Source organism: Bufo bufo, chromosome 1 (assembly GCF_905171765.1).
Source record: "Bufo bufo chromosome 1, aBufBuf1.1, whole genome shotgun sequence".
In the NCBI taxonomy this organism is placed as follows: domain Eukaryota; kingdom Metazoa; phylum Chordata; class Amphibia; order Anura; family Bufonidae; genus Bufo; species Bufo bufo.
Window position 1 is genome coordinate 620,410,521 of NC_053389.1, and position 72,089 is coordinate 620,482,609.

The 72,089-nt window shown below is 45.0% G+C and overlaps 1 protein-coding gene across 3 annotated transcripts; it reads right to left on the bottom strand.

The window, feature by feature from the left end:
• Nucleotides 1-3,039: 3,039 nt before the first annotated feature.
• On the bottom strand, nt 3,040-54,749 carry CPEB1 (cytoplasmic polyadenylation element binding protein 1). Of its 3 annotated transcripts, none has more exons than XM_040413779.1 (12): nt 54,657-54,749; nt 20,095-20,272; nt 18,897-19,097; nt 13,450-13,667; nt 12,954-13,206; nt 11,565-11,678; nt 11,218-11,322; nt 9,659-9,795; nt 8,175-8,373; nt 7,998-8,092; nt 6,508-6,588; nt 3,040-4,493 (listed from the first exon to the last, which is right to left on the bottom strand). In XM_040413779.1, exons 1-12 carry the CDS (start codon nt 54,714-54,716, stop codon nt 4,383-4,385), a joined length of 1,752 nt encoding a protein of 583 aa, XP_040269713.1. In that variant the 5' UTR covers nt 54,717-54,749; the 3' UTR covers nt 3,040-4,382. The 3 variants fall into 3 exon arrangements, with proteins under 3 accessions (XP_040269713.1, XP_040269714.1, XP_040269712.1); XM_040413780.1 differs by having other exon boundaries at nt 11,233-11,322; nt 54,645-54,717; XM_040413778.1 differs by having other exon boundaries at nt 54,645-54,717.
• Between the last annotated feature and the right edge of the window lie 17,340 nt (nt 54,750-72,089).

The following is a 72,089-nucleotide window of genomic DNA, read 5'->3' on the forward strand; positions in this document are numbered from 1 at the left end:
TAGTGAGAAGAAAAGGAGGTAAAATTCATTTGGGTGGTAAGTTGCATGACCGAGCAATAAATGGTGAAAGTAGTGTAGGTCAGAAGTGTAAAAAGTGGCCTGGTCTTTCAGGGTGTTTAAGCACTGGGGGCTGAGGTGGTTAACACCAAACACTGCTCATGACTACTATCTAAAGTAATCAAGCTCATTAGCTCACAATCACAGGTATCAGTCTCCACTCTTCATAGAGCATACCGTCCTCAGCCGTCTAAGGAACTACTGAAACCACACTTTTTGAAGGATCTTACTACGATTATGATTCACTGCCTGCCACAATGTTTTCACCCACTCAAACTTGTGTTAGCCTGAATTCACAAATCCGTGGAACACCGGATAGGAACGCACGGTGTCATTGGTTGCTATGCCTTAATTTGCTTCGTGCCACCGCTTCTGTTCAGCAATCCTCGATACCAAAAATCTGCTGAGTATTTTTTTTGCGTCAAATTACTCGATTCATTTAATCAAGTAATAGTTTCAGCCCTATATCAATACCTGGCACAGTAGAGCATGTTTACTACTTTGTTGCCCCACTGTGCCTCCTGTTCCGTTTTGCTGCCCTGTAAGCTAATCGATAGCATTGGTACAGGGAGGAGAAGACGGACGCATTTCTCAGGGGGCGTCTCCCTGGCTATGAGCTGGCCAATTGCAGCAGACTACATTACAGCCATTGAGGAAAAAAGCTCACCATCTCCCTGGCTGTGATGCAGTGCGCTGCGATTGGACAGACCCACAGCCAGGGAGAAGGACACACTCCGAGTAAAGTAGAAGACACAGTGACTCAAGTTTCCCACTAACAAGTGTTTTTAAAAAATAAAAAAAAATTCAGAATTGTTTGGATAAGTAAAAGCATTCCAAAGTTATCAAAGCAAGACATGTCAGATTTGAAAGATTATGACCAAAACTGTACACAAGGCAAAGGGGTTGTTTGGATATCAAGGGAGACGGCACGTGCGCTAGAAAAAGTCCAGTTTATCATGTTAAACCTACATTGCATTCAGTCTGTAGTGCCTAAGCAAACCCTTAGCTATGAAGGTGTATGTGCACAGCTTTTCCCAGAAATTTGAATGGGTAGGGACTCTGCAAGATACGACTGACAGAAGGACCACCTATCTTTTGTGTAGCGAAGGTACGATCAGAAGCAGCTCGTAGTGCTTCCAGGTCCATGTCTACGCACCACAAAGAACATGTTCTATCTGTGCAGACCCATTCAAGTCACTAGGTCCGCATTCCCAAACTGAGTGCACACAGGCAGTGCCCATGCATCGCACATCAGTATTAGTGGTCTGCAGCACAGGCACTTAAGCCATTAAAGGGGTTGTCCGAGTTATGAAAAAAAATATAGCACTGAAAATCTGATATAACTGAGCTAAGCAAGTTTTATGCAAAATAAAAAATATTTCCTCATTTCCCTGGTTCTTTTCTGGCCCTTTGTTTACATGCAATAAAAAAAACTCTGCCCCTCCCGCTGCTCTGCTAAGGGAGTGGATACAAGTGCTGCCCTGAGTGACATGTCTGACTGCTGGGAGACTCTGCAGCATGTCGTATGTGTAGGACTACAAGTCCCAGCTGTATAATGACACTGCTAAGGGAGTAAATACAAGTGCTGCCCTGAGTGCTGGGAGACTCTGCAGCATGTTGTATGTGTAGAACTAAAAGTCCCAGCTGTATTATGACACTGCTAATACACACAGGTTTTCCAACCTACCTTCTTGTGAAATGCTCTCTAGTCTGTCAGATCATGTGCCCAGAATGGTCTCCTCACTGCCTGCATAGCTGTGCCGCTGAAGGGGTTAAGAATCCTAGCAGAGATTAGACGGCAGTGAAGGGGGCGTGGCCAGCACAGTGACATCTCGTTTACAGGCTTGTAAGGCCTCTTTCACACTTGCGTTGTTGGGATTCGGCATGCACTTCCGTTGCCGGAGGTGCCTGCCGGATCCGTAACAACGCAAGTGTACTGAAAGCATTTGAAGACGGAACCGTCTTCCAAATGCTTTCAGTGTTACTATGGCACCCAGGACGCTATTAAAGTCCTGGTTGCCATAGTAGGAGCAGGGGAGCGGTATACTTACAGTCCGTGCGGCTCCCCGGGCGCTCCAGAATGACGTCAGAGCGCCCCATGCGCATGGATGACGTGATCCATGCGCTTGGGGCGCCCTGACGTCACTCTGGAGCGCCCGGGGAGCCGCACGGACGGTAAGTATGCCGCTCCCCGCTACATTTACCATGGCTGTCAGGACTTTAGCGTCCCGGCAGCCATGGTAACCACTCTGAAAAAGCTAAATGTCGGCTCCGGCAATGCGCCGAAACGACGTTTAGCTTAAGGCCGGATCCGGATCAATGCCTTTCAATGGGCATTAATCCCGGATCCGGCCTTGCGGCAAGTCTTCAGGATTTTTGGCCGGAGCAAAAAGCGCAGCATGCTGCAGTATTTTCTCCGGCCAAAAAACATTCCGTACCGGAACTGAAGACATCCTGATGCATCCTGAACGGATTTCTCTCCATTCAGAATGCATTAGGATAATCCTGATCAGGATTCTTCCGGCATAGAGTCCCGACGACGGAACTCTATGCCGGAAGACAATAACGCAGGTGTGAAAGAGCCCTAAACGACCTTTATCAGAGCAGGGAGAGAAGCTGACATCACAGGTCATGTGACCCTCAGTGAAATCTGAGAAACCAGGCACTGGAGATAGTGAGTTAATTGGAAAGCTGTTACATTTGCCCAGTTAGGAACATAGAAAGAACAAAAAAAATAACTGATAACCCTTTAAGCTTGCGTGCATGAACCCTAAAAAAAAAAAAAATATATATATATTTTTTTTTAAGTTTGCTCTAGAACCATGTTTTATCACCCTTATTCATGTGTAATGCATTTCAATTTGCTGCAGGTCTGCACTACAAATCTGCAACAAAATCACTGTCTGAACAGGTCCTATGAGATCAAGAATCATGTGAGGTTACAACACAGATCATATGTCTGATGCAAAAAAACAAACCCAATCACTGCTTCAACGTGTTTATTATGTGCCAAACAAAAAAAATAAAATAAAAAAAAAGGGACACCACATCTGTAGGTTAAGTGCATTTTCTGCTTGCATAACTACAATGAGGTAGAGACTTTACACACGCAGCTTCACAGAAATGCCCATACAGGGCAGCTAGTGCATATTTAGCTCAGCATGTACTAGAAAGAGGGGGTTACAGACAGTGGGATCTTTGGCACAGAGCTTCCAAACATAGGGGGGTACAGAAATAAAAGGGACACACATTTTAAAGGCTTGAAACAATTTGCATAAGTCAGCTGCTTCCTGTAACAAAATACTCAAGTACATTCCCTCCAGGAGAAATGTCTCATCTCTTGCCTCTACCCCATTCTCCAAAGAAAAATCGATTACAGCCCTTTTCTGTCCAGCCATCCAAAAAGGAAGTGATTAAAAACTCTACCATCCCCTGAAGTGCAAATTAAAAAAGTGCAACAAACATCCTTAAAACTATATACACACACATGGTAATCATCCTTTCAGCCAAGGCTCCAAGTCTGTCATTTTGCTGCAAATCCTGTTGTACAAATACAGTATTTTATTTTAGGTCATAATCTTCAACTAGCAGCTCCGAGAAACAGAATACTTGCAATAATGTTAAAAGCTGCCAGGAAAAGAAAAAAAAATAAATGGACTTAAAAACCGTCTTTAAGAGTGTAAAAAGGAACTGGTAAAAATCCCAAAGAGGGTAAAATATGAAATATGATTGGTTTAAATTAAGAGCAGATCCTGCCATCGTTGTTTCAGTAAAAATGCCAACTGAACAGACTGTCTGTGGTTCAGAAGGACAGTAAAGAAATCAGAAGGCACTGTATGGCAACAGCAAAAAATTGGGTAACAGCTTAATGAAATATGCATCACCCACTATATTTGCAAGGAATGTAAAAAAAGCGCCTGTAATAAAAAGGAGGGAAAAAAAACAAAAAAAACAAAGACCCAAGGCAAGGGCAATAAACCAGATACTGTGCACACATTGCTTACATTCAGCAAGTGTTGGAGCCAAATATGGGTACTTCAATGCTAGGAGGAAAACTATGCCCCCATTACCATAAAAAACAAAAACACTCAAAAAACACACAGTATCCCTGGCAAAACTTCACTGTGCACAAGTGCAGATAACTGTTACATGGTACAGCAAACAATAAGTGCCAAACAAAATAAAAGTGACTTTCCCCCCACCGTCCGCTGACTTCCGCAATAATCCTGGAAAGATTTATGAATGCTCCTCGTGCTGTCTGGAGGGACAGGGCGCAGCGTCCTCTTCATCACATTCACTGAATTTGTTTTTAGCTGGCGACAATTCTAACTGGAGTCACGGCTCTTCTGGTTGCGCATCAGAGGGCGGTGGTGACGAAGAATCTCCATAGAGTGTTGCCAGTGCCAGCAGGAGCGGCAGAAGTACTTGAAGCAAACCTTATGATAAAAGGTAACACATTTTTTCATATGGTAATGCTATATCTTTGCAACACTTGATAAAATGTAAACTAGATGCATTGCACAATTAAAAGGAAAAAAATTCAGTCAAGTTGAAAATACTGCTCAAACTGGATCTACACAGATTGACTGAATCAGCGAACCTGCTGATTGCAGACTGGGAGATAGGGGGATCTGTGACTTCTGACATGGGTTTTATTTCTTGCATGTAACAAGCCACAGCATCTTGTCAAATCATCCATGTTGTGCTATTACTCTTTATCAACTCTGGAAGTTCATGAATGGTCAGAAAGTTCACCAGTTGGGAGAGAGACAGGGGGTTGGGGTCCCTGCAGTCCAATGCTGGCAGCACTGATTAGTGTCATATGGCACAGGGACACTCCCAACTGGTAATGGCCAGTTCACCCTGTTGGCAATTCATTCATAAAATTCTAGATGTAATACAGCAGTTTATAAAAGGATGCTCCAGAATTACTACATGGGGAACATAGTTACTGAATGATGTCAGGAGAGGTGAGCGGTCCTCTTAAAGCCCTTTTACACAGGAGGATTAACCAAATGTCCCACCATGTCCGGGGATCAAATGACAAACTCCTTTCTCATTGGTAAGTCAATGTAACCAGGAGGGCCTTGAACAATCCCAATCAATAATTGCCAAGTGAATTTCCAAATTTCTGTCTCTTAAGAGGGGTTTTCTCACTTCAGCAGGTGACATTTATCATGGAGAATACATGGCACCAATTATCCATATTGCTTCCATTTCTCCATTAAACACTGCTCATTTCCATGGTTACGACCACCCAGCATTCCAGCAGTGGTGGCTGTGCTTGCATACTATAGGAAAAAAGTGCCAGACTCTGGTGACCTAGACTGATGCTTTTTTCTGTAGCGTACAAGCACAGCCACCACTGCTGGATTGCAGAGTGGTCATAACCATGGAAACAAGAAGTGTATGCGATGGAAAAATTAATCCAGCCAAGGAAGCAATATGGATAATACTTTAGTATATGGCTTGTTTTAACTCTATATAAATGCCATTTGTTGAAGCGAGAACCCGCTTTAACTCATACAGTAAACCCAACGTTCAAGCACAGCACTATATGTAGGAGCTGTGCCCACTCAAACAGCACAGGGGCCAGGCCATTTGACAGCCAGGCCCCTGCTGTATCCACTAGTATCGCTGAAAACAGATGCAGTTGTATTAACTCGAATGTTGCGCCAGTCAATCCCAACTGCAGCATCTAAGGTTTTCCATTGCTGCCGCCGCCCCCCTCCCCATGTGATCAGGGCAACAGTGGTTGCTATGGCACATGGAAGCTTTATGAAAGCCTTCAGGCCTGCCATGTATGGAAACCTATAAAGCCCAGACTGGTTCGAAGACAACTATCAGTTACAACGCAGTACAACATAGAACAGGGATGCTCAACCTGCGGCCCTCCAGCTGTTGTAAAACTACAATTCCCAGCATGCACTGCTGTAGGCAGATTACAATTCCCAGCATGCCCAATCGGCCTACAGCAGTGCATGCTGGGAATTGTAGCTTTGCAACAGCTTGAGTGCCGCAGGTTAAGCATCCCTGACACAGCATATGCCGTACTGCATTGAATCAGGGATCAGTCCCACAGCGAAAAATAAAAAACACTACATAGAATAACTTTATTCTGCTGGTCAGTAAGATACCAATTCTGTAATTTTTCCCCACTGCATGCTGCAACAAACAAGCGGTGGTAGAACTGCTGCTGTTTCTTTATCCCGCTTCCCAAAAATCACAATAAAAAGCAATCAGGTCGTAAGTAACTCAATAGTTCCAATAATGGCAAAAATAAGCCCCCACACATCTCAAAATCTATAACCCAGTAGCATCCATAAATTCAGAGCATGGTGCCTCTACAAACTTTGGTACAGAATGGGTTAATTTCCTAATCAAGTGCTGTATTCCATGCCTCTTTAATAAGTTTTCAGAACCTACACCACAGATTCTGGAAAGGACTACCTGGTCTCTGCAGAAGAAAGGACCTGGTTGAGAATTGCAAACCTGGCACACAGAGTCTTCAAGGTAAGGGTCAATCTGAACCTAAAGCAAAGTACATGAAAATAAAAAAAGTTGATGTTATTAATTTACCAGCACTCTTGACAAGTCATTTAAAAACACATTTCTGCTTCTATTTGTCTGATAACCTTATATGCAAAGATAAGTGCCAACGGGCAGTTTGTGTACGCAAGTAGTGCTAGCTGAAAACAATTATTCCAGTCATTCCAATTAAAGGGGTTATCCAGGGACTAATATTTGTCTCATTGAACTTTCCCTTAGATGCCTATTCTTACCCCATCTGCTCAGTTCTCAGTGCAGTAGTCTCAGGCCATTTGCAGGTGTCACGACCATGCATCATCTGACTGCTGGACCTTAGTTATAGCCCAGTAGTGCTGAATGAAGGGAAGATCCTACATGTGATTGCATTGCACTGGCTTTGGCTTTCAATACCATGCAAAGCAAGTCCTCTGCAATCACATCTGTGTGTTCCATGTACAGCGCATTATTTTATATTAGGCAGCTCTAGAATGACAATGTCAAGTTTATTTCATTGTATTTTGGCCTTTTCAGGCACGGCTGTAACCAATCACTACCTGGACCTTCCAAATAAAGGACCCTTGCTCCACAACACTGAGGACTGTACTGATACCAAGCAGGAGAATGGGGCAGATAATATGCATCCAAGGGACACTACAAATGAATGAGAATTTTACTCCCTAGATAACCTTTATCTCTCACCATCTATTTGGCACAGGCTACACAGACCTGTTGTAGCGCTACAGATTTTAAAGGGGTATGACACCTTGCTGATCTATTACAGAGTACAATTCGTGTCAGCATCACACTCAGTTCAATTCTCCAAGACTGAGTGACCCTTGCTTAGCTGGAAAGTTCCAATCTACAGAAGGACCCTTTGTGTAGAAATGTTTCCCTGATTGAGACTGGCTGCTTTTGCTGAAATAGACTTCACAGCTGTGTCGCTGTCAGATAATTCAATAGGCGGTTTTGGAAATCTGCAAAGCAGATGTGTAAACACACACACACACACACACACACACACTTTGCTCGTACTGTAATGCACTGTGGTTTTCCTGCACAGGAAACAGAAAAACTATACATATTCCACAGTGTGCAGATGGCCTTAACGGTCCCTGCAGCGAAGTGCCGGTTCAGTTTCCATGTGGATTTCTATGCCATTTCTACACCAAGAGCAGCATCTGTCACTTCCAGATTTTAATGCAGACACAGGTATGTGAATAATGAAATTTAGCGATGAACATTGGTGTATAAAACGGATTTTAGCTGAATTAGAAAAAGGCAGGCACATTTAAGAAAGTTGTCTAAAGAATCCAATCAGCATTTTAAGAGCAGAATCCAATAGCTTTGTTGTGATTGGTTGCTACAGGCAACAGTTTAACCATTTAAAGTCTGCCCAAATGTATTACATTTACCTTTTTGGTAAATTTGGCAGTTTTTATCTCCACAAATGCAGCACTAACAGCCTTCAGGTAACTACGCTGGTTGTTGAAAGTCACTCGGCCAGAACCTATTTTATTGCAAAAAAAAAAAAAAAAAAAGTTGAGTGATGAGCTACAACAACCGAATTAGTAATAAAGACAGTTACACACCAATTGGGTACTTGTGCTTATCGGTATCAATGCCAGCATAGACCACCCCACCAAATAGATCATTCATTATAGAGGCAAGAGCTTCAGCATTCAGCATTCCATGCAAAGCCCCAACAAACACAGTTTTACTGGGATCCAGACGCTGAGATGGACTACGAACGAAGTTGCTGTCTGCCAGCACCCAAGGAATGACCTGCACCTACAAAAAAAAAAGAAACGTAAGATAGCAGTCTCACTGCAACTGGTTAATTTTCTTATGAATCCATTCTGATATAGTCAATGAGTGTTTGAAGCATTCTTGATAGAGATTTTCATCCTCTATTTTTGGGTCAGATTTCCTTGACCACCCATATAAATTTGTTAAGGATAAAAGAACATAGTCAGCATGAGCAACCCTAGTAAACCGGGAATACTGCCTGGTAGAGTTGAACATGCCGACTCCAAGGACTCCTCACCGCAATCTAATGTGTCTTTAGTCCTATTTTTATATTTTTCTTCTAATGAGGTGCTTTGTGCATCAAGGTGCAGGTTTACCACCTCAGCACTACTCCACATCCACCTTCCTACCTTAGTCAGTCTCTCCTGATTGACAGGGCCAGGCATCACTGCTTCAATGCCAAGCCCTGTATCCTCACTTGTGCTTGTAAGAGTTCAAGGCATATGTGCAGTACTTCTCATTAGGCCATCACCACTCAAATCCAAACTTTTGTCTGAGCTCCTACCAGTGCATGTGCAGGATTCCAGGGTCAGGCATCAGACCAGTCATCATGTCTGGCCCTTCCATCCAATTGGTGGCAGAGGGAGTGGCTAAGGCTCAAAGAGGTGAAGTGCTGCTCCAAGGAGCTTAGCCCACCCCATGATGCTCCAAGCACCTCATTAAACAAAACTCAATAGGAGGAATGTCTCAAAGGCACATTGGAGTGCTTCAAGAGGGTCCTTGCACTTATGACCAACCATATCAGGCAGCAAATGCATACCTGCCAAACCACCTAATTTCTAAAGAGTTAGTTGAACTGAGCATCTAAATGGGTATGGTGACCTCCAAGTTCTCCACCGATAGATGTTAGGAGATAGCCACTGCCAGTCTCCTGGCAGTGGTTTTCTCCCCTTTCACTACATATGAGAACATTGCTAAGCATACATATATTGGAGGATCAGAATAGATAACCATTGGCAGAATGAGCAGTCAGCCAAGTAACCTTGAAGGGGTTATAGACTGATATAGCACAAGATAGGCCATCACAACATAACCAATGTAGATGCCACCACTGGAGCAACAATCACAAGTCGATGGCATATGTCAACCATTACTACAAGTCTCAGGATTTGCAGTCAAGTGCCATGTACTGTAGATGCAAGATAGAGAGCCATCAAGCATAAATACTGTCCCAACAAAAGGTACTACTCATTAAAAGCTCCAAACCTCATGCTGCCACAGTACACATACTCCATGAAGACTCTAAACTGGATTGTGAACACCCTACCTCCTTGCAGCGCATCCTGCGACTTGACATCTTGAAATAGTGCTCACTCAGCCCATCCTGGCTTAGCAAGTCTTGAGTGCAGGCTTGAAGCAGTGCCCTCACAGATTTTTCAGATTCAAACACCAAGTACACATAGCCTGTAGTATTGAGAAAATAGCATTTAGAAGTTGAATAGTTTAGGTTTTGTCTAACTTAAGCTAAAGTAGTCTTCTCAAAAGAACTAGTTCATATGGGTACAGACAACACACAGCTATCAGATGCCCAGCAATGAGCAGTGACTTGGTCACAACCCCGAAAAGGATTACTGCAGAGCCTCCAGTGTTGGAATGAAGCTCTTATAGCCATGCCAACAGAACAGGATTTGTGCCATAGCCGTCTAAGGGGATGATACAGCATGTCACCCGGACCTCCAGCCAACTAGCTGGGAATAATCTAGCATGTAAGATAAGTCATAAATTAAATCTGGTCAGAGGTGGTAGGGCTAGCAGGAGAGCAACCCATGAATGGTGATTGGCAGACAGGACATCAAGAAGTCTCTGAAAGTGCCTTTTTCATCCTGTCATGTGATGAGGCAGATTAGTCCTAGCCAAAACGAGAGATATTCATTCCTTCAGAGTCTCTCACATCTAAGGCCGAGGTCACACTTATTTAAAAACACAGGCATAATTCCTTCCATTATACCTTATTGTGAGCAAAAACCAGGAGCAAAGCCTATTCAGAGATAACTGAAGTGTGATCTCAGCCTTAAAAGTTTTTGGGTGAATGGACTATCCCATAAAAGTTCTGCAGTCTAAGATACTGTTTTACATCAGTTGTCCAATAACCTACCACTAAACCTTGACTTTACATCTGGTTGGTCTACACTTCATTGCAAGGACATCCCTGACGGTCCTTGCATAATTAGCAGCTGCACTCTGCTACCAAAAAAGCACAAGAGACTTTCCCATAAATATAGGACAAAAAATAAAATATTTAAAGAGTGGTCCTGTGCCAAAACAGCAGAAAATGTGTTTGGTCAGGAAAGAGGTAAATGGCCCTGTCGGGTATGGTTATCAAGACAAGTTATACTTGTGTTAAAGCAGTTGGCTCCAAAGCAACCTCTGATCATTTGCTCTATTAAAACTACAGGCCTAGATGGGTTCCCCTACTCCGTGGTAGACTCAGTATCCTTCAGCTCTAGGCTGGCATTAATTGGTAACTCACAGCAAATCCTACGATCGTTAAAAGCAAAAACGCTAGATGCTTTTCAAATAGCACTTATACATAATCAATGGACAAGTTTGAATCCCATTTGTCTTTGCAACCTATGGAACCATCATGCATTTTACATGGAAGGGAGGGGGGGAACTAGTATGCACTTCACTAAGCGGAACTTGTGTAAAGCCAGCTTCAGAATAGGTGGCTGGTGCGTATTACACCAACCTGTTTTTAGCATTAGTCATTTCATACCTATCCCATCACCGTGTCACCAGCTATCTGTCCCATGCAAGAAAAGCAGCACCAGTGCACACCAAGTAAGTGCCAAAAATAAAAGTTTGCTCCTACCATTCTGGTATTACCTTTGGGCATATTACCTTTAGGAGGACAACGGGGATGCTTTCCATCCTTACCAGGCCACTCGACACTCAATGCTCCAAATACCCGGAATGTGTTTATCAGTCCAGCTGCAAAATAAAACAGTTTGAGAGCTCTATAGGCAGATAAAAAAAATTCAACATCTTGATCTGCTGGACATGGCCCTTCCATATAAAATAGCTAGGCGACTGCCTAGCTGATCACATTTTCTGCTTCAGCAACCTCTATTGATCAGCTCATGAACCAGCCTGGTCATATTACAGGAAAGCTTTAATGTACACGAGCAATGGGGGTGGTGGTGGGAATGGATCCTGTTCCAGTATTAACTTACTCTCTGTAATGTCCCAAGGAACTCCACCAAGAAATACTTTACAAGAATAAACTGGGTTTTTGTAGTTACGAGGAGGCAACTGACCACTCCATGTGCAGGTAGCTTCATTTACCGCTTTAGAGAGGGAAAAAAAAAAAAAAGCAATTTAACAGAACACAATTTTTGATCATGTTACCACCAACGTAAGGCACACGTAGGTATACAACTTAAATGCCGAAAAGTTCAAGTACTTTACAGCTGCCACAATGCTGACCAACATATCAGAACACACATGTGCTAAGCACAAGAAATGTGTATTTTGCAGACTTAAGGTAAATTGAAAATACACCAGGTCACATGTATCTGCCCCACAGTACATTGGTAGGGATGGCAATCTTTCACAACAAAAGTACTCCTAGGAACAGGGTCCTCAACGTTTATCATCTCTGCATGACTGAGCTCACCCTGTACAATAAGAGCACTTGTATTGCAAGCCTGCTAGATCTAGAGGCAGACAAGTTTCCAGGGCTTTTCCTTTCAGAGTAAGTAATAAATCCTGCCCATTGCTCACTGGGCAGGTAGAATTGTTAGCAAGTTTCCTTTGACTCCTGTCAATGCAGGTCCTCATCCGTCTCCATAAGAGATCTCCTGGAACAAGCCTGAACAGCTTTATCCTCACTGTATTGGAAAGGCAGCATTTCCTTAGGATCCATGTCCCTGCTAACTGGGAGTGCAGAAAATTGACACCCCCTTATATTTGTGCCATACTTATCTGGCACTCTCAGCCCGACGTTCTACCTCCTGATACTGGATAAGCTGCAGGTATAGACTAGGGTTGCAGCCGCCTTTATTCTGGCCCAGCCAACTGGCAGATATGAAATATGAACACATGATTTCAAGCCACCAAGAGGAAATTAGTATACCATACTTGACTGTACAGACACCAAATAAGACATGAGCAAGCTTTACAGCAGGTCAGATCCTTAAGTGGTAACTCATGCAGACAGGTATGGGGCGTTTGGACTTCCAGCGATACCCAAAAAGTATGAAACAGACGAGTTATTAATTAGTAAATATTCCTTAACAGGTAAGTTGACTCATTCCTGTATGTAAACCGGCAGCCAATGGACCACAGACTGAATGGAGACCACGTCTAGACACTTCATGAACTTGTATGTGGTGGAGCGTGAGGAACAGGACATACCCCATTAACAGTTCCAAAACGCCAAGTTGAACCACCACCACCTGGTGCTGGCATTCTGAAGGGCAGATTACAACAAGAGGTTTATGCCCCACACAGCATTTCAGAGTCAGGTGTAAGCCAAATAATCTAATAAAAGGCTTCAAGATATGATAAATGGTCTAAGTTTACAGCTGAAAAAGCAAATTACAAACTGGCTGAAATATTACCTGCAGCTTGTCTGTGCAGGCGTGCCTCTCTTTCAATGCTGAATGGATCATCAGCAGATTCCAGTAAGTCCCATGATGGCCATACAGAGGTACCAGGCCATCTTTTTGGCATTCCAATTGGGGAAGCAGTGGCTGCAGCTAGAGCAGCATGATCTGGATCAAACCTTGAGCCAAGCCCCAGCTTTAGAGGGTCCCGGGAAACTCCACTCCCCAATGAAAGAAAAGGTAGAGGTGGAGAAATACGTAGACTGGACTGTTAGGGGGAGAAGGGAAGCATCAATACAGTGTCCGCTAAAACATGGCGCTGCTGTGAAAAGCCTATTCAATAGCCATAGCTCAGATACTACAACTATATTCAAGAATCACTACATAAAAACATGAACACATACCATGACATTTCTATATTAGGTGGTCCGTGCATTAGAACCCAGTTATTTGCAGACTAAAGTTTAAGCATCACTAGTTATGGTTTCCAGCAACATTAGATCCTGCTTACAATCAAGTCTGAGAGGTGGTCCGAGCCAGAGCTGAATCCACTAGTGTCTGAATCAGAAGGGCTGCTAGAACGGGAGTCTAAAAAAGAGCGGCTGTCCAGGCGAGAGTTGCGTAGCAGTGGGGAAGGGTACTTCTCCATCAAGTCTGAGCCAATCGGGTCCAATGGCAAGAAGCCAAGTGGTGGAGGTTTGCCTAGAGGGTTGCCAAGTAGGTTGAAAACTAAGGAAAAGAATTGACAATATACAGAATTGTTAAGGATTTTAGAGAAAGATTGTGTTGCAGTCTAGCAACTTCAATTTGATAGGCACAGCTTTGGCAAACATGTATAAAAACCTTTATATATAAAAAGAAAAAGCAACACCACTAAATACATACACTTGCAATGCAGAGGATGAAATCCCATTTCAAAATCCAATATAACACTTGCATACAAGTCAGCACTACATGTGCACACTAGGCCTGTATGCTTTACATCCCTGCAGTATCTATTTTGAGACTTGGCACTAATGACCCCAAGGATGCATTTTGCTGAATCACTGCCCGAACTGCAGAAGTATTTTCATGTAATAAATTCAGAAGTGCCCAACCTTAACCAGAGACTTGTCATGGGGTGAGGGGCATTCTAAAGCCCAAAGGCCCGAACATGTCCTGACCACTATTACATCCTAGTAAGAATCCCTATACACTTGTACTGTACTCTAATACTTCTGTACAAGTTAGGGTTGGGAGATTGGATCATCATCGATAAGCGATTATATTCTTTTGTTTCTAGCTACGAGTTTTTTTGCAGGATGGATTATATTTAGTGACACCATTTGGGATAAATATAAATTAGTACAATGACTGCCAAATGTGTAGTTTTTTGTTTACTACTATTGCACAATAGCATGTCTCATGTAAAAATAGTATGTTGCAGCATGCCAAGAGCAAGAACATTCCTTTTCTGCCAATATAGCTGTATATGGGTTTGTATTATGCAGGCTGAGATGTAGTTTAAAAGGGAACCTGTCACCAGTTTTATGGTGTCCTAACTAAGGGCAACATAAATAAGTGACTGATTCTCTTAGCAAAATGCTGGGTCACTTTCTTTAATTGACCCATTCAATCTGCCAACATCTTGTATTGAAAAGCTCCAGCTGATAATGAGGAGTCATGAATATTCATGAGCTCCTGACTCTCCCCGCCCACCTGCTGCTGATTGACAGTTATTTTCCATATGACTCAGCAGCAGGTGGGCAGGGGAGTGGCTAAAGCTGTTAAATAAACGCTGGACTCAAATCAGCTCATTAGCATGAGGCATCTGTGTGTATATTATGAGGTAACCATCTGTCACACCAGTAAGTGAATACATCTAAGGTACTTTAGTGGTTAAGGATTGTATATAATTAGTTAGATTATAATTAAATATCCACATGACAGGTTCCCTTTAAGTTTTCATTGGTACATAGAACTTTTTATAGAGGGGGCAGGGGAGGAGGATTAAGAAAAAATATAAATACAAAAACAATGCAGCACTGTAGGTTCATGGGGCAGTTTAAAGTTCTTCTCTGGGAATGATTTTAAATGACTGCCAGCAACCTGTCCTAGAATGTGAGCAGGACTGTATGCCTCCAGTTGCAGAGCTGTCTAGGGGAGTAAGAGGGTGGGGTCTCACTGCACTGGCACTTTGTCAGGCTGCTCAGCCATGATAGCATCTCATAGGCAGAATCACAATAATCTATTGCAGTGTAGTGGGCCAAGAAACCTTTCCCCCTTAAGCAGCTCTACAAGTGGAGGCAACCAGCCCTGTTCACATTGTAGGACAGGTTGCTGGTGGCCATTTTAAATCATTCCAAAAGATTCCCTTAAAACATGTTCTTTATTATATGGGCTGTGGTAACCGTGCTATACCATATACATGTGTTTACAACTTTAAAACAAGGAAGATATTAAACTTTAACCTATAATTTCAGTTCCACTAAGGGAATACCAATGCATTATAGCCCATCACCAACGGACAGGCTGTAATCTTAGAATGTCCTGGTCCAGGGGAGCTAGTCAGAATGTAGCTATGCAGGTGCGACAATTAACATGAGGAAGAAATTTGTGTTCAGAAGGAGGAAATTTAAAAGTAAATGAATTTTGATAGATTATTAAGATGTATAAAACACAAGTTTTGCTGCTGTCAGCTGTGTTATGTCAGCAGTTTTGGACAAGTGACCTTATTTTCAATATATACCTCTTTAGGTCATTCCCTATATACAGCTTGGACTCTGCAAAGACATCTCATTCTCATGACACATATGGTAAAGTGTTGAATAGTAAGTTTAGACTAAAGAGGTAAACCCAGGCTTTGTTGGTATAAACCATCCGAGACGCAGGAGTCAGGGGACTCTACTGAACATTCACGTGTGTGCATTTGGTCTTCTCCCAGCAACTCCTTAAAGGGGTTGTCCAAGTTATATTTATTAATGACCTATCCTCAGGAAATGAATGGGACGGCTTGAGTGCAATTACACCTGCTCACCGCTGCAGATGCAACAGCGAGAAGGTAAACCGTGAAGGAGGCCCAGCGCACGCCTCCTCTTCAAACAGCTGATTGGGGTGTCGGACCACTGCCGATCTGATATTGATGACCTATCCTGAGGATAGGTCATCAATAAATATAACTTGGACAAACAACGCCTTTAAACAAAAAAAAAAAAAAAGGTGTTCTCCAGGAATTAAGAAAATGAAAAAAACAAAAACTTACATATTACTTATTATAAATATATTCCCAAATACCTTGTTTTTTTCTGGGGAGCAATCTGGGGAAATAAAGTGTACACACAAAAGCTGTCCTAATCACAGCAGGACAAGTTACTTCACCACACTGAGGTAAAGATCTGCCTCATCCCTCTCCTACCTGTCAGGGATTATTATTGAATACAGTTTAATATGATCTTCAGCTGAAGATCTGAAGGAATGGAGTTCATGAGGAGACATTAAGTACAGAGAAAACGGACAGGACAGACTGTGGTAATGGAGACTGCATACAAGTGCTGCTGCTCAGCCACATCCCCACCCTCCTCATGAACTCCATTCCTTCAGAGATTCAGCTGAAGATCATATTTATACTGTATTCAAGAACATTAAAGGGGTATTCTCACCACACAGTTTTATACTTACCTGCTCCCGGCGCGCTGTCCACTTCCTGGTTTCGGCAGGGGGCGGGCTCCATCTTGATTGAAGTCTTCTCCCAGCCAGGCGCTGGACTGAATGCGCACGCCGCCGCACATGCGCCCTGGTGACTTCTTCCTGGCCAGTATACTATACTGGCCAGGAAGAAATCACCATAGCACATGCGCTGCCTCGGCGTGCACTTGCGGGACTGCGCGTGGCCGGCAGAAGAGAAGAAGTAGTCTGCGCAAGAGCGGCCACCGTGATTCCTGAGAAGAGCAGTCGCCGTAACCAGGGGAGACGGAAGATAGTCAGGTAAGTATATGTTCATTTTCTTCTAAGGGGTGGGAATTAGTTAAATATATTTAGAAAAATTATCACTGTTAAATCATTAATAGATTCAACAGTGATCATTAAGATGGGAATACCCCTTTAAGGATGAGCAAAACTAATTTTGAAATTAGTTTGTGTTGTGGCATTCACTGAATTGCGTTATGCATTCCGTTACCACGGACCATAACAATTCTATGACTGAATGCATAATGGAATGCTTTTAGAGGCATCCAGTCATAATAGAAGTCTATGGCCTGCATAATGGATCTGTCCTGTCTGTTATGCTGGAGTCCTTTCCTGCATAACGGAAACTGGATGGATCAGTTATGCAGGCCATAGACTTCTATTGTGATGGCATGAAGAACGGAATGCCTCTAAAGGCATTCTATCATGGAATTGCGTTATGGTCCGTGGTAACAGAATCCATAACGCAATTTAGTAAATACCACAACGCAAACTGAACACAAATGTAAAAATATGAAATTCACTTATCCCTAATCAATCCCTGACAAAGCAGAGAGGATGAGGCAGCTCTTTTCAGTTCAGAAGAGACTTGTCCTGTGTGATTAGGACAGGTTTTGTGTGCGCCAATAGGACGACAGCTGAGCGCTGTACTTTGCTGTCTCCAGAACTCCTATAGAGATAAATGGAGCAGCAGTACACATGCCTGAACTACTGCTCCGTTCATTATGTTGTTGGCCCTGAGGAATACAATATGGGGCCTCTGTTCTCATGATTGGTGGGGTTTCCAGCAGCAGGATCCTCTATCCTATGGAAAGAAAACATTTCATAGCTGGAATAACCCAATAAAAATACCCATATAAGGCGATAAAGCAGTGAAAGGACTGGCCATGGGCAAAGACCAGTATAACATTTGTTTTAGACCATTCTGGGGCTTGAAGATTTAATTATATTGGATAACTCATTTAACATAGCTTTACCTAGTAGTTGGAGGGGAGTGGAAATACTAGGCAAATTTAAAAGAGGTTGTCCAGGTTCAGAGCTGAACTAATATGAGCATCGCTGCACTTCATGCTCCAATGCCCTCCTTTGCCCAGTGCTGAATCATGCAAGGCAAAGGCATTTTATGGAGTTTCGGTGACGTACCAGTCTCTCACTAGGGCTGCCAGGCAGAGGCTTCCACCAAGCAGTGAGCCTGACAACGGCACTGATGGGCAGGCTTTAGCACTGCCCTAGCCTGTAAGACAGCTAGGGCAGTGCTAAAGCCACCCCAGAGCTGCCATCAGGGGGGCTGCCTGGGTTATATTCTGGGTATGTCCGGGTTCAACTCTGAACCCAGACAACCACTTTAAAGGGCCTGCTTTGGAGCAATGAACATCCTTTAGTTTGTTTAGAGACCCATAACAGCATGCACCTCAATTCCACAGCTCCTGCTCTCAGCAAGCAGAGGCCACCATCTGGTGCTTTGACGTTTAGGCAGGGCCAAAAATTGCTCCCCTTCATAGTTAGCATTTGCCTATTCCTGTCAGACGGTCATCCATTTATATTGTCGGTATAAATACTAAAGCAGAGGAGACCCAACTGGTGAGGCCCCCCATTGATTGTTGCAGCAGGGGCCCAGTCTTTCCTCCTCAATTCCAATATTGTGGCTGAGACATTAACAATTCCATGCCAGAGCCTTCTCCCTGCTGCTCCATTCCAGGTCCTTGACCAAAGCGGTGCTTGGCCATTTCCACCAGTGCTCTTGATATTGATTGGCGCTAGAGTGCTGAAACCTTTATTGCACTGACCATAGATGGTACCAGGGTAATGCCAAGAAACATTAACACAAACAATCCTATCCCAGGGAACAATAATGTAAATGGCAGATTTGTGAAGTCATGTTTACTGCACAAATGAAACTGAACAAAGTCTTTCCAAATTATTTACAAAATATAAATATTAGTTTGTAAAATGCAGTAGTAAGCCTTTATAGCCCAACCATATCAGCAACATATGAAATTAAGAGGGCCTCACCTGACTGGGCAGCTGATGGTGTGCTGGTCGACCCAGAAAGCTCAGAGTCCTGAGTGCTCCACGGTCTGTCCCAACCCGTGAGGCTAAGGGATTGCAGACCAAGGCACAAATCATTTGTGTCAGGAAGGCCACGAGGAGACTGATCGTGTGACGTTGGGAAGAGCATCCTACTTGCTGTAGCTCCTTCTGAATCTGTAAAATCTGCTCAGGAACAGGAATGAGAGACCCTTGTTTATCCGACATTATGTTAAATGAAAGGAAGTCTGCACCTGCAGCAGGTAGCACCCACTGCCATCCCCCTAAACCAACGCTCCCTTTCTGCCTTCAGAAATTAAGCATAGTCGTTACATCTAATGCAGAACCTGGAGTTTCAGTAGGATCTGCAGCTGTCAGAATAAAAGAGGAAACAGATACAAGCAGACTTCTGCGCACATAAATGCAGCTACTTTGCTTCAAGGGGCCCTGCCTTCATCCCTCTCCCAGCCCTTCCAGAACCCCTCCCACAGTTCTGGATATACTCCAAGCCTGAATCAGCAGCAGCAATGCAAGGCTTCATCATTGTGCTAGCATAATCTGTTTGCCTGGAATACAGACAAGAGCCTGCTCTATGAGCGGCTGTTTACCAGGAAGCCATAGGGATAACCTTCACAAGAGGGGATTAGATTGCATATTCCAGAGTATTTTAAGATCATGTAAATGATTAGGAGCTTAAAATGCCTTTGCAACTAAATGGGCGCTACTATACATTATGAGAAGAAAATAGTTAAGTCAAATTCGGCATAATTTAGCTGTCATTAGATCTTGCCATAGGCCTCCAAAGTCCATGCAGTACCCTGCAGTAGTGCGTGTAGAACAGCAAGTACCTCTTCTGTGAATATTTGGGTAACACTGACTTTGCTAAGAAGGATGGGCATATTAATGGTTAAAGGGTCAGAGTTCATAAACTTCTCTTGCCAAACATCTTGATCAGTGGTGGGGTCTGATTGTGGAGGCCATCTGCTGCAGTGAGGGGAACGTGCAATATGCAAGCATTTCTCCTCATTCTAGGGATCCATGGGTTATCAGCACCTCAGACTCCTTCTGATCAAAACGTTTGATATGTCTGGCAAGGTGTATGAAAACTCAAGGAGCCTTTTATTTCTATTTTTTTATTTTTTAAAATTTTAGGATTGTGTAGCAAAGTTTACAAAAAGAATACCTGGAAGATGGTCACATTTACCCTTGGCATTTGGGGTAGTGCAGACGCCAGTGAAGTCCAGAGAATTATCCAGCATGGCGTTTATCCTGCGGAAGATGTCAGCATTGCTGCATGTAGAGAGCGCTGGGGTGTCAGTAGGGCATCCCCAGCAATCCTTACTTCTCCCTAGATCATCCTTCTGTGTTAAAGAAAATACATGTTACATTTATGTTCATCTTAAACTCAAATGACAGATTCAAAAAGAAAACAGCTGCCACTCTGGGAGTTCACAAGTCCCCACTGAGGGTTACTACAGCAGAAAGTTGCACATTCAGCAGTAGCCCATTACCAGACCAAAATAATTTTTTTTATATATATATATATATATATATATATATATGCTTTAGGCTACTTTCACACTTTCGTATGGTGCCGATCAGTCATGGATCTGTACCGACGGATCCGTTCAGATATTACAACAGTCTGCATCTGTTCAAAACAGATGTATTCTCTTTAACATAGCCAAGACAGATCTGTCCTGAATGCCATTGAAAGTCAATGGAGAACGGATCGGTTTTCTATTGTGCCAGTGAAAACTGTTCCGTTCCTATTGACTTACATTGTGACTCAGGACGGATCCGTTTGGCTCAGTTTTGTCGGATGGAGACTAAAACTCTACAAGCAGAGTTTTGGTGTCCGCCTCCAAAGTGGAATGGAGGCAGAATGGAGCCAAACTGATGCATTCTGAGCAGTTCCTTATCCATTCAGAATGCATTAAGGGCAAAACCGATTTGTTTTGGACTGCTTGCGAGATCCCTGAACGGATCTCACAAACGGAAACCAAAACGCCAGTGTTAAAGTAGCCTTAAGTGGGGCTGTGCAAAGATATTGCCAAGTCAGCATGATTGGTGGTAGGGATTAGGGATCGACCGATTATCGGTTTTACCGATATTATCGGCTGATATTCAGTATTTTGACAGTTATCAGCATCTATTTTGCCGATATTCCGATAACGTAAGGGGAACACAGATCACGCTGCTCTCAGCGCTCTGTGTTCCCTCAGCAGCACAGGGGAGAAGGAAGCAGTGTCTCCCTCCCCTGTGCTGCTGCCACCAATGAGAGGAAGGAGGACAAGAGAAGGGGAGGGGCTGTGGCCGCTGCACCACCAATGAAGATAAATCTCATTAATTCATATACAGGAGGCGGGAGCTGGCTGCAGAATCAGATAGCCGGCTCCCGACCTCTGAGCGGATCGCAGCACCTGAGGGGTTAACTATCGCAGCTACCGCTCAGGTTAGGAGCCGGCTATGAGATTCTGCAGCCAGCTCCCGCCTCCTGTATATGAATTGAGAGATTTATCTTCATTGGTGGTGCAGTGCGCCCCCCCCCACCTCCCCAGTATTAATCATTGGTGGCAGTGACCACAGGATCCCATCTCCCCTGCTCCTCCGATCGAAGCCCAGCAGTGTAATCCTGGGGCTCCGATCGGTTACCATGGCAGCCAGGACGCTATTGAAGCCCTGGCTGCCATGGTAAGCTCCATGCTGCTGTGCGCACAAAGCAGCAGGGACAGTTCGAGCTCCTATTCACCCTGATAGAGCTCTATCAGGGTGAATAGGACAAGGGTTCTAGTCCCTAAGGGGGCTAAAAGTTAGTGGGGGAAAAAAAAAAATATTAAGTATAAATGAAAGGTTTAAAAAAAAACAAAAAAAAAACACAATATTAATTTTCAGAAGATGTGTAGGAATTTTTTTCTTCCAAAAATTAAAATTACCAGAATAATCGGTATAAATTATCAGCCTGAAAGTTCACAAATTATCGGTCCTAAAAAAAAAATCAATATCGGTCGATCCCTAGTAGGGATCTGACTTACAACACTCTGCCGACCAGCTGTTTGAAGGGGTAGTGGCACTAGTGTAAGTGCCAAAAGTTCAAGTTACCCGTGTCACCTTTGTAGGAGGCAGTGTAACAAGTGCTTCATCCCATTCAAGTGAATGCATTGTAATTGGACTTTGCAGTAGCTGGAAATTAGACTACACCAAGATAATTTAGGTGAAAAAGCACCACTACCTCAAATACCTGATGGGCAGGTGTGCCATGAGTGACCATCAATATTGATAACATCCTGAGGATAAATCTCTGCACTGTACAGCCTCTTTACATTATAGAGCCAGTGAAGTGCAGTTTACTGGTCTGGATCACATATTACAACCAGCCAACACAAAGCCTGAAGCACTGAAGCCTGTGGGCCAATACACTGTACTTGGAGGAGCGGTGCCTGCAAGTAGGCTTAAGCGAATCGACCTTAGGATAATAGATCCAAAGTAGAATTGGTCAAATACTTTGATTTTAATGCTTGCACCATGGGTGTGACTGTCAGTGCATGTAACATCAACTTATATGGATATCTCCATCTTACAATTCAGGTTATATTTGTGTGTTCTCTGAAGTGTGAAAGATGTCCATGTCCACAGCATGAAGAGGGTTTGCAGAGGGAGGGGCCTTCCTCACCCCCCCCCCCTGCGCTGCAATTGCAGAAATATCACATGAACTACCCCTTCAGGGTCAACAGCACACCTGTCCCACAATGCCGACAACTCATCCTGCAAAGATGTTAAGACACACAGCTCCATTGAGAGAAAAATAAGTGTATGTTATACTGGTATCCCAGAGGCTAGTCAACAGCAACATGGCACCCATAAGCCAAACAAAATCTGAGCTGCAAGATCCAAAGGTGGTCTTTTCCTTTTGAACCCCGCAGAGCATCCAAACTGCAGTTTATGTCCACATTTATGGCATTTCAGTACCCAGTAGAATCTGCCCAATAATTTAAGAGTTGTCTCAGATGGCGTAAGCTAGGCATGGCATACTGGGTACTGAAATGGTCACGTCTCATGGATTTCATTATTTCACCCCAAAACCTATACAGGTGCTTAACCCCTTAGGGATCCTCTCCGTACATGTACGGCACTGGTGCACATGACAAGGACCAGCACCATACATATACAGCAGGCTGATCGGACAGGCGCAGCTCCTGCACCTGCCCAATCAGTGGCATGGACCCAGCAGTCACCGACAGCCAGGCCTCTGCTGCATACACCAGCATCGGTAAAGACAGATGCCAGCATATTAACCCCTTGTATGCCATGATCAAAGCTGACCGCAGCATAGAGGGGTTTGGCAGAGGGTACACATGCCCTCCGCATCTCCATTGGGTCCCCGTGCTGCAGTGGTGGGGACCCGATGGCAAAGGCAAGACCAATTCCTTCCATAGCCATCGGGGCATGCTTTCTATGGAAGCCTGTGAGATCCAGCCCTTAGGCAGGCTGTCAGCATAAAATCAGATAGCCAATGCATTATACAAAAATAAAAATAAAAGTTAGTGAATTTCATAAAGTGGAGTTAAAAAAAACAAAACAACCAGTAATCCGGTTTCTTGGAAGTCTCCATGACAGCACATCCTGACTGATAAGACAGGAAAAATAGAGGTTAAATAAAAACCCCACCCCTTCCCCTCATCGCCAGTGTATTTTAATAGAAACCCGGATAAGGGGTAGAACTGAATTTTGAAAATAAAATGGGTGGAAAATATGTGCCGTCATGGAGACTTCCAGGAAACCAGATTACCAGTGAGTGTAATACTCATTTCCCCAGTCGTTTCCATTGACAGCACATCCTGAGAACTAACAAAGTGAACTCTGGGAGGGACTACAGGACCCAGGACCTTGCATCAAAAGGCCATATCCTCATTTGCAAATACGTCCAGCCTATAATGTTTAGTAAAGGTATGGGCCCTCTTCCAAGTGGCTGCCCTGCAAGTCTATTCTAGGGAGGCAGAGGCCTGAGAGGGCTCTAAGAGAAGGGGGAGGTTCTTTACCGGAGGCAGAATATGCCTCAGTAATTGCACTCATTATCCAACATGAAATGGAGATCTTAGCTTTTTTGCCTTCGTTAGGGCCAGAAAAACTAACCAGGTTCTTGTCAATCCTCCATTCTTTAGTAACTTTAATATAATGAAGAATGGCCCTTCTCACGTCTAGATTATGATATTTCTCTTCTGTGCCCATCCTAGGAATGAGCAAGAATGAGGGAATTACCATCTTGGGATCTGTTGAAAGTGGATACTACCTTAGGTAGGAAATTGGGGTCTAGTTTAAAAATCAGCTTATCTTCTAAGATCCTAAGGAAGGGATCCTGGATGGACAGGGCCTGGAGCTCACCATACTCTCCTAGAAGAGGATATTGCTACTAAAAAAATGGTTGAGTGCAAGCCATTTGATAGACAGGGTATTAAGGGGTTCAAACAGGGAATCCGACAACCCTAAAAGTACCGTATTTAGGTTACATGGAGCCACCATATTCTTAATTCTGTCTGCTGCTTTCAGGAATCTAGAAATCCAGCAAACCTCAAAGACTAGTATTATAGAGGGCACCCAGGGCAGACCTGTACTCTTAGCATGTTTGGGGAGAGATCCATATCCAACCCATCCTGGAGAAATTCCAGAATGAGGGGAATGTTGAGGAAAGACTAGTTAAACCTGTGACCACTCCACGAGGCAAACTTCTACCAGACCTCAAGATATGCTATAGGAGGTATTGGACTTTCTGCTGAGCATTAAGGTATCCACCACCCTCTGGGATAGACCTACCTAGGAGGGATTGTTCAGTAACCAAGCTGATAGTTTGAAAAGCTTGGGGTTCGGATGGTAGATTGGACCCTGCGTTAGGTGGTCTTCCGTTGGGGAAAACAGGATTGGATCTTCCCGGCTGAGGGATCTCAGGAGACTGAACCAGCCTCTTCTGGGCCAGAAGGGAACCACCAAGATCAGGGTACATTCCTCGGTCTGAAATTTCTGTAGAACCTTTGAAAATTGGTGGACAATCATAAACAAGGCCCAACACCCAGTTCAGGATGAAGGCGTATACCGATACGCAGGGATCCCTTGGATTCAGGGAGACTTAATGCGGCACCTTGTGATTTTTGTTTGAGGCAAACCGATCCAGATTCGGGCTGCCCCAATGAAACCGATCCTCTGAAAGGCTGTTTGAGAAAGACCACTCGCCTGGATCCAATCTGTCAACTGAGAAAATCTGCTCTTAGGTTGAGAGAGCCTTTTAGGTGCACTGCAGCAAGTGAACTTAAATTCTTCTCTGCCCACGAGAATCTGTCTTGAGACCCTGAAGATGACTGCCTTGTTCCTCCCCGATTGATGAAAGCCACTGCTGTGGAGTTGTCCAAGTGGACCAGTACATGACCGTTTTGTGACTGGGTCTGATACTTTTAGACCTTCCCATATCACCTGAAGTTCCCTATAATTGGAAGACATCCTCCTCAGAGGTTTAGGCCAAGTTCCCTAAAAGGAGCTTGTGGCTGTAAGAGCGCCCCAGCAACTGGCATCTGTCAGTGAGGCGTCCTAGCATCCTCATGCCTTCTCACACGCTGCATTTTTCTATCCGGCCAAAAATCTTGAACACTTGCCGGAATGCCGGATCCGGCATTAAAATTGCCGCATTGACGGATCCATTCTTCCAGTCCACATTGACGGATCCGTCAATGCGACAATTTTAATGCCGGCATTCCGGCCGTGCTGCCGGAACTCCACCCCCATTATAGTCAATGGGAACGGAGCGTCAGTCTGGGAGCACATGAACTAGCAGCAGGACGAATCCGACAGGCTGTTCACCCGCCGGAACAGCCTTCTGGAGTCTCCTGCCGCTAATGTGAAAGTACCCTTATTCTGATTGGAGTCGGGAAGGATTTTTTTCAGATCTTGTAAAACAATGCCAAAACAGCCATTTGTTACCTTGCCTCACAAAAAGTATAATAGAGCAACCAAAAATCATATGAACCCTAAAATAGTACCAACAAAACTGCCACCTTATCCTGTAGTTTCCAAAATTGGGTCACTTTTTGGGAGTTTACTCTAGAGGTGCATGAGTGGGGTCTTCAAAAGGGACATGGCAAATTATCCCAGTGATATCTGCCCTCCGAAACAGTGCCTGTACAGCAGTTTACGACCACATATGGGGTGTTTCTGTAAACTACAGAATCAGGGTAATAAATATTGAGTTGTTTGGCGTGTGTGGGCGTGTCACCTAATGGGTTAACAAAGTGACTATTATGTAAACACCACAAAGTGACTTCAGACCTGAACTGGTCCTTAATTTAAGAAAATTTCCATAGCCCACTTTTCAATTTACTTCTAAACCTTCTAACATCCCCAAAAGAGAAAATGTCAATTACAAAATGATCCAAATGAAGTAGACATATGGGAAATGTAAAGCAATTATTATGAGGCATCACCATCTGTTTTAAAAGCAGAGAAATTAAACTTTTGAAAATTGTGAATTTCTACATTTTTGGTAAATTTGGTATTTATATAACTAAAAATAAAATATATTGACTCAAATTTACCACTGTCATAAAGTACAATGTGTGACCAGAAAATAATTTTAGAATGGCTTGGATAAGTAAAAGTTTTAAAGTTACCACATAAAGTGACATGTCAGATTTGCTTAAAAATGGCCTGGTACTTAAAGGGGCTCTGCACTGTTTAAACTGATGATCTTTCAGCATCTGATCAGCGGGGGTCCGACACCATCAGCTGTTTGAGAAGGCAGCAGCACCGTGGCCTTCTCAGTTTACCGCTGGCCCAGTGACGTCGCAACTAGTATTCACTTGCCTGAGCGCGGCTAAGCTCCGTTCACTTGAACGGAGCTTAGCCCCACCCAGGCAAGTTGATACTAGTCGTGACATCACTGGGCCAGCGGTAAACAGTGAGAAGGCCGCGGCACTGCTGCCTTCTCAAACAGCTGATCGGCAGGGGTCCCGGGTGTCGGACCCCTGCCGAACAGATGCTGATGATCTATCCAGAGGATAGATCAGTTTAAACAGAGCAGAACCCCTTTAAGGACCAGGCTCATTTTCACCTTAAGGACCAGGCCATTTTTTGCAAATCTGACCAGTGTCCCTTTATGTGGTGATAACTTTAAAAACGCTTTGACTTATCCAGGCCATTCTGAGACTGCTTTTTCGTCGAGTATTCTACTTCATGACACTGGTAAAATTGAGTAAAAATGTCGTATTTATAAGAAAATAAATACCAAATTTGCTAAAAATTTGCGAATTTCCAAGTTTCAATTTCACTACTTCTATAATACATAGTAATAACTACAAAAATAGTTATTACTTTACATTCCCCACATGTCTACTTCATGTTTGGATCATTTTGGGAATGACATTTTATTTTTTGAGGATGTTACAAGGCTTAGAAGCAAATCTTGAAATTTCCAAAAACCCACTTTTTAAAGGACCAGTTCAGGTCTGAAGTCACTTTGAGGCATACATAATAGAAACCACCCAAAAATGACCCTATTCTAGAAACTACACCCCTCAAGGTATTCAAAAAACTGATTTTACAAACTTTGTGAACCCTTTAGGTGTTCCACAAGAATTAATGGAAAAGATACAATTTCAGAATTTCACTTTTTTGGCAGATTTTCCATTTTAATATTTTTTCTTCCAGTTACAAAGCAAGGGTTAACAGCCAAACAAAACTCATTTATGGCTCCAATGCTGTAGTTTACAGAAACACCCCATATGTGGTTGTAAACCGCTGTACGGGCACACAGCAGGGTGCAGAAGGAAAGGAATGCCATATGGTTTTTGGCAGGCAGATTTTGCTGGACTGGTTTTTTGACACCATGTCCCATTTGAAGCCCCCTGATGCACCCCTAGAGTAGAAACTCCAAAAAAGTTACCCCATTTTAGAAACTACAGGATAGGGGGCAGTTTTGTTGGTACTAGTTTAGGGTACAATACTTTTTGTGAAGCAAGGTAACAAGAAATAGCTGTTTTGGCACCATTTTTTGTTATTTACAACATTCATCTGACAGGTTAGATCATGTGGTATTTTTATAGACCAGGTTGTCACGGATATACCTAATATGTACACTTTATGTTAAGTTTTACACAATAATTTCATTTTTGAAACAAAAAAAATAATCATGTTTTAGTGTCTCCATATTCTGAGAGCCATAGTTTTTTCAGTTTTTGGGTGATTATCTTAGGTAGGGTCTCTTTTTGCAGGATGAGATGGTTTGATTGGCACCATTTTGGGGTGCATATGACTGATCGCTTGCTATTGTACTTTTTGTGATGTAAGGTGACCAAAAATAAAATGGTTTATTTAGCACCGTTTTAATTTTTTACGGTGTTCATCTGAGGTGTTAGGTCATGTGATATTTTTTATAGAGCCGGTCGATACCCAATGTATACTTTTTTTATGAAAGTTTTACACAGCTTTTTTAAAACAAAAAATTGTGTTTTAGTGTCTCCATATTCTGAGCCAGTGTTTTTTTGGGGGGCGATTGTCTCAGGTAGGGGCTCATTTTTTGCGGGATAAGGTGATGGTTAGATTGGTATTATTTTGGTGGGCATACAAATTTTTGATCGCTTGCTGTTGTACTTTGATGTAAGGTGACAATTTTTTTTAGCAGTTTTTTTTTATTGTGTTTATCTGAGGGGTTCAGTCATGTGATATGCTTATAGAGCCGGTCAATACAGACACAGCAATACCTAATATGTCTACTTTCTCCACCCCCCCCTCTACCAATTTTTTTTCACTTTATTTTGGGGGGAAAAAATTGTTCATTTTTTTCTTGAAACTTTGAAAAATTGGGGGGGGGGGGGGGAACTTAAATTTTCTCACTATTTTTTGTCTTACTTTGGGATGTCAACTTTTGGGGGTCTAATCTTTTACAATGCATTCCAATACAGAAGTATTGGAATGCATTGGCTGTATGAGTAATACAGTGAGGGGCTGGATCTCACAGGCTCATCACCGGAAGGCAGCGCCGAGCCTCACATGCTGCATGAGCCTGATCCCTATGAACACATGTGAGCTATACGGCTGGCAGCATGTGAGTGTTGTGTCACATTTAAACGTTTGTTTCCTGCAGTACAGCTCCTATAGTGCAGGCAGCGTCAGGAGTACAGCTGTTACCCATAGCAACCGGAGACTGCCCGTTCTGTAATTAGAGGAAGCAGCCACAGTATTTCATAAGTCATAACCCTGTCAGCCACATTACCCCCAGAACAGTGCCAGACATGTTAGGGTCCATTCACACATCCGCAGTTCTGTTATGCATCTTGCAGAACAGAATTGTGGACCCATTCATTTCCGGGTCTGCATTTCCGTTCCCGAAAATAGAACATGCCCTTTTCTTGTCCGCAATTGCATATTCTATTAGTGCTGAGGATGTGTGGTCCGCAATGCAGAACGCACATTGCCGGTGTCAGTGTTTTGCGGATCTTCAAAACACATGGACGTGTGAATGGACCCTTACCCCCAGAACAGCACCAGCCATATTAGACCCTGAAACAGCGCCAGTCATTAACCCCAGAATAATGCCAGCCACAGCAATGACCTCTCCACCACTGTTACCAGTAAAGTCAGGGCGTATAAAGTAACCATGAGGCAGCACATTACCGTGTCAAAAGTATACACTTTTGAACTAAAGTTTTCCCAGTTAGTCTAGGATTACTTCGAGCCATACTTTATGTTTCTGTTTAAAACATATCTACTTGATGCACAGCAAAAATGAGATCACAACAGCCCGACTAAGCAAAGGTTTAATGCATACAGTGATGTCACAGAACAGGGCACAAGTGATGTAATAATGGCAGGGTTATGTGCAGTGATAGTACATCCAGTGATTTAATAATGCAGGGTAATGTACAGTCTGTGGCACTGTTCTTATGTTTAGGCCCCTTTCACAGGTGAGAATTCTGTGTGGGTGCAATGCGTAAGGTGAATGCATTGCACCCGCACTGAATCCAGACCCATTCACTTCAATGGGGCTGTTCAGATGAGCGGTGATTTTCACGCATCACTTGTGCATTTTTCGAAAATCGCAGCAAGCTCTATATTGTGTTTTTCACGCAACGCAGGCCCCATAGAAATTATTGGGAATGTGTGAAAATCGCAAGCATCCGCAAGCAATTGCACATGTGGTGCGATTTTCACACATGGTTGCTAGGAGATTCAGTAAATTGATAAGTCAATTTACTGTATTTTCCCTTATAACATGGTTATAAGAGAAACTAAGGTTTAGTCTTACCGGTAAACGGTTTTCCAGGAGTCCGACATGACAGTACCCACTGGAGGATGTCCTATTGGATATCTGTAGGGACAGAAAGCGTGAAAGGTTAAAAGGCCCCTCCCCTACCCTCCCACCAGTGTTCTTTCCAATTACTACAACAGATAGGATCCAACGCATTTATTGAACTTCCATGTTAATCTCACAATGGAAAGGTAATTAAGGACCCTGGCAATAATCGAAAAGAAATATGGGGGGGAAAATAACAGGTACTGTGATGTCGGACTCCTGGAAAACAGTTTACCGGCAAGACTAAACCTTAGTTTCCAGGACGTCCCTCCATGACAGTACCCACTGGAGAACTACCAGCTAAATAACTAGGGTGGGACCACAGCCTGAAGGACCTTACGACCGAACGCTAGGTCCTAGTTGGCCAGAGAATCTAGTCTATAATGCTTAACAAATGTAGAGAAACTGGACCAGGTAGCGGCCCTGCAAATCTGCTCCACTGAAGCATCTGCTTTTTATGCCCATGACGATGCCACTGCTCTGGTGGAGTGGGCTCTTATAGATAAAGGGCAAGTAAGTCCTTTCTGTATGTAAGCCTCTCGAATCAAGTCTCTGATCCAACGGGCTAGAGTCTGTTTCGAGGCCTTGCTGCCTTTGTTCCTTCCTCCAAACGATACAAAAGAGGTTCTGAGATCTTCTCCACGGCGCCGTCCTCTGAAGGCAAGCGAGAATGGATCTTCTTACGTCCAGGCAGTGGAATCTTTCTTCCTTCGCATTCTTGGGGGAGGCACAAAAGGAGGGAAGGATTATTTCCTGATTCATGTGAAACGGAGATACCACCTTTGGAAAAAAAGACTGATCTAATTTTAAAATGACTCGGTCATCCAGAATCTTCAAGAATGGTTCCCTGATGGAGGGCCTGAATCTCACCAATTCTACGAGCTGTGGTAATGGCTAGTAGAAAGACAGTTTTAAAGGAAAGTAATTTATCCGATAACTGGTCAATAGGTTCAAAGGGAGAACTACAAAGACCCTCTAAGACTATATTTAAGTCCCATCGGGGAACAGTCTGCCTAATAGTGGGTCTCAACCTGGAAATTGATTTAACAAATCTCCTAATCCACCTGTGGTCTGCCAGAGGGGTATCAAGAAAACTACTCAAAGCCGAAATCTGGACTTTAAGGGTACTGGGTTTTAGGCCCAAATCGAAACCTGCCTGTAAGAAGTCCAGAATGCAGCCTATAGATGGGACAGAGATCCCTGGATGAGTGTCTGAGAGCCATGATGTAAACCTCTTCCATATCTTTAAGTATATGGCTGAGGTTACAGGTTTGCGGCTCTGCTGCAAGGTTGAAATTACCTTATTTGACAGGCCTTTACTTCTCAGGATCTGCCTTTCAGGATCCAGGCTGTTAGTTTTAGTTTCTCGAGGTTCGGGTGTTCCAGGGGCCCTTGTACGAGAAGGTCCTTCCTTCCTGGAAGGGTTATTGGATCTTCCAGGAGTAAATCCTTCAACAGCGGAAACCAGGCTCTCTTCGGCCAGGCCGGGGCTATCAGAATAAGGGTCGCTGAGCAAGCCTTTAGCTTCTTCAGGACCAATGGAATCAAGGGAAACGGAGGGAAGGCATATGCCAGGTCCATGTCACAATCCTGGGATAAGGCGTCTACCCCTAGCGGATTGTCTCTGGGGTTCAGAGAGAAGAACTGATTCACCTGGGTGTTCCTCCTGGAAGCAAATAGGTCTATCTGTGGGAACCCCCATTGGTGGCAGATCTGAAGGAAAACCTCCCGGTTTAGGCACCATTCGCCTGCGTCGAGACAGTGTCTGCTTAGAAAGTCTGCCGCAGAGTTCTCTGCTCCCTTTAGGTGAACGGCCGTCACTGAGAGGATCTTCCTCTCTGCCCAGTGCAAAAAATTTTCTGACAAGACCTGAAGAGGGTTTCTGGTTCCCCCCTGATGCTTCAGGTAACACACCGTAGTCATGTTGTCTGACAATTCTGATGTGGTGGTTGGAGAGAATGTATTCGGCCGACTTTAGAGTCTTCCATACCGCCTTCAACTCCCTGTAATTTGAAGATCTGTGGCTGTCCAGGCTGGACCATCTGCCCTGGAAGACATGATCCTTCAGATGAGCACCCCAACCCCACTGGCTTGCATCCGTGGTGATTACTATGGATGGAGACGGGTTCCAGGCCACCCCTTTCCTTAGATTTTCAGGGTTGGTCCACCAGGATAGAGAATTTAGACAGTTTTGTAAGTGCTATCTTTGAGTCTAAGGAATGATGATCCCTGTCCCATGATGTCAGGATTGCGGACTGTAGGATCCTGGAATGAAACTGAGCCCACAGGATCACTGAAATACATGTCATCAGGCCCAGAATCTTCATTGCCTCTCAGAGTATGGACCTTTCTTTTCTGGAAAGACTCTTTCCCCTTTCTCTCTGAGGATGTAAACTGCCTAGAGGTTTTACGAAAGGGCTGTACTGGCTTCTTTGCCTTTTCTTCTGGAAACCCCTTTTTGTCCGCTGCACTTTCCAAAATGGAATCGAGGACCTGGCCAAAAAGGTATGCTCCGGTAAAGGGGATTGCACATAGTTTATTTTTAGAGGCAATGTCTCCTGTCCAGGATTTCAGCCAGAGGGCCCGTCTTGCTGTGTTTGTAAGGGAGTCATTTCTGGCTGTGAAACGAATAGACTCTGCCGAGGCGTCTGCCATGAAGGACGCTGCAATTTTTAGTAAAGGTAAGGACTCTAGTATTTCCTCCCTGGAAGTTTTCATTTTGTACATAGAGCTTTTTGTCGCCCTCTTCCCATTCATCTTTGATAAGATCCTGTAAATACGTATTCACCGGGAAAAGCTTTCTTTTCCTGGCCCTTAATCCGCCGAACATCTCGTCCTGTACTGAACGTTTCGGCTCCTCCTCCTCAACGGCCATGGTCTGCCTCACTGCTGTTAGGAGCGAGTCAAGATGTTCTGAGGAAAACCGAAATCTCTTGGATTCCTCCGACACGGAAGGGGGGGGGGATCTCCTCCAATTCGTCCAAAGGATACCCGGTTTCCTCCTCCGAATCCGATACCAAGTGTACTCTGGCACGCTTGGATGGAGGGGAAGAGGGGACTGGAAGGGAAGGGGGCTGACTCATTCCTGCCGCCTGTACCTCCTCTCTGACAATGGTTCTCAGCTCTTGCAGAAAGGATGGTTGTTCCTCCTTCAGGATCTTTGCTAAGCAATCCATGCAGAGGGCCTTCTTATACGACTCAGAAAGCTTCTTAGTGCACGTAGCACATTTCCTAGCTTTTTTCCTGGAGTCTCCATGTGGTCTATGTCCAGTCTCCTTTTCCACCTTAATAGGGGGAGAAGGAGATATAAAACTGGTCCAGTAGGAGTTTTGACCTAACCAGCAGGATACTACTTACAGTATACTGGATGAGGGGGTCAGCTACCGGATCTAGCTTGCTCAAACCCTGGGCCTCCATGATGTAACCGCCTCGAGCACACATCACAGCGTTTTTTTAAAGGGTTTGTCACCCCATTAAACCGTTTTTTTTTTTTTTCCTTTAATAATAATCCCTATAGTGCGATCTCATGATACATAATCACATTAATAATTTTGGTTCAGTAGATTTTGCTAAAAAACGATTTTTAAAATATGCTAATTACCTTGCTACCAGCAAGTAGGGCGGCTACTTGCTGGTAGCAGCCGCATCCTCCGATGGTAATGACACCCCCTCGGCATGCTGATTGACAGGGCCAGGGAAGGGAATCCTTCTCTGCTGGCGCTGTTAGAATTTGAAATCTCGCGCCTGCGCCGTACCTGGCTTCAATCGGCGCAGGCGCACTGAGAGGCGGCCGCTCTGCTCGACCGCTCCATCCTCAATGCGCCTGCGTCGATGACGTCATCGCATACACCCGGAAGAGAAGACGCCGGTGTCTTCTCTTCCGGGTGTATGCGATGACGTCATCGACGCAGGCGCATTGAGGATGGAGCGGTCGAGCAGAGCGGCCGCCTCTCAGTGCGCCTGCGCCGATTGAAGCCAGGTACGGCACAGGCGCGAGATTTCAAATTCTAACAGCGCCAGCAGAGAAGGATTCCCTTCCCTGGCCCTGTCAATCAGCATGCCGAGGGGGTGTCATTACCATCGGAGGATGCGGCTGCTACCAGCAAGTAGCCGCCCTACTTGCTGGTAGCAAGGTAATTAGCATATTTTAAAAATCGTTTTTTAGCAAAATCTACTGAACCAAAATTATTAATTTGATTATGTATCATGAGATCGCACTATAGGGATTATTATTAAAGAAAAAAAAAAAAAAACGGTTTAATGGGGTGACAGAAACCCTTTAAAGGATCTTACCTTACTGGCCCTTCCCTCATCGCCGCCCGGATCCGCCTCCTCTTCCTAAGGAGAATTGACCCCACATGCGAGGCCTCCAGCATGAATGCGCGCCGCTATCCTGGACACGTCACTTCCGGGTCGCACAGGAAGTGACGTAGAACGCGTCATCCGAGGAGGACGGAGCCGCTGCTGTGCGCAGAGCTCCATCGGAGAAGCCGCAACAGCATTCGGGACTCCGGGTACCGCGGCCTGCAGCAGAAAAAGGTACCCGGAGAGCTAGGGGACCCCTTCCCAGAGGGGTGCTGGCTTTAGGCCGCAACGGAGGCTGAAGAGGAGAGGCATGAGCCCCCCGACCAGCCTCGGCCTAGTGATGTTCCCTATTAGTAGCAGGGATCCCTTCTCACTGCTCCTATCCCTGTAGGGACAGGAAGAACACTGGTGGGAGGGTAGGGGAGGGGCCTTTTAACCTTTCACGCTTCCTGTCCCTACAGAGATCCTATAGGACATCCTCCAGTGGGTACTGTCATGGAGGGACGTCCTGGAAAATAGCCTTCTTAATACAGAATGATTACTAAAACGTGCCTTGAGGGATTAAAAAAAAGAAAATTACCTCACCTCATCCACTTTCAAGACCTGACAAAGGACCGATGACGTAATCTTCATTCAGCAGGACCTGCGCTTGACGTAAGCGCGGTGATGTCAGCGCAGGTCCTGCTGAATGAAGATTACATAGTCAGGTCCTGAAAGTGGATGAGGTGAGGTAATTCTTTTTTTTTTAACCCCTCAAGGCACATTTTAGTAATCATTCTGTATTAAGGGCTCTTTCACACCTGCGTTCTTTTCTTACGGCATAGAGTTCCATCGTCGGGGCTCTATGCCGGAAGAATCCTGATCAGTTTTATCCTAATGCATTCTGAATGGAGGGAAATCCTTTCAGGATGCATCAGGATGTCTTCAGTTCCGGAACGGAACGTTTTTTGGCCGGAGAAAATACCGCCGCATGCTGCGCTTCGCTCCGGCCAAAAATCCTGAAGACTTGCCGCAAGGCCGGATCCGGAATTAATGCCCATTGAAAGGCATTGATCCGGCCTTAAGCTAAACGTCGTTTCGGCGCATTGCCGGATCCGACGTTTAGCTTTTTCTGAATGGTTACCATGGCTGCCGGGACGCTAAAGTCCTGGCAGCCATGGTAAAGTAGCGGGGGAGCAGCATACTTACCGTCCGTGTGGCTCCCGGGGCGCTCCAGAGTGACGTCAGAGCGCCACAAGCGCATGGATCACGTGATCGCATGGCACGTCATCCATGCGCATGGGGCGCTCTGACGTCATTCTGGAGCGCCCCGGGAGCCGCGCGGACTGTAAGTATACTGCTCCCCCTCTCCTACTATGGCAACCAGGACTTTAATAGCATCCTGGCTGCCATAGTAACACTGAAAGCATTTTGAAGACTGATCCGTCTTCAAATGCTTTCAGTACACTTGCATTTTTCTGGATCCGGCGTGTAATTCCGGCAAGTGGAGTACACGCCGGATCCGGACAACGCAAGTGTGAAAGAGGCCTTAAGCCATTTTCCCTTATAACCATGTTAAGGGAAAATACAGTAAATTGACTTATCAATTTACTGAATCTCCTAGCAACCATGTGTGAAAATCGCACCGCATGCACACTTGGTTATAAGGGAAAATATACAGAACACCCAACCCAAACTTCAGTGAAGTCTGGGTACCACAGTAAGTTTATCACACGCATGCAAAATGCATTGCACCCACGCGATAAAAACAGACTGCAATTGCGTACCTACTTGCACAATTTTCCCTGATCACAGACGTTGCAAGGGGCCTTAGTATATGATGTCGGCTAAATTTTAAATGGTCTAAATTTGTCATTTATCCATGGAAGACAGTTCCTAGAGTACTAGTAATGGCTTCCCTGCATAAATAGCAACCCCTTAATGTTGTATAGGCCTTTGTATTAACCAGGGTGGATAAAAATCAATGATTTAAAAAAAGTAAAAATAAAAAATAAAGTTAGATTTAAAATCTGTTTTTTTTTTATATATATTAAAATGCTTTGAGGAAAATATATATTACCATCCAAAGGTTATTTCATCATGAAATTAAGATTCGTTTTTTAATTATGTAGAATAAGGCTGTAAGTTTAAATTTTTTTGGTAAATAAATTCCATTAATTCATTCACAATGTCATGCTCTTTCAGAGGTTTTTGTAAGATTGGGCAGTTTCTCTGCCTACAAGATATTATCACAGATGATTGGTTTACTTTTGCAGTTCTCAAAACTGAATTTGACTCAGCAGAAATCACATGCCTCTTAGGCTGGGTTCACACTTGAGCGTTTTACAGCGCGTTCAAACGCGTGTGTAAAACGCTCAACACATGAAAACCAATGCTTCCCTATGGCCCTGGTTCTCACTTGAGCGTTTTACAGCACGTTTGAACTCGCTGAAAAACGCCCTACGCTCAAACAAGTTCTTGAGCTTCTTTGGGGCGTTTTGACGCGCGTTTGCAGCCAATCACACAAACGCGCGTAATACGCGCGTTGACTATGGACACAAACGCGCGACAAATACGCTCAGGTCTGAACCCAGCCTTAAAGAAGTTCAGTGAATAGAAACAATATTTTTCTGATTGTTTGGCGTGGAATAGATCTGCACAAGAAGATGTTTAAGCAACCATGCTGTAATGTTATTGTTTCAGTTAAATCTATTTAAATTGTTATTAAGGTAATTACTTTTCTCCTTTCTAAGTACAACAGAAAAGTTGTCCAAATATGAATGATTAATTTATTAAACTGGGGATAAAAAACTAATATGAAAAGTTGCTATTCTAAAAATCTACTTGCAAGTTATACCAGCAAGAATTGGTCTTTATGTAGAAAACGGATTTAAAATCAAGCCTTACCGACTAGTGATTTAAATCAAATCCACCCTGGTATAAACTATTTAAATTACTGTAACTTTCGTACAGGGCTGTGGAGTCTGAGTTGAAAAAATGAACAAACTCCTACTAAATTTAACCTCTTAAGGACACATGACGTACCGGTACGTCATGTATAGTTCAGATGACCGCCGCCCGGTGATCAGAACCCGGTGCCTGCTCAAATCATTGAGCATGCACCTTGGCTAAAATGCGCCGCCCCCATGTCAGCGATCGCAGCAAACTGCACATTGCTGACACTCTGCTTAAAAACACCTGACATCTGTGCTGGCACAGATGCCATGTGTTTAACCCCTTCCATGCTGCAGTCTGCCCCCCATTGGGGGCTGCTGTGCCTTTTCAGTCCCTGATGGGAGAGGGAGGGGGCCCCCTCCCTCCCCATCACCCACTGCTCTGCTGTGGCAGCGAGTGATGGTTACCATGGCAACCAGACACCTTCACAATCGTCCGGCTGCCCATGGTACTGATCAGAGGCTGTCTTAGTGCTGATTAGACTTCTGCCAAGACTTTGTAAAGTGAAAATACAGTACAGTATATACTGTACTGTATTATACAGACATCAGATCCACTGGATCTTCAAGAACCAAGTGGGTCTGGGTAAAAAAAAAAAAAAGTGAAAAAAAGGGTAAAAAAACAAAAAAAACAAACACATTTATCACTGATTAAAAATGAAAAGAAATAAATTCCCTACACATGATTGATATCACCGCATCCGTAACAACCTGATCTATAAAAACGGTCATGTTACTTTACCTGCACGGTGAACGCCATTAATAACCACTACAGGACCGCCGTACGCAGGATTGAGTCTTTGCGGCGGCCCTGTTATTCCGAGTGGACGCGCTGGCGCGTCATCTCGCGAGACGCGAGATTTCGGTAATCGAGTGGATCTGCAGCCTGCCAGCGGCGATCATTCGCTGGCAGGCTGTAGATCTGATTTTTTTAACCCCTTAACAGCGTCTAATATACCTGCTACCTGGTCCTCTGGTGGTCCCTTTTGCTTGGATCGACCACCAGAGGACACAGGCATCTCTGTAAAGTAGCACCAACCACCACCCCACTGTCATTGATCACCCCCCCCCCCACTGTCATGCTCCATTCAGACGTCCGTATGCGTTTTGCGGATTCCACAAAACACATACAGACATCTGAATGGAGCCTTACAGGGGGGTGAAGTGTAGTGGTGTTTGGTGCTACTTTACAGAGCTGCCTGTGTCCTCTGGTGGTCGATCCAAGCAAAAGGGATCACCAGAGGACCAGGTATATTAGACGCTGTTATCAAAACAGCGTCTAATATACCCTTCAGGGGTTAAAAAAAACAAAAAAAAAAAAAAAACAACACATCTACAGCCTGCCAGTTAACGATCGCCGCTGGCAGGCTGCAGATCCACTCGCTTACCTTCGGGTTCGTTCACAGGAAATCTCGCCTCTCGCGAGAGGACGCGCCGGCGCGTCCAGGAAGAATAACAAGGCTGCCGCCAGGACGCAATCCTGCGTACGGTGGTCCTGAGCTGGTTAAGCTAGGGGAGTTGAGGTGGTTAAAAAAAATAAAAGAAATTGAAATTTTGCCCACCTTACTTCCTAAAAAAGGTAATAAAAGTGATCCAAAAAGTCGTATGTACGTCAAAATAGTACCAAACAGTCATCTGATCCTGCAAAAAAATTACCCTACCTAAGCTAATCGCCCAAAAACTTAAAAAAAAAAACTGTGGCTCTCAGACTATGGAGACCCTAAAACATGAGGTTTTTGTTTCAAAAATGAATTGTGTAAAACACAAATAAAAAAAAAGTACACATATTAGGTATCGCCGTGTCCGTAATAACCTGCTCTATAAAAATATCACATGACCTATCCTCAGGTGAATACCATTAAAAAAAAAAAAAAAAAGTGTAAAAAAAGCAATTTTTGGCACCTTACATCACAAAAAGTGTAATAGCAAGCGATTAAAAAGTCATACGCACCCCAAAATAGTGCCAGTCAACTCATCCCACAAAAATACCCTACCCAAAAACTGAAAAAAAAAAAAAACGATGGCTCTCAGACTATGGAGACACTAAAACATGATTTTTTTTTTGTTTCAAAAATGAAATCAGTGTAAAACTTACATAGATAAAAAAAAAATAGCATACATATTAGGCATCGCCGTGTCTGTGACAACCTGCTCTATAAAATTACATGATCTAACCTGTCAGATTAATGTTGAAAATAAAAAAAATAAAAAAGTGCCAAAACAGCTATTGCTTGTTACCTTGCCTCACAAAAAGTGTAATATAGAGCAACCAAAAATCATATGTACCCTAAACTAGTACCAACAATACTGCCACCCTATCCCGTAGTTTCTAAAATGGGGTCACTTTTATGGAGTTTCTACTCTAGGGGTGCATCAGGCGGGGCTTCAAATGGGACATGGTGTCAAAAAACAAGTCCAGCAAAATCTGCCTCCCAAAACCGTATTGCATTCCTTTCCTTCTGCACCCTGCCGTGTGCCCGTACAGCGGTTTGCGACCACATATATGGGGTGTTTCTGTAAACTACAGAATCAGCCATAAATTATTGAGTTTTGCTTGGCTGTTAACCCTTGCTTTGTTACTGGAAAAAATGGATTAAAATGGAAAATTCGCCAAAAGAAATATAAATTCTGAAATGTTATCACCATTTGCCATCAACTCTTGTGGAACACCTAAAGGGTTAATGACGTTTGTAAAATCAGTTTTGAATACCTTGAGGGGTGTAGTTTCTAGAATGGTGTCATTTTTGGGTGGTTTTTATTATGTAAGCCTCAAATTGACTTCAGACCTGTAGTAGTCCCTAAAAAGTGAGTTTTTGAAAATTTCTGAAAAACTTCAAGATTTGCTTCTAAACTTCTAAGCCTTGTAGCATCCCCCAAAAATAAAATATATCATTCCCAAATTGATCCAAACATGAAGTAGACATATGGGGAATGTAAAGTAATAACTATTTTTGTAGGCATTACTATGTATTATAGAAGTAGAGAAATTGAAACTTGTAAATTTGTTATTTTAATTTTTTTTTTGTAAATTTGTTTTTTTTTATAAATAAAAATGAATTTTTTTACTTCATTTACCAGTGTCATGAAGTACAATATGTGACGAAAAACTCAGAATGGCCTGGATAAGTCAAAGCGTTTTAAAATTACCACCACTTAAAGTGATACTGGTCAGATTTGCAAAAAACGGCCGGGTCCTTAAGGTGAAATAGGGCTGTGTCCTAAAGGGGTTAAATTGGAAAAAAAAAAAAAAAAGTTTAAATGTCCCAATTCACAAAAAGTTATAATTACTTCTCTACTGTAAGAATAAAGGCCAATGTGTCACGTTACTGCAAAACAAACACGTTAAGTGACCGTGAAGCATACTTTTCATATGCTTCATTATATGGCGCGCAACAGTTAAGGAGCGGCAATACTCATACTTTCCATTGTGTTGTGTTCCGCTGTTACAGGGAACGCAATGCCCATGGTTAACCTAGCCTCTCACTGATAACCGATTCAGTAAATATGTTTTTTGCAGGACTAGACACTTGTCTAAGTGAAGGGAATCGATAGTCAATAGTTCAAGACTGAAGCTGTAAACCATTTGAAAAACTGCTGTCATTCAGCTAAGGCCTCTTTCACACTTGCGTTGTCCGGATCCGGCGTGTACGCCACTTGCCGGAATTACACTCCGGATCCGGAAAAACGCAAGTGTACTGAAAGCATTTGAAGACGGAACCGTCTTCCAAATGCGTTCAGTGTTACTATGGCACCCAGGACGCTATTAAAGTCCTGGTTGCCATAGTAGGAGCGGGGAGCGGTATACTTCGTCCGTGCGGCTCCCGGGGCGCTCCAGAATGACGTCAGAGCGCCCCATGCGCATGGATGACGTGATCCATGCGCTTGGGGCGCCCTGACGTCACTCTGGAGCGCCTGGGGAGCCGCACGGAAGGTAAGTATACTGCTCCCCGCTACACTTTACCATGGCTGCCAGGACTTTAGCGTCCCGGCAGCCATGGTAACCATTCAGAAAAAGCTAAATGGCGGGTCCGGCAATGCGCCGAAACGACGTTTAGCTTAAGGCCAGATCAATGCCTTTCAATGGGCATTAATTCCGGATCCGGCCTTGCGGCAAGTGTTCCGGATTTTTGGCCGGAGCAAAAAGCGCAGCATGCTGCAGTATTTTCTCCGGCCAAAAAACGCTCCGTTCCGGAACTGAAGACATCCTGAACGGATTTCTCTCCATTCAGAATGCATTAGGATAATCCTGATCAGGATTCTTCCGGCATAGAGCCCCGACGACGGAACTCTATGCCGGAAGACAAGAACGCAAGTGTGAAAGAGCCCTAAGGCTATAAAAACTTGTAAACTCAGATTGTTAGCTTAAACTTTAAACATGACTATGGGATTCTACTAGGGAAATCATGTTTTACAATAAATGCCCCTTCCTGGATCTTCCCACTGCCCTATCAGCAGAAGATCAGCCGAATTTTGTTGAACAGTGAACAGACTGCTACTGGGAAAAAGGGCACTATGATGTAGCAGTTCGCATAAAGGGATTAGGACCTGAAATACCTCCACAGGGTGAACTTCTAAGCACCACTGGTAACTCAGGATCATCTTCAAATGAAGAATTAGACTTTAATTCCTTCTTGGACAAAATGGAAGTTGCAAAAGGAAAGACGTCGCATAAGCGTTACAGAACCAGTAAATGTCCAAATAAAAAAAATTCTAACTGGAGATTTTTTTGAAGTACTAAAAGTTAAAGTATGATCACTCATCAAAACTTACTGTAGAAGAAGCAATCATTGTTTATCCAGAGATTAGTGATGTGGCCAGAATTGTTACTGCAATGCCACCCAAGTCAGTGGTGAAAGATTATTATTTTTAGAGCTGAAAATAAAGTCTGATTTAAGAGCCTCTATGAAAGGATCTGGCAGAGGCAATTCTCTTCCTTAGAAGAGATAAAATACATTGAATTGATTTTAAATTGCATTTGCTATAACTACATTCCAAAATTAATATAAACCATTTCTAGGTTTTACAGATTTTGTTTTTGGTTCATATAGATAAGCTTTGTTTTTGTTCTAAAACAACCAAATAATGTGGTTTGCATTTTTGAACTGGTAAAGTTCCTGATGTTTATGCCTGCTGCTACTATATAGCCACTAATAAAAAAAAAATATATATAATATATATGGTTTTCATTGTGTTTCTTGTGTAAAAGGAATTCTGTCACCAGGATTAACTATATAAATATCACTATATGTGCCCATTAGTCTCCATGCAGTGTTTAAAATGATCCCGCTGTGTGTGTTAGATTCTTATAAAAACTAATCTTATGTAAATTACCTCTGTCAGGAGCCCAAGGGGCTGTCCCACGATATGTTGGAGCCCAGCCACGACCATCGATCCGGAGCCCAGCACTGCCTACCACTTAATTTATTCACTCCACTATCCGACGTCAGTTCTTCTCAGTGCCGTAATCTCACTCAGGCGCAGTGGACACTGTAGTCTGCGCCCGTGCGGACTACTGGCACCGATGAGTCAACTGCGCATGTGCCAGCTCCCTCTGTGCAAGATTATGGCACTGAGAACTGATGTCAGGGATAGTGGAGTGAATAAATTAAGTGGTAGGCGGTGCTGGGCTCTGGATCGATGGGCACGGCTGGGCTCCAACATATCGTGGGACAACCCCTTGGGCCCCTGACAGGTAATTTACATATCAACAAGATCGTTTTTATAAAGAATCTAACAGAGCATAATCATAATTTTAAACACTGCATGGAGACTAATGGGCACATAAATATTGCTATATTGTTAATCCTGGTGACAGAATGCCTTTAAACTGTTCAATACAGTAGACTGTTGGCTTCCTAACCAGTAGTTCTGTGGTAATGACATGTATGTTGCCTTTCTTTCCTTCAAGGAATGCATAAAATACATTTGCATATTAAATACAGAGGAGTCAGGAGCACCAAAAACAGTCCGAGCATTTACCTAGAGACTCCACAGCCCTGCTTTCGTACTCATCGGCTAAAAATACTCCTTAAGAATGGTAAGAGGAGTATTTTTATTCTTCTGGAAAAAACATAGCATGACCTCTGTTGGTATTAATGTTAAATTGCCATGTTGGCACTTTGCAATAAATAAGTGGGTTTTAGGTGGCATTTTGGGCACTTTGTCTCTAAAAGGTTCACCATCACTGATCTAGGGTGTTTATAGGGGGTAAGCAAACAGAGGTTTGGAGCCAAGATGCAAAGTCAATTTGTGTATGCCAAGTCCAAAGTCACTTCAAAGTGGGCATTGATTCTACAACTGTAAAAACAGGAATCTGAAGTCTGCTTTGGTACCGGCTGGTACCTCAGAACCAAAGCATACTATACAGAGACAGGTCTCCATACAGCATTAAAACAAAGTTTAGGAACTAATCAACTTTGGATTCGAAGCTCAATTCTCACCCCTAGATGTTTGACAGGAAACAGAATAAGGCTACTTTCACACTAGCGTTTTGGCTTTCAGTTTGCGAGATCCATCATGGGCTCACAAGCGGTCCAAAAGAGATCAGTTTTGCCCTAATGCAGTGCTTCTCAATTATTTTCTGTCATGGGCCCCCACCTAGGAAGAAGAAAACATTTCACGCCCCCCGCACGACTGTAAATAGTATCATTTGTCTATAAAATTGTTGTTATAAGTACACCTCTGCATAACACTGTATCCTTATTAACGTATAAGAGAATAAAGAAAGAAATGGATGACGGACACACTTATATGGGGGGGATCTGTGGATGACGGACACACTTATGGGGGGGGGGATCTGTGGATGACGGACACTTATGGGGGGGGGGATCTGTGGATGACGGACACTTATGGGGGGGGGGGATCTGTGGATGACGGACACTTATGGGGGGGGGATCTGTGGATGACGGACACTTATGGGGGGGGGATCTGTGGATGACGGACACTTATGGGGGGGGGGGGGATCTGTGGATGACGGACACTTATGGGGGGGGGGATCTGTGGATGACGGACACTTATGGGGGGGGGATCTGTGGATGACGGACACTTATTGGGGGGGGGGGAGATCTGTGGATGACGGACACTTATTGGGGGGGGGGGGGGAGATCTGTGGATGACGGACACTTATGGGGGGGGGGGGGGGGGATCTGTGGCTGGCACTGTTATATATGTGCCATCCACAGACCCCCACCCCATAACCGTGCCATCCACAGACCCCCACCCCATAACAGTGCCATCCACAGATTCCGTGTGCCCGCCGCTTAGTTATTAAACATGCCCCCCCCCTCACTCCTAGTAGTACCGTATATATCCGAATTTCTTCTGTATAATGCCGGCAGGCGGGGCGGCCGGCGCGTCCCTCAGTGATGTCACGTGCCTGCGCCGCCTGCTTCATTCATAAAGCAGGTGGCGCAGGCACGTGACATCACTGAGGGACGCGCCGGCCGCCCGACCTGCATTATACAGAAGAAATTCAGATATACGGTACTATTAGGAGTGAGGGGGGCATGTTTAATAACTTTTAATTCAATAATACATTTTATATTAGTATACCGGAGGGAGCTGTGGGGCTATAGTACAGTGACTGCACTGCCCCACCGCTATTGCCGGCCCCCAGCTCCTCCTCCCAGTCCCTCCCCCAGCCCCTGCTCCGTACATCGCGTCCAGCGCCTGCGCTGGCCTCTGATCAGACGGGAGATGAGCGCTTCCACAATGGAAGCGCTCATCTCCCCGCCGCATATTACACTGCGAGCTGTTGGCCGCCCCTGTTGCTATGGCGCCCTGTGCGGCCGCACACCCCAAAGGCTGGCCCTGAATGAGCCCCCCTTTATGGAGCCTGGTGCCCCCCCTGGGGGGCACGCCCCACTATTTGAGAAGCACTGCCCTAATGCATTCTGAATTGAAAAGGATCTGCTCAGAATGCATCAGTTTGCCTCCCTTCAGTCACCATTCTGCTCTGGAGGCAGACACCAAAACGCTGCTTGCAGGGTTTTTCTGTCCGCCATGTGGTGTGGAGCAAAACGTTGTGACACAATGCAAGTCAATGGGGATGGATCAGTTTTCTCTGACACAATAGAAAACTGATCTGTCCCCCATTGACTTTTCATGGGGTTCATGACAGATACTTCATGTCTATAGGAGACATTATACTACCGGATCTGTTCATGACTGATGCACGCGGTTGTATTATTGTTACAGAAGCATTTTTGCAGATCCACAAAAACCGCTAATGTGAAAGTACCCTTAAAGGGGTTCTGCACTTTCATTTAACTGATAATCTATCCTCCGGATCACACTGCCGCAAGTGTGAAAGTAGCCTAAAAGACGCATCATTGCTCCTGACATGCCTGTTTTAATAGTTACGTGCATTCCCCATGTAACAATTCAGGAACATCTATTCTTACAGCTCTACGTTGTGCCATTACTAGAAGTTTTAAATGAATTGCTAGCAACCTGCAGTAAGTGTCCCTGCACAGTCTATCCAGACAGTGCTGCCATTGTCAGACTGCAGGGACAACTGCTGGCAATTCAAATTCCTCTTTTCATTTAGTCTTTAAAAATTTTGAACCACTATCTGCACAGCCTTGACTTAGTAGCAGGATCTGAATTTTCACTCTTGTTCCTTCCCAACAAGCTCCTAATCTGACCATAAACACTCCTAGCTCAATTTTATCTTACTGATAAGAATATGGCTTAAGCGTTTATGACCGTCGTAAATTAAATGCCTGCACAAAAGGAAAAGTAAATTCTCCCAGCTAAAAACCTCTTTGTGATAGAACAGCTCAATATTTTTAATAAAGACCAACTTAGGCTACTTTCACACTAGCGTTCGGGTGTCCGCTCATGCGCACTGTTTGAAGGGGCTCCCGAGCGGCCCCGAACGCATCCGTCTGGCCCCAATGCATTCTCAGTGGAGGCGGATCCACTGAGAATGCATCCGCCTGCCAGTGTTCAGCCTCCGCTCAGTGAGCGGACACCTGAACGCTGCTTGCAGCGTTCGGGTGTCCGCCTGGCCGTGCGGATCCGTCCAGACTTACAATGTAAGTCAATGGGGACGGATGCGCTTGAAGATGACACTATATGGCTCAATCTTCAAGCGGATCCGTTCCCCATTGACTTTCAATGTAAAGTCTGAACGGATCCGCTCAGACAACTTTCACACTTAGAAAATTTTCTAAGTTTTAATGCAGACGCATCCGTTCTGAACGGATGCGAACGTCTGCATTATCGGAGCGGATCCGTCTGATGAAACATCAGACGGATCCGCTCCGAACGCAAGTGTGAAAGTAGCCTTAAAAATCTATTTGAAAATGAGTGAAAACACAATAAAAAAAAAAAAGTTGGCCCTGAAAGTACACTTCAGTGCTCCAGACTAAAAAATTTAGTCGCCAAATCGAAACTGAATCAAAATTTTGGTATTGTGACAACGGTACGCCGATCAGATCGGCGTAGGGTTGCTGCGATACCAAAATTTTGATTCGCTTTCGTCACCATAAAAAAAAAAATAAAAAATACGCAATACCGCACAAAAAAAAAAAAAGCTGCGTGCATTTTGCATTTTATGAAACGTTCGGCCCATAATAGGACAGTCCTATCCTATTTTTTGGGGTGACAAAAAAATGGCAAATGCTCACCGCAGAGGAGATTTTTAAAATAATTTAATAGTTTGGACTTTTCAGACGCAGTGCTATGTAATATGTTTATTTATTTATTTTATATATAAAATTGGGAAAGGTGGGATTTAAACTTAATATTTTAGGGTACTTTCACACTAGCATTTTTCTTTTCCGGCATAGAGTTCTGTCACAGGGGCTCTATACCGGAAAAGAACTGATCAGGCATGAATGGAGAGCAATCCGTTCAGGATGTCTTCAGTTCAGTCATTTTGACTGATCAGGCAAAAGAGAAAACGGTCGCATGCTACGGTTTTATCTCTGGCGAAAAAGACTGAAGATTTGCCTGAATGCCAGATCCGTCATTTTTCCCCATAGGAATATATTAGTGCCAGATCCGGTATTCAAAATACCGGAATGCAGGATCCGTCCTTCCGGTCTGCGCATGTGCAGACCGGTAAAAAGATACAAGACGGATTCGTTCTTGCAATGCATTTGTGAGACGGATCCGCATCTGGATGCCTCTCACAAATGCTTTGTCACATCCAGATCGGCGGATCCGGCAGGCAGTTCTAACGACGGAACTGCTTGCCGGATGACACTGCCACAAGTGTGAAAGTAGCCTTAGTGTTTGTTTTTTTTACTATTAGCCCCTTTAGGGGATGGAACCCTTGTCCTATTCACCCTTAGGCCCCTTTCACATGGGTGAGATTTCTGCATGGGTGCAATGCGTGAGGTGAATGCATTGCACCTGCACTGAATCCGGACCCATTCACTTCTATGGGGCTGTGCATATGAGTGGTGATTTTCACGCATCACTTGTGCGTTGCATAAAAAAAAAAAAAAAAAAAAAAAAAAAAATATTGCAGCATGCTCTACAGTGGGGGAAATAATTATTTGACCCCTCACTGATTTTGTAAGTTTGTCCAATGACAAAGAAATGAAAAGTCTCAGAACAGTATCATTTCAATGGTAGGTTTATTGTAACAGTGGCAGATAGCACATCAAAAGGAAAATCGAAAAAATAACTTTAAATAAAAGATAGCAACTGATTTGCATTTCATTGAGTGAAATAAGTATTTGAACCCTCTAACAAAAAAAGACTTAATACTTGGTGGAAAAACCCTTGTTTGCAAGCACAGAGGTCAAACGTTTCTTGTAATTGATGACCAAGTTTGCGCACATTTTAGGAGGAATGTTGGTCCACTCCTCTTTGCAGATCATCTCTAAATCCCTAAGGTTTCGAGGCTGTCTCTGTGCAACTCTGAGCTTGAGCTCCCTCCATAGGTTTTCGATTGGATTAAGGTCCGGAGACTGACTAGGCCACTCCATGACCTTAATGTGCTTCTTCTTGAGCCACTCCTTTGTTGCCTTTGCTGTATGTTTTGGGTCATTGTCGTGCTGGAACACCCATCCACGACCCATTTTCAGTTTCCTGGCAGAGGGAAGGAGGTTGTCGCTCAGGATTTCACGATACATGGCTCCGTCCATTTTCCCGTTTATGCGAATAAGTTGTCCTGTGCCCTTAGCAGAAAAACACCCCCAAAGCAAAATGTTTCCAAGCCCATGCTTGACGGTGGGGACGGTGTTTTGGGGGTCATAGGCAGCATTTTTCTTCCTCCAAACACAGCGAGTTGAGTTAATGCCAAAGAGCTCTATTTTGGTCTCATCAGACCACAGCACCTTCTCCCAGTCACTCTGAATCATTCAGGTGTTCATTGGCAAACTTCAGACGGGCCTGCACATGTGCCTTCCTGAGCAGGGGGACCTTGCGAGCCCTGCAGGATTTTAATCCATTGCGGTGTAATGTGTTTCCAATGGTTTTCTTGGTGACTGTGGTCCCTGCTAATTTGAGGTCATTAACTAACTCCTCCCGTGTAGTTCTAGGATGCTTTTTCACCTTTCTCAGAACCATTGACACCCCACGAGGTGAGATCTTGCGTGGAGCCCCAGAGCGAGGTCGATTGATGGTCATTTTGTGCTCCTTCCATTTTCGAACAATCGCACCCACAGTTGTCACCTTCTCTCCCAGCTTCTTGCTAATGGTTTTGTAGCCCATTCCAGCCTTGTGCAGGTCTAAAATTTTGTCTGACATCCTTGGACAGCTCTTTGGTCTTTCCCATGTTGGAGAGTTTGGAGTCTGCTTGATTGATTCTGTGGACAGGTGTCTTTTATACAGGTGACTAGTTAAGACAGGTGTCCTTAATGAGGGTGACTAATTGAGTAGAAGTGTCTAACCACTCTGTGGGAGCCAGAACTCTTAATGGTTGGTAGGGGTTCAAATACTTATTTCACTCAATGAAATGCAAATCAGTTGCTATCTTTTATTTAAAGTTATTTTTTTTCGATTTTCCTTTTGATGTGCTATCTGCCACTGTTACAATAAACCTACCATTGAAATGATACTGTTCTGAGACTTTTCATTTCTTTGTCATTGGACAAACTTACAAAATCAGTGAGGGGTCAAATAATTATTTCCCCACTGTATGTTGTGCGTTTTGAAGATCAATATAATAAACATTGGAGGTGCAGTGCGCCCCCCCCCCCCTATAATAAAAATTAGTGGCGCAGTGGGCAGTGCCAATGAGGGTTAAAAAATAATTAACTCACTTCCTCCAATTGATAGAGTAGCAGCCGGTCTCCTGTTCTTTCTTCAGGACCTGTCAAAGGACCTGTAGTGACATCACATGGTACATCACATGATCCATCACCATGGTAATGGACCATGTGATGAGCTCAGTGACATCACCACAGGTCCTGAAGAAAGAACAGAGACCGGCAGATACGCAATCAATTGGAGTAGTTAATTTTTTAACCCTCATTGGCACTTCCCACTGCACCACCAATGTTTATTATACTGGGGTGTTGGGGGCAGGGGCGCACTGCGCCACCAATGTTTATTATACTGGGGTGTTGGGGGCAGGGGCGCACTGCGCCACCAATGTTTATTATACTGGGGGGGGGGGGGGGCACACTGCGCCACTAGTGAAGATAACTGACCTGTTAATACATGTGACAGGGAGCTGCAATCCGCTGCAGTTAACCCCTCAGGTGCCACAGGTGCTGATGTTTTGCTTGAGGGGCTTGGCAACTAAAAGCATCAGTGTTGGTCCAATGTTTATATGGGACCGCACTGCTGAGAAAGATGTTTTAATAAATGCAAGTGAGCCTCTAGGAGAAACATGAATGTTGCCATTATACCTACAGGCTCTGCCATGCCCTCTGTACTTTGACAGCAAGGCAGTAAAAACAAAAGGACATGGGAGTTGCAAAAAAGGTGGTAGAAAACTGGTGCAAGGTCAATGTGGCAGAGCTGATGGCCCCACCACATTTTCAGGAAGGTGTGAAGGCAGAAAAACAGTATCAATTTGCAACTTTCATAACAAAAAACTGTTTCAAGTTATGAAAAAAATATAGCACTGAATATAATATAACTGAGCTAAGCAAGTTTTATGTAATATATATATATATATATATATATATATACACACACACACACACACATACATATATACACACATACATATACACACACACTTCCCTGGCCCTTTGTTTACTTGCAATAAAAAACAATCTCTGCCCCTCCCTCTGCTCTGCTAAGGGAGTGAATACAAGTGCTGCCCTGAGTGACATGTCTGCCTGCTGGGAGACTCTGCAGCTTGTTGTATGTGTAGGACTACAAGTCCCAGCTGTATAATGACACTGCTAAGGGAGAAAACAGCAACTTGTAAGTGTAGAACTACAAGTTCCACTTATATAATGACACTGCTAATACACACAGGATCTTCCCCCTACCTGTAATGCTTTGCAGAACTTCTTTCAGCTCCTATGCCCAGCATTCGTCTCCTCACTGCATGCAGCTACACAATAAACACTTCAGCCCTGAGTCTGTGCAGCTGAATGGGTTAAGATTCCTAGGATAGAGCACACAGCCAGCAGTGAAGGGGGCGTGGCCAGCACAGTGACGTCTTGTTTACAGGCTTGTAAATGACCTTTATCAGAGCAGGGAGAGAAGCTGACATCACAGGTTATGTGACCCTCATTGAAATCTGAGAAACCAGGCATTGGAGATAGTGAGTGAATTGGAAAGCTGTTACATTTGCCCAGTTAGGAACAGGGAAAGAACAAAAAAATAACTGATAACCCCTTTAACTCTTTTGCTACCAGCGCCAGACATGTATGGTGCTGAAGTGATGTGTAAACATGGCACCCACTTGCACATGCAGCGGGTGTTATGACAGCAGGTCTCTGCTGTTTCAAACAGCAGAAGCCTGTGGCTAATTACTGTGACAGACCATGCTGATCGCAGTAAAAACAGGCTTTAGATGCCATGATCAAGTCAGATGACAGCATCTAAAATGGCAATAAACCCCAGAAGTGCATCCCACTGAAATGCCCTGCGGCCAATGGGCATGTCGGTAGTCGATCTGAATGCTCCGAGTCTTGCTGACAAAACCCACACCGTTCATGCTGCAATTCTCATTTTGGCCACCAGATGGCAGGCCAACATACTAAGTAGTGAGCAATAGACCGTAATAAAATTATATATATATATATATATATATATATATATATATATATATATATATATATATATATATATATATATATATATATATATATATATATATCATACACACTCCTGAGCTTCGATATTCAAAAAAAACAAGTTAAATTTTAAATCATTCCTTTTTGTATAATAAAAGGCCTTAATAAAAAATCATGGTATCACCAAAAACCACCCACACTATTAAAATAGAATTACAATATGGAATATGGTGTAACAGGAAAAAAGGGTCAAAATGGCCAATTTGCCATTTTCCCATTGCTTCTTACCCCCCACCGCAAAAAATAAATCAAAGTGTGATCAAAAAGTCCCACACCAAAATAGTATCAAGACTACGGATTGTCCTGCAAAAGAGCCCCCCCACACAGCTCAGTAGATATAACTAAGAAGTTATGGGGGTCAGAATATGTTGATTGAAAAAACTTTTTTTTACAAGTTAAAATTTATTTTTACACTATTTGGACATAAAAAAAAAACTATACATATGGGGTATAGTAATCATACTGACCCAGAGAATGAAGGGCAATGGTCAGTTTTGCTGCAAACAAAACTTTATGGGTACAAAACCCATAAAACAGTGGAGGAATTGCATTTTTCCCCAATTCCACCCCATTTGGAATTTTACCGCTTACCACTACATAGTTTACCATATTTAATGGTGGTATTAGAAAGCAGAACTTGTCCCGCAAAAAAAATAAGCCCTCATACAGCTATGTGAACGGAAATAAAAAAAAGTTATGGCTCAAGGAAGAATAAAAATGCTAAAATGAAAAAACCTCCAGTAGTGAAGAGGTTAATAAGCCCTTTAAGAGAATGTTTTTTTGCATTGCCACATTCCAAGACCCATGAATTTCCTACTTTTTGCTCCATGTAGCTGTGAGGGCTTGATTTTTATGGAGCTTGCACTTTTCATTGGCAACACTGATTGCTATTTAGTTTCTGGTGGCAACTAAGCAAAACAGCAATTCTAGCCTAACCCCCCCCCATCTTTCACTGCATGGGATAATTTATCTGGTACTGCTTTGATACCTTGGTCATTATTGATTGCAGCATCTACAGGGTTAAATGGTCTGGATCAGCGCTCCTGCTGGTCCAAGTTGAGAGCAGATAAGTGGCTCTGATGTGAGAGCCAAGCCCCCGCTTTATGCTGCCTTTTTACGGCAGCCCAGTCTTGGCTCCATTCACACGCCTGAAATTGTGGTCCGCATCCGTTCTGCAATGGTGCGGACCCATTCATTCTCTACGGGGACGGAATGGATGTGGACAGCACACTGTGTGCTGTCCGCATTTCTGGAGGGCAATGCTAATCTTCTGGTCAGTGGCTCCAGAACTAAAAATAGAACATGTCCTATTCTTGTCTGCAATTGCGGACAATAGGCATTTCTAGGGGGGTGCCAGCTGGGTGTATTGCGGATCTGCAATACACTACGGACGTGTGAATGGACCCTAAGGCCCCTTAGTGACTGCCATAAAAATGTATTGGTGTCCTCTAGGGGTTTAAAAGGATTGTACAGCACTAGTATATTCATGGCCTATCCTCAGGAGAAGTTATATCAGATCAGTCGGGGGTCTGACACTTGCCACAGTCTCAGATTAGCTGTTTGAAGAGGCCATGTGCTGCAGCCTCTCCACTGTTTATAAGCAGGCCATCTATATGGCAGCAGTGCAATTACAACAGTTTGTCCTGTTCACTTTAGAGCAACACGGTGCCCATTGAAACCAATGGTCTGGCCTTGCAATGTATGGAAGTTGCTTTGAATCTTCTGCCCACAACACCCATTTGCTCACTTCCCCAGTGGTGATACAGCAGGGACTGAACACTTCCTGGTGGGTGTAATCACAGAACACCTTGACTTCATAGTCACTGTGGGGCAGATTTATGAAACCTGCCTTTGTTGCCTGCAGCAGCTTCGAGTCCGATATGGATGGTCAGCCATCTTTAAAGGGGTTGTGGGGGTTCAGAGCTGAACCCGGACATACCCCTATTTTCACCCACGTGCCCCCCTGATGTTGGCATTGGAGCACGAGATGCTCTGATGCGCTCCCTTGCCCTACCACTAGATTGTAAACAAGAGCCTGTGCCCTGTGCAATTACACACTGCCGGGCGGAAGCATCCACCTGGCAGTGTGTTTGGTGACGTCACCGGCTCAGATAGGCATGCTTTAGCGCTGCCCTAGCTGTTTTACTGGCTAGGGCAGCGCTAGAGCCGGCCCATTGGTACTGGTGATATCACCGGTCTTCCTGGCAGAACCATGGAGAGCCCGCTAAGTCACAAACTCTTGAAAATGCCCTTGCTCCGATGCTCAAGTCAGGGGTGCTGCCTGGTTGAAAATAGAGGCATGTCTGGGTTCTGAACCCAGACAACCGCTTTAAGGGCTGATTGTCACACCGTGCAACAAATTTTTGGCACTTCTAGTGTAAACTAAGCCAACATAGGTGGCATGGACCTTGACCAGAAAGACTATAGGCACTCCAGATCTATCCTCAAGCAAAAGCGATAAGTCTGGCACTTTAAATCCATTTAAGGTTACCAACTACACCTTTTGATAGTAAATCTGCCCTGTTGTGGCAGACAAAACTTCCATAGACATCAGTAATAAGGAAACCAGAAGTTGGCCATCAGCAGCACATTGGCTTTAGTATCCTGTAGAACATGAGGGATAACGCTATATGTAGTTACACAGGCATTTAATGACACTTCAGAACACAAATCAAGACTCAAGTTTATCCCATATCAGGGCGTGAAAGCAAATGCCTAAAATTAGACAAGATACCCAATATAAAGCAACGTCATCATACAGCACGCCCTGCAAATATGCCGACAGTATAATGTAGAAGAGCAGCTTCATTGCAGATTATAACAGCACCGCAGTGAAACCCATTACTGACGAGCAGAAGGCTAGACATGAGCGTCATTGTGCTAATCTCTGCAAGCAAAATCATAGCAATACTGCTGCACAATCACACTAGAAAATGCGACCTACCTCTAGTCTTACCGAGTCATTACAGCTGCTGCAGATGAATCCAATGCCAGCATGAGGAGCAACTGGTGGCATCAATGCCTGCACAAAGCACCTCCCTCAGAGAAGCCTCATGCTTCATCTCCATGACTGGGCAGGGTCTGCAAGCACTACAAGCTCAATACAAGTTCCCACAGGTAGGAGCACAGACTTCAACTAGATTAGTCAGCCGTTTACAACTGGGCGACACCCAGACCAATATAGGCAAGCGCTAGAGTGTCCCGCTAAAGCTAAGAAACATACGAAAATCTCTACAAATGGCTCAAGTGCTGACTGTTCCACAAGAATAAAACATCTCACATAAGTGCATTTGATGCAGAATATTTACAAAAAAAAGTTAAGTGTTGCCAAAGGAGATATCACAGGACAGACGACAAAAACCCAGTCAAACCCAGTCGGGAGCTCCAGCAAATTCACCAACATTTACACATGGAAACAGCGGTAAGGTAGGTCAGAAATCTACTCCAGTAGGGTTAACAATTTAAAGGGGTAGTCTTGGTTATTACAAGTTATCCCTTTTCTACTGCTCATGGGGAACCCCACCAATCCCCAGTCTCACTGGAACAGCAGGTCATCTATGGGAGTGGCAGTCACAGTAAAAGTACAGTACTCTCTCCAGCAGTCCCACAGATAACGGATGGAGCACAGGCTCGACCTACCACTCCATTAGGACAGTGGAACGGGAACCTAGTGATCAGATTCCCATTGATCTGCTGCTTCTCTCCAATGCATTTGATAGGGGCTGACTCAGGGGTGTTGCTAGGCCAAAACATTTGGGGCCTGGGTCCCTGATGTTTTGTCCCAGGCACCGAATATACTGCCAGGCAGATACATCTGTATTGCAGTCCTCAGGACGGCAATACAATTTCATCTAATGCACTGCAAGATCCAACAGGTCATGTGATCAGTGCAGAAGGCAGGGGTTGAGAAGGACCTGCGATGATGTCACCATCATATGACCAGTGCAGGAGAGGACAGCAGTGAAGAGGAGAAGCTGCGGTGATGTCTGTATATGAGGAGAGGTAAGTGAAGGGAGAGGCAGAGCAATGCTAGGAGTTGGTTATTTAACTGGGACTGTATGTTAGAGCTGAAGGGAGGGATGTTATTTACATGGGACTATGTTGAATGCAGCTATGGGAGGGGGTGCTTTATTTACATAGGACTGTATGGTGGAGGGGCTGAGGAATTATAATTTGTGAGGACACCAAGAGGTGGAATATAACTACAGGGGGCACTGCAGGGGAGAGCATTGTTACAGGAGGGGCAGTATAAATACTGGGAACACTGCAAGGGCATTTTAAATCCAGGGGACATTAGGAGTTACTACTGGGGGCTCTAAAGGAGGGTCTTCTAGATCTGCCCTATTTCTACAGAGAGCACTTTGGGGGCCTTATTGGTACTGAGGGGTTTGTGAGGGCATTATTAATACTGGAGGACTCTAATGGAGGCACTCTTGGGGAGCATTATAACTGTTGGGGCAGTATTACTAAGGAAGGCATTCTAGAAGGGGATTACCATTAGTGGGACTACGAGGTGCAGTATTACTATGGGGGAGGGGGCCAACTGTACAGCACTTATTTCTTGAGGATAGTATTTGGGGGCACAGCAAGCAGCAGGAGAATACTGTGGGGACTCCAGGTTGGGGGATGATTATAGAAAAGTGAGTAAGCCAAGATGTCTGTCACACTCTGCAGAGACGAGGCAGCTGAGTAGTTGTACGGACTGAGTGGAGACGATTATGACAAAGATCTACATTCGATGAGAAGTCACCTGGGAGGCCCTGGATGTGAAAAGGTACTGTATAGCAAGTACAGCACAATGCAGGGGAGGGTCAACTTCCTGGGGAGTACAGCAAACATGCCAAGAGGTGGGCTTAAAGGGGTTATCCGAGTTAAATAAATGTATTCTAATTGCTCTTATTGTAGTTCAGTGAAAGTTTCTTCAAATCACTTTCATAACCTATCTTTCACTATTTGGCCAGTTCAATTCAGGGTCATGTGACCCCCGACGTCAGCCAGCCGGCTCTGGTGATGACGTTTCGTTTACAGGCTTCTCCCTGCTTGAGGGAGTGGCCAGGCTCTGTAAACGAAATGTCAGAGCCTCTGGTGCCCGCCCCTCTCCAGCTCTTCTAACACTGCCTCAGCTCTGGTATGCAATCGCTCATGCGCAGTAAATACCAGAGCCGAGGCGATAGGCAGCAGTGGTGTACCTACCATATAGGCAGACCAAGCAGCTGCTATGGGGCCCATGAGAAAGAGGGGCCTGAAGTGGAGGAGAGGCCCCACCCCCTAATTGCTCCTGTTCATCTTTCTAAAGCTAAAGGACCTTGGATGATGTCAGAGGTCCTGTAAGGGAACTGCACAGTGTAAAGTGCAGTTCCCAGGTTAGAACAGTGCATCTGCCAGGACCTGTGATGACATCTTCAACATCACAGGTCCTGCACAATCTAGCAAAGGAACTGCACCAAAAATTGCGTAGTTCCTAGGTTTCAAAGGTATATCTGCCAGGACCTGTGATGACATCATCACAGGTCCTTCAACCCCTAACAGCAAGTATTAGAAGTTCACAAGCAGCTCTGCATTGATCCATACAGACTGGAATGGTGTGGTAAGAGGAGGTCCTCCACTTTTCATCATTTACCCCCCCCCCCCCCCATGCCCTGTTTTTACTCACTCATGTATAATACTTCAGACAGTTACAGTGACCACTACCTCATGTGCCTCACACACAGTGACCATAATGTATAACTGACCACATATTTCTGTAAACACTGCATCTGCAGCATTATACCTTCTATGTCTCACATCAATACACTGGGGGGGGCGTAAATAAATATATATATATATACACATACATACATACACACATATACATACACACTGCATATATTACACATGCAATATGTACAGATATATAGTATATACCGCAGTGGACTGATATGTGAGGTACAAGGTATAATGGATGCAGTGTGTACAGATATATAGTATATACAGCGGTGTACTGATATGTGAGGTACGAGGTGTCAATACACTGCTGTATTTACTATATACACCTGTACACACTGCATATATTATACCCTGTACCTCACATATCAGAACACTAGGAAATATACTATATACCTGTACACACTGCATCTATTATACCTCTTTTGTGTGCCAGGGCTGTTTTGTAATCCCAATCTGGCCCTGATGGCATAAATTATAAAACGCAGCAGCAAGAATAGTTCATGGAACAAAAGGAGGGGCTATAAAAGGGGAATGGGGGCCCAATTTAGATTCCTGCTATGGGGCCCAATGATTTTTATGTACACCCCTGGGCAGCAGGGCATGTTTATAGCTCCTGCACATGCTGGGGCTAGAGGTGCCATTTTTTTACCCGTTCCCCTCTGCATCTGGGGATGGTTAGTTCAGCCCTGTCTCCCGCTCCTCCCCCCCTAGTACACATTCCACATTGAACACCCCCTGGGAAAAATAAATAAATAATTGGCCATCATTTTATTTGATTCAGCTATATAAAATCCATATCTGCCACAAATATATGTATTTATCTAAGCAATATCCATATTGAATATATATTTGAATAATATAGATATTGCTTAGATACAGATAATGCTAATAGTACTTTCACACTAGCGTAAGTGTATTTTCACACTAGCGGCAGGAGGTATCCGACAGGCTGTTCAACCTGTCGGATCCGCCCTGCTGCTATTTGGCCATGCCGCTGGACTGCCGCTCTGTCCCCATTGACTATAATGGGGGCGGAGCTCCGGCGCAGCACAGCGAGAGGTCGCAGGACTAAGGGCTCTTTCACACCTGCGTTATTGTCTTCCGGCATAGAGTTCCGTCGTCGGGGCTCTATGCCGGAAGAATCCTGATCAGGATTATCCTAATGCATTCTGAATGGAGAGTAATCCGTTCAGGATGCATCAGGATGTCTTCAGTTCCGGTACGGAACGTTTGTTGGCCGGAGAAAATACCGCAGCATGCTGCGCTTTTTGCTCCGGCCAAAAATCCGGAACACTTGCCGCAAGGCCGGATCCGGAATTAATGCCCATTGGAAGGCATTGATCCGGATCCGGCCTTAAGCTAAACGTCGTTTCGGCGCATTGCCGGAGCCGACATTTAGCTTTTTCAGAGTGGTTACCATGGCTGCCGGGACGCTAAAGTCCTGACAGCCATGGTAAGTGTAGCGGGGAGCGGGGGAGCAGTGTACTTACCGTCCGTGCGGCTCCCCGGGCGCTCCAGAGTGACGTCAGGGCGCCCCAAGCGCATGGATCACGTGATCGCATGGATCACGTCATCCATGCGCATGGGGCGCTCTGACGTCATTCTGGAGCGCCCCGGGAGCCGCACGGACTGTAAGTATACCGCTCCCCCGCTCCCCGCTCCTACTATGGCAACCAGGACTTTAATAGCGTCCTGGGTGCCATAGTAACACTGAAAGCATTTGGAAGACGGTTCCGTCTTCAAATGCTTTCAGTACACTTGCGTTTTTCCGGATCCGGAGTGTAATTCCGGCAAGTGGAGTACACGCCGGATCCGGACAACGCAAGTGTGAAAGAGGCCTAAGTCTACTTTCACACTTGCAGCATAATGATCCGGCGAGCAGTTCAGACAACGGAACTGCCTGCCGGATCCGGCATTACAAACCAACTGAAGGACGGATCCGTCCTTCCGGTCTGCGCATGCACAAACCGGGAAAACTGTGAAAAAAAGACTGACAAAGGGATCCATCCATTCGCATGACAAGCGGATAGACGGATCCGTTACTGTCACACTGATCGGCGGATCCAGCAGGCACGCAGCTCCGACAACGGAGCTGCCTTGCGGATCCAACATTGCAAACCAAACTGAAGGACGGATCCGTCCTTCTGGTCTGCACATGCACAAACCGGGAATACTGTGAAAAAGACTGACAGAGGGATCCGTCCATCCGCATGACAAGTGTGTATTTATTTTTTTGCAAAGTGCAGAGCAGGGTGAGGGAAAGGTCAGGTTGTTCACGCCCAGAAATATTCATGAGGCAGAGCTCAGGCTTTGTTGTTACACGCCCCCTCAGCATGTACTTCAGCATGTAAACAAAGCAATGACAGAACCATGAAAAAGTGTAAATATGGGTTTTAACTTGATGAAATCTAGCTTAACCAAATTATATGTATATCCTGATGGATTTTAAGCATTTCTTTTTTTATTAACTCGGATAACCCCTTTAAAGGGCTTCTGTCACCCCACTAAACTCATTTTTTTTGTGTACTTATAATCCCTATCCTGCCATACATTATGTTATTAATTTTCGTTCAGTAGATTTAGCAAAAAACTTATTTATGATATGCTAATTACCCTTCTACCAGCAAGTAGGGCGTCTACTTGCTGGTAGCAGCCGCAGAAAACCGCCCCCTCCTTCTGTTGATTGACAGGGCCAGCCGCAATCTCTTCCTCCGGACAGCCCTGTCAGCATTTCAAAAATCACGTGCCTGTGTTGATTTGGCGCAGGTGCTCCGAGATAAGGAGGCTCGCCTCCTCAGCACTCCCTCAGTAGGCCTGCGCCGATGACATCACCAAAAGAGAAGACGTCATCGGCACAGGCGCACTGAGGGAGTGCTGAGGCGGCGAGCCTCCTCATCTGAGCGCCTGCGCCGAATCAACACAGGCGCGCAATTTTTGAAATGCTGACAGGGCTGGCCGGAGGAGGAGTTCGCGGCTGGCCCTGTCAAACAACAAGAGGGGGCGGTTTTCTGCGGCTGCTACCACCCTACTTGCTGGTAGAAAGGTAATTAGCATATCATAAAAGTATGTTTTTTGCTAAATCTACTGAACAAAAATTATTAATAACAATGTATGGCAATATGGCAGGATAGGGATTATAAGTACACAAAAAAATAAAAAATAAAATGTTTAGTGGGGTGACAGAAGCCCTTTAAAAAAGGTACAGCATGCTGCAGTTTTATTCCAGCCGCCTCTTGGCATGTTTGCCATGCTGCGGCTGGACCTCCGGCCTGTCCCATTAGTGAATGGGGTCGGAGTGGACTTTTGGTGGCATGGTGCACTAGCGGTAGCATGCATCTGGCAGGCTGTTACTCCGGCAGAACAGTCCGTAGGAGAAAGCTACTGCAGTAACCTTAGAGAATTGGGCCCTGGATCCTTTGAGACCCTAGTAACGCTGGGATTTCCACAGTACACAGACAGTTGCAGCGCACTTACATGGGTTGTCCAAGACTAAGACACCGGCCAACATGCAATGAAATACTGTTAAATTGATTCTGTCACCTCGTTTTAGCCTATAGAGCTGCGAACATGCACGGCTAGATCGCCGCTAGCATGTCTGCAATATACCTGTCCTATAAAGCAGTGTCCTTTTATTGTGCTTAAAAAATGATTTTATAGATATGTAAATGACCCTGGTAAGTAGTCCCGTTTAGTATTTGGCGCAGTGAGTGAAGGACGCACTCCTGCTGCCGGCCTCACTCACTGGGTGGTGCATTCCTGTTTAGTATTCAGCGCAAGCGCAGTGAGTGAAGAAGGCGCTCTGAGCGCATCCTTCACTCGCTGCGCCGAATGCTAAACTGGACGGCGCAGGATTTACTGGACAAAGAAGAACTTAGGCTATTTTCACACTAGTGGCAGGACGGATCCGACAGGCTGTTCACCCTGTCGGAACCGTCCTGCCCCCATTAACTATAATGGGGACAGGGGTGGAGCTCCTGCGCAGCACGGCACAGCGAAAGTCCACCGGGCTAAAAGTACTGCATGTCCAACTTTAGTCCGGCGGCCTCTCACCCCCATGCTGTGCTGGAGCCCTGCCCCCATTATAGTCAATGGGGACGGAGTGGAGGTCCGGCAAAAATCACAGCAGGACGAATCCGACAGGCTGTTCACTCAGTCAGATCCGTCCTGCCGCTAGTTTGCCGTGCCGTCCCCCATTGACGGACGGGGTGGAGCTCCAGCGCAGCATGGCGAAAGGCCGCCGGTATAAAAGTACTGCATGTCCGACGGCCTCTCACAGCAAACTGCGCCGGAGCTCCGCCCCCATTATAGTCAATGGGGACGGAGCGGCAGCACGCCGAAATAGCAGGACGGATCCGACAGGGTGAACAGCCTGTCGGATCAGTCCTGCCGCTAGTGTGAAAGTAGCCTTACCATTCAATCAACTGGACCTGGGCGTGCCAAAGGGTGCGTAGACCGAGCCTCTAGGTGCTGAAGCAACGCCCTAATAGCACCTAGAGCATATTTTAAGAGAACGGCGGCAGGCAGTTATAAAGCATACAGTTATGTACTGCTGACATTAGCACATCGCTAGTCAGTCACCTACATAACGTTATTTCTCATGACAGAAACCCTTTAACAGTAGAAATTAATTTTTGAAGTTATTACCCAAAGTCTCACGAGACTCCATGAAGTAATAACGTCGGCTCATCTGAGCCAATACTGTATGCAGCGATCTGTACACTATTCTAACAAAATATCCGAAGTCAACTCGCTCATCCCTAAATATAAGGTCCATGTGTTTTAAAGGGCATCAGATTTGTCCCTATGACACTGACCTGTTGCATGTGCACTTGGCAGCTGAAGACATGGGGGGGGGGGGGGGGGGGCAGGAGGTTGCTTTACATCTAGAGGCTCTGCTCTCTCTGCAGTTTGACAGGGTGCAGATGATTAGGTTACACTGCCTGGCCCTGTTAAAATGCAGAGTGCAGAGCCTCCAGGTGTAATGGTAACACCCCCGTTGCTCCTAGAGAGTCATTCACATAATAAAACATGGTTTCCCAGCAATACAGACACATACACTGGACCAACACTGATGTCTGCAGCTGCCAAGGGCACAACAGGTCAGTGTCGGAGGGACCAGTCACTGCTCCATCCCATCAGACTGGCACCAGCAGGCGAGAGGTCTGGTCTCCCCACTGGCAGCAGTAGTCACTGTTATACCTCCAGCAATGATACATTGTTACCAAGCAAGTCAAGGCTGCCAGACACAGCTACTGCCCACGTACCCAGCAGCCGAGCTCGGCAACAGCCGCCCCCTCCTTAACTAGTGCATTAACCCTTTCATAACATCGGGAAAGCTACAAGGCGTGTAGTCTGAGGAACAACCCGCAGACTCCAGCTTTCCGCCAGATGCCTTCCCGCCCGGCTCCATCGTGGGCGTGGCCTGTAGAACCCGGGACCGCGAGGAGCTGGAGCTCTCAGCCTGTGTCAGGTCCTAGGTCACCTACCCTGAAGGGTGCGCTAATAAGAGCGCAGGGCAGACACCGCACAGGCAATGCACGCACTGCCACCATCAGGGCAGACACCGCACAGGCCAATGCACGCACTGCCACCATCAGGGCGGATACCGCACAGGCCCTGCACGCACTGCCATCCTCAGGGCAGACACCGCACAGGCAATGCACGCACTGCCATCCTCAGGGCAGACACCGCACAGGCAATGCACGCACTGCCATCCTCAGGGCAGACACCGCACAGGCAATGCACGCACTGCCATCCTCAGGGCAGACACCGCACAGGCAATGCACGCACTGCCATCCTCAGGGCAGACACCGCACAGGCAATGCACGCACTGCCATCCTCAGGGCAGACACCGCACAGGCAATGCACGCACTGCCATCCTCAGGGCAGACACCGCACAGGCAATGCACGCACTGCCATCCTCAGGGCAGACACCGCACAGGCAATGCACGCACTGCCATCCTCAGGGCAGACACCGCACAGGCAATGCACGCACTGCCATCCTCAGGGCAGACACCGCACAGGCAATGCACGCACTGCCATCCTCAGGGCAGACACCGCACAGGCCCTGCACGCACTGCCATCCTCAGCGCAGATACCGCACAGGCCCTGCACGCACTGCTATCCTCAGGGCAGATACCGCACAGGCAATGCACGCACTGCCATCCTCAGGGCAGAAGACACCGCACAGGCCCTGCACGCACTGTCACCCTCAGCACGGATAACGCACAGGCCCTGCACGCACTGTCACCCTCAGCACGGATACCGCACAGGCCCTGCCATCCTCAGCGCAGACACCGCACAGGCAATGCACGCACTGCCATCCTCAGGGCAGATACCGCACAGGCAATGCACGCACTGCCATCCTCAGCGCAGATACCGCACAGGCCCTGCACGCACTGTCACCCTCAGCGCAGATACCGCACAGGCCCTGCACGCACTGTCACCCTCAGCACGGATACCGCACAGGCCCTGCACGCACTGTCACCCTCAGCACGGATACCGCACAGGCCCTGCCATCCTCAGCGCAGATACCGCACAGGCCCTGCCATCCTCAGCGCAGATACCGCACAGGCCCTGCACGCACACTGTCACCCTCAGCGCAGATACCGCACAGGCCCTGCACGCACTGTCACCCTCAGCACGGATACCGCACAGGCCCTGCCATCCTCAGCGCAGATACCGCACAGGCCCTGCACGCACACTGTCACCCTCAGCGCAGATACCGCACAGGCCCTGCACGCACTGTCACCCTCAGCGCAGATACCGCACAGGCCCTGCACGCACTGTCACCCTCAGCGCAGATACCGCACAGGCCCTGCACGCACTGTCACCCTCAGCGCAGATACCGCACAGACCTTGCACGCACTCGGCCTTGTTATTCTCCGCTCCGCTGCACAGTATGTCTCTATAGGACCACGTGCAGACAGGGTGCACGGTAATGCAGCCACAAGCTAGCTAGTGCAGCAACTCCTGAAAAGCCACAGAGGCCATATGCACTGGCCAGCCCCAGCATAGACAACTGTAAACCGCCCCTTACCAGTGGAAAAGCCATTGCACAGCTACAGGCTCCCCGAGGGTGGAGAGCAAAGTTCTGGAAACTGGTTTCTTTCCTAAAAGCCGGTATTTCCTCAGCTTGCTATCACAGGGTAAGAACGTTCTCGTTTTGCACCGAGGTGTGCCCGGCAGCAGGGACTCTTATACCCGCCAACTGCGCCTGATTGCCTGCACCTGCCCCGGCCTGTGGGAGGGGCTGAGGAGGATGGGGCGGGGCTATGGCTTCTCTGCCAGACGTGCTTGCAGCTTTAGGAGTCGTTTAGGCCCCAGACGGACGGCATGTGGTCTCAGTGGTGGCCTGTACTCAGCTTCGTGGGGGGCAGTCTGAGCTGTTGCATGACACAGGTAGGGAAGTATTGGCCATCCCTGCCTAAGGAAAAGGTGGCATTGCTGATGCCCATAGCAACCTGTCAGAGTCTGGGAAAAGAAAGCTGGCCTCTCACTAGTTGCTATGGGCTAGCGCTATATTCTTAAAGGGGTTGTGTCACTTCAGCAAATGGTATTTATCATGTAGAGAAAGTTAATACCAGACACTTACTAATGTATTGTGATTGTCCATATTGCTTCCTTTGCTGGCTGGATTCATTTTTCTATCACATTATACATTAGAGATGAGCGAATCGATTAGCACAAAACATTGTGCTAACGCATCATGCACGCGGCCGTTCCGCAATTGCGGTCCCCAATGCACAGGCATCATCCGTGCAGTGGGCCGGACTCATTCAACTTAAATGGGTCCGTGGTATGTCCACATGTCATATTTTTTTGGAGTGAGGAACCACAGAAAGAAACTTCCAGTGTTCCGTTCCATGCCTCAGTTCCACATCTCCGGAATTGCGGACCCATTCAAGTGAATGGGTCCACATCCGTGATGCGGAGTGCACGTGGCCGTGGATTGCCGACCCACCTTTTGTGGGCCGCAATACGGCCACGGCCGCCCAACGGCCGTGTGCATGAGGCCTAATACTGTACGGAGCAGGAGCTCCGTACAGTAATAGAATGTATTGGCTCCAATGAGCCGAAGTTCCAAGTGGTACCTTGGAACTGAACCTGAGTTCAGGACATGGTTTTTACAGTACAAATTAATTTATGAAGTTATTACGCGAAGTCTCACGAGATTTTGTGAAGATTTCGCTCCTGCTCTGTACAGTATTAGAACAAAATTTTATGCGAATCGACTTTGGATGTTTCATCCGAAGTCGATTCGCTCATCCCTAGTTATGACCACCCTGCGATCCATCAGCGGTGGTCGTGCTTGCACACTATAGGAAAAAAGTGCCAGCCTCTATGGTGACTTTTCCTATAGTGTGCAAGCATGACCACCGCTCATGGATAACAGGGTGGTCGTAACCATGGAAATGAGGATTGTATAGTGTGATGGAAAAAATCAATCCAGCCAGCAAAGGAGACAATATGGACAATCACAGTACATTAGTAAGTGGCTTGTAGTAACTTTCTCTACATGATAAATGCCATTTGCTGAAGTGAGTACGCATGGGTAAGGCCTCTTGCACACGACCGTATGGCTTTTTCTGTATTTTGGGGTCCGCAAAAAATACGGATGACGTCCGTGTGCATTCCGTTTTTTTGCGAAACGGAACAGCTGGCCCCTGATAGAACAGTACTATCCTTGTCCGTTATGCAGACAATAATTGGACATGTTCTATCTCTAAACGGAAGGCATACGGAGTAACTTCCGTTTTTTTGCGGATCCATTAAAATGAATGGTTCCGTATACGGAACGCCAAAAAACGGAACGTAAACAGTAAAAAAAAAAAAGAGTGCATGTTCTCTTGAGACGACACGTGCAGGGGAGGAGGTGTGAACGATGTCTCAGCGTCCCTTATGATGTACCGTTTTATGCTGGAATGAAGTATAGAAATAAAAGGAAACAAAAGGTTTTGTGCTGGTGACTATGACTTCTAGAACTCGCTCACATACAGTATTGGCACAATGAGGTAGAAGAACACACAAGTCTGCAGGTTGGAAAGACTTGCTGAAGTGACACAACCCCTTTAACGTATTGTGCCTTCACACACAAAGTCTCACAAGAATTTTGTGAAAAAACAATATATACTATGCATTTTTCTGTCAGTGACCAGGAAGCGGTCTGCAGTTTTGTGGTACAAACCACCATGATAGAGGTCAAAACTACACTTAGGCCTCCATCGGGTGACATCCACACGATGCACAGAGCAACACAAGTCGCACAAAAAACATGGTGAAGCCCAGTTTTTTTTCCTGAATTCATCTCTCTACAAATATTTTATCGGTTTTTAAAAGGGACAGTAAGGGTATGTTCACATCACCGGTTTGCAGTATGTCATGCTGCGGGTGTGGACGTGGATTAGCTATTTAATAAAGTTAATCCATGCGTGGCTACCCGCGGTGGAATTTTCCTAGATTCAGAGTCGGGAAGGGACGGGTCGCTATTTTTCTGCACGGAACAGATTTCAAGTGGATTCCTACCGATAAAGGCCCATTCACAGGACTGTATTTTTCTGTCCACATCTGTTTCACAATTTTGCAGATCCATTCATTTCAATGGGGCCGAAAAACGATGCGGACAGCACACCATGCGCTGTACGCATGCGCACTTCTGTTCCGTGGCCCCACAAAAAGAACATGTCCTATTGTCTGTAATTGCGGACAAGAATAGGCATTTCTATTATGGAGAAGGACGTTCCGATCTGCAAAATGTATCCCTGTTTTGTGGATCCACAATTTGCGGTCCAACGGGTACGGTCATGTGAATGAGCCCTAACTGTGGGAAACGGAATACAAATGGATTTGGATGCAGAATGCACAGGAAATGATCATGTGAACATGCCCTCACGGTGACTTTACATGGGACTGTTATTTCTGCAACTGCAGATCAGTTCCAGTCATCTGAGTAGCATAGGTTTGGTGGCAAGCACATGGATTTCTGCAAGAATCATTCTAATGAATAGGACAATTTCCAACATTTTTTGCAACTAATCACTCGTGTGAATATCTCTTAACCCCTTAGTGACCACCAATACGCTTTTTTTTACATCGGTCCAGGTCTCCCGTGCAGAGAAGAGCGGGGTCTCGGTTCTCACATGAGAGCCGCACTCCTGCTCTAACAGCCTGGACTGGCAGAAGTGCCGATCTGGGCTGTATTATCCCTTGCATGCTGTGGACAGTGGCGCCCACCGCATGTAAGTGGTGACAGAGGGAGCAGACTCCCTCTGTATCCCATCGGCACCCCGCAACTGCGATCGTGGGGTGCTGGTGTGTGTAAAGGCTGGCACCTGGTGTAGGCTCCAAAACTGCCTCGGGTGTTCTCCAGCAGGCTGCACCTCTCTGGCTCAGTCTGGTGGTCAATGTCGGTATAGCACTGACATAAAAATGCAGTGCGCTATAAGGGCTCGTTCACACGAACGTGTGTTGCCCGTTGCCGTATTGCGGACCGCATTTGCGGATCCGCAATACACGGGCACCGTTCCGTGTGCATTCCGCATCACGGATGTGGACCCATTCACTTCAATGAGTCCGCAAATCCGGAAATGCGGAATGGTAGCACGGAACGGAAAACTATAAAAGCACTACGGAGTGCTTCCTGGGGTTCCGTGCCTCCACCCCGCAAAAAGATAGAACATGCTCTATATTTTTGCGGGAACGGAGGGATGGCGGACCCATTCAAGTGAATGGGTCCACGATCCCCATTCGGCTGGGCCACGGTCGGTGCCCGTGCATTGCGGACCGCAATTTGCGGTCCACAGCACGGGCTTCACACGGTCGTGTGAATGAGCCCTTAGGATAGTGCATTGTATTTTAGAAGCAATCAAAAGATTGCCTGTCCCCTTGTGGGACTTTTAAGTGGTTAAAAAAAGAAATAAAAAAAAACATTTATTAAATAAAAAAATTCCAATTAAATATGCTTTTCAATGAAACAAAATTGCAAAAATAAAATATCCCCCACATGTTTGGTATCATCGTATCTGTAAATACCCGCACTACACAAATATCATGTAAATTATCCTCCACGGTGAACGCTGTAAAAAATAAATAAAAAGATGCCAGAATTGCTCAATATTGCTCATTACGAATTCTTATTCGCCACCAAAAAAACGTGAAAACAAGCAATCAAAAAGTGTTATTAACCTCAAAATGATACCAATGAAAACTACAAGGCGTCCCACAAAAATAAAGCCCCCCACAGAACTCCATAGAAAGAAAAAGAAAAAAGTTATGGGTTTTGGGATATCATGTTATTTATGCCAAAAAATGAACGGCGCAAAATTTATAGCATAAAAACTCAGTGGCAGTATTGCTGTTTTTTTCCCATCTCCCTCCCAGAAAGAGTTAATAAAAGTTAATCAGAAAGTTATGTGTACCCCAAAATTACACCATTAAAAACTGCAACTTGTCTCGCAAAAATCAAGCTCTCATACAGCTAAAAAGACGGAAAAATAAAAAAGTTATAGCTCTTGGAAGGCAACAATGAAAAAAAGGAAGAAAAACTTGGTCAGTAAGGCCCAAAACAAGCTGGTCACTAAGAGGTTAAGCCCCCATAAAAATGCTGTGTACATTATTGTGTACAATGGGTGTTTTACACTCATAGAGCCTCATTTATCAAAACAGGCAAACTGTCTTAGTTGCCCATAGCAACCAGTCAGAGTGCCCTTTAATTTTTTCAGAACACTTTAATGCTGCGCTCTGAATGCGCGATTGTATGCGCGTTTACAGACGCGGCTTCGGAACAAGCGAACGCCCGTTGTCGCGCGTTCCCGCTGAAGTCTATGTACGGGAACGCGCGACAAGACGCCCCAAAGAAGCTCCTGTACTTCTTGGGGCGTCGGGCGTTTTACAGCGCGATCGTACGCGCTGTAAAACGCTCAGGTGAGAACCATTCCCATAGGGAAACATTGGTTCTTGCCTGTTGAGCGTTTTACAGCGCGTAGGAACGCGCTGTAAAACACTCAGGTGTGAGCGCAGCCTCAGAAATGAAGGGTGAGCTCTGATTGCTTTATGTATGTAAAATGAGGAAAGGGGGTCATTTGAATTTTGAATGTTTTTTTAATGGATTTTTTAAATAACTTTTTTTAGTCCCAATAGGGGACTTTAAAATGCGATCCTTTAATCGCTTATGACATAGACTGCAATAGCATACACCTATGGGGCTTTTTACTGTTTTCTTATTATTGCTTAACCAGATTCTGACTGCCCATACATCATACATGTCTGGGCAGTCAGGACATATCTCTGATTGGACATTTTAAAACGTCTGTTCAGAGATGGCAGCTGCACGCTAATCGTGCGGCTGCTGGAGCGTTCTCAGTGACAGCAGGACTCCCCATAGAGAAGGCAGAGACCGTTTTTCACCATCCCCGCCTTCCCTATCTCTCTGTACACAATGCTTAAAGGGGTTCTCTGGGAATTAAGAAAATACAAATACTTAAATATTACTTTATTATAAATATATTCTCAAATACCTATCATTATTTATAATGGCTCGTTTTGTCTGGAGAGCAATCATCAGGGAAAGGAAAATGGCCGCTGTCCCATTAGTTCACACAAAACCTGTCCTGATAACACATGACAGGGATCTCAAGTCTCCCTGAAGTTCAGGGAGTCTCCCGCTATTAGATAGCGGCTCCCTGACACCCACATGTGAAACAATATATCCCGTAGCAGAGCAGAGAGATAAGAGAATTGACAGGACACAGAGTTTAGATTACAGGTTGAATTAACCCTTTAGGGTCAAATTGGCTTCTCAAGAAGATCTATATGTTAAAGGCATCGTCTTCTGTCTCATTCAGTAGCTATATAACTATTGAAAATAGAAAGGTGTGGGCAGCACAGCTGTCTGTAAAGTGCAGTCGGAGTGCCAGTGGCTGTGGGGGTGATCTACCTCCAATGAAGATAAAATGAAAAAATTCCACAGCACATCCAAAGCGTAAAAAAGTAGAAAAAGGCTTTATTCACCAGACCCGCGACGTTTCGATCCGCTTTCTGGGATCTGCTTGAGAAAGATCCCAGAAAGCGGATTGAAACGTCGCGGGTCTGGTGAATAAAGCCTTTTCTTTTTCTACTTTTTTACGCTTTGGATGTGCTGTGGAATTTTTTCATTTTATATAACTATTGAGAGAGATGTATTTTTTTTAAAAACCCTTCATTTTAATTATATTATTTACCCCAGTGTTAAATCGACCCCCCGGATGCTTGTTTTTTTCCTACAGTGGGGTAGATAATTACACACAGGGTTCACTTGCTTCTTGTCAGCTCAGCGAATGAACCGAAGATTCGATTCATGAATCGGTTCATTTGAATGAACTGATTCAAATGAACCGATTCATGTGAAAGATCCGAACTTCCCATCTCTAGTTTACTCGCAGTAAACCTTTCCGACAACATGTAGCAGTGTCCCCTTCTTGGCGCGTACGTACAGTGCAAGAAGAAGCCGATGCCAGCTGTCCGCAACGGCACATCAGGCTGAGCCTGTGCGCACGCGCGGGATCTCAAAGCGGGAGGAGGGGGAGGGAGGGAGAGGCGGCGCTGGGCACGAACGACGATGCGTGCGGCCGGGCACCATGCATCCACAGACCTCCCCTGCTTGGGCACTTTAATTCAATGATTGACAGGTTAGTAAAACCTGTTTTTTGGCAGAATAAAGCCACAAATAGCTTTTATAAGGCCACCTTAGAAATCAGAATGCTACCCTGGACATGAGCATAGGTTTAGCTCACAGGGCTTATAGGTGGTGACAGAATCCCTTTAATCATACACATAAATAGGATAATTTGGGGCAGGGTAATGAGCCCAGTCCTCCACACCATAGAGCAAAGTGTGCAGATACTGCATATGTTTGGAAAATGTAATAAAAAGTTTGTGAAAGAAAAAAAAAGAAAGCCTCCCTGAAATGAGAAGTGCACCTCCCTGAAATGAGTTTTTGCAGGTTGGGATGTCTGACATGAGGACAAGTTACTTTACAACACTAAGGTAAAGAGCTGCCTCATCCTCCTCTCTACTTGTCAGGGATTATGATCCTGAATACAGATGATAAGAAATTTAGCTGAATCTCTGGGGATTTAGTTCATGAGGAGACATGAAGTACAGAGAGGACAGACTGTGGTAATGGAGACTGTAAACAAGTACTGCTGCACATTAGCCACACTTCACCCTCCTGTCATGTCTTTTCATCTTCTCCATTCCCACAGAGATTCACCTGTATTCAGGATCAGGATTCCTGACAAGCAGAGAAGAGGATGAGGCAGCACTATGGCTCATTGTGGTGAAGTCACTTGCCCTCCTGTGTGATTGGGACATGGTTTGTGTGTACTGACAGGACTGCGGCCATTTTATTTCTCCTAATGATTGCTCCCCAGAGAAAACGAGCCACTATAACTAATGAAAGGTATTTGGGAATATATTTATTATAAAATAATATTTAAGTATTTTCATTTTTTTTAATTCCTGGAGAACCCCTTTACTTATCACGGTCATGTGATCACAGGGGGTCAGGAGTCTACACGAGTGTACCCCATCAGTTGAATGCCATAAATAATAAATACCATGCTCGCATCCCAAAAAACATAATATCAAGTGATAAATAAGTCATATGTACCCCAAAATGGTAACAATGAAAATGTCAGCTCATCCT

What these genes read in the sequence shown, in the direction of transcription:
- CPEB1 (XM_040413778.1), bottom strand. Translation starts at nt 54,716, where the DNA reads ATGCCACCAGTTGCTCCTCATGCTGGCATTGGATTCATCTGCAGCAGC. An exon ending in TCCTTGGGACATTACAGAGA is followed by an intron (nt 11,323 to 11,564) that starts GTAAGTTAATAC and finishes TTTATTTTGCAG; the next exon opens with CTGGACTGATAAACACATTC. An exon ending in TAAGCACAAGTACCCAATTG is followed by an intron (nt 8,093 to 8,174) that starts GTGTGTAACTGT and finishes GCAATAAAATAG; the next exon opens with GTTCTGGCCGAGTGACTTTC.